The sequence below is a fragment of the Numenius arquata genome, chromosome 9 (genome assembly GCF_964106895.1).
Source record: "Numenius arquata chromosome 9, bNumArq3.hap1.1, whole genome shotgun sequence".
Classification (NCBI taxonomy): Eukaryota; Metazoa; Chordata; class Aves; order Charadriiformes; family Scolopacidae; genus Numenius; species Numenius arquata.
The window spans coordinates 17,109,307-17,180,723 of record NC_133584.1 but is presented as its reverse complement, the minus strand read 5'-3'; the positions used below and the strand labels follow the sequence as shown (position 1 = coordinate 17,180,723).

Here is a 71,417-nt window from a genome sequence, read left to right as displayed (position 1 = left end):
ATTGAAACTGATGCAGTTTGTAGCATGAACTCTAGAAAATAAAAACGAATGTCACAGCTAATTTAAGAATACTGTCTAGTGAAGGTTCTTCTGTGATGATAGTAAATAGATTAACATTTGCTATGTAGGAGGATGAGAAGGCTGCTGCAGAAATTTATGAAGAATTCCTTGCTGCCTTTGAAGGAAGTGATGGTAATAAAGTGAAAACATTTGTAAGAGGAGGAATCGTTAATGCATCTAAAGGTATAACTAATCTTTTTTTGGCAGGGGGGGGGTGGTGGTGGATCAGTTGGCTTTGAGTAAAGACGAAGATTGACTTTGAATTGTATTTTAAAATTGATATGTTACATTAGAAGCAGCAAAGGAAACTTGATGCTAAAATTTACTTTATGCTTGGACTTGTTAGGTAGGTAGTGGGGTGATTTGTCTTTTAAACTTCAGAGGAAAAAATGCTTTGTTTTAAAATGCCTCATCTGTGTTCTTTTTCTTAATGTTAAAACATGTTAAATTAAGGAAAGTTTGTATTATGACTTTTAAAATTAAATAATATATCGAATTGAATGAACAAGACTAAAGAACAACAGCAGTCTTTCTAATAAACAGTATTGTGCAGTATTAGTTAATACTACTTGGTTTTAATTTGCCTTTAATTTCAGAGGAGCATGAAACAGATGAAAAACGGGGTAAAATCTATAAGCCTTCATCACGATTTTCAGATCAAAAAAATCAACCAAACCAGCCATCTAATGAGAAGCCTCCATCACTTTTAATGATAGAAACCAAAAAGCCTGTAAGTATCTTATTTGAATATTTACCCCATACTTAGGAAGTAATTGGAAGTGCTTAGAAAAAGGTTGGTGTGATCTTGCAGAGTACTTTTATCTGCATTTATCACATATTAATAGAAGGTGGAAATTTTTGTTTACTTAATCCCATAACAAGATGATGAAATGCAGAGGTCCAGTAGCCCCATTTCCAGCATGATATACCTAGTACTGCACTTTGATTTGGCTGCTTTATTTTTTTACTGTGTTCCTGCTAATTGAGGCAGACTTCTTAGCAGTACAGATTTAGTGACTGTTGCAAAGTAACAGTATCTCCAGTCCCGAGAATTTGTGAAGTTTTAGAAGCAATTCTTCTTGCTGCCATCTGTTTTCAGGTTTTTATAACTTAAAAAAAAAAATATAAAATTGACCTTTGTATTGATCCAAGTTTTTCTTGGTGAGGTTTTTGAAATATTTTTTTTTGTGGTAGTGTTTGAGAATACCCTTTAGCTCTTTGAGTTGTACCAAGTAAGTTGTAGAACCTGCACACTTTTGAAGCTGAACACCTCATTTTTATTTATTTTGACTTCTGCATGGTTTGATACTTCTTTCTGTTCTTAAACTGAGATATTATCATAAAAAGTCATGGAAATACTATGAACTAACTTAGTCTTCAGGTCAAGTGATAGTTATGCATGATTACTGTTACTACTGTATATGTGTAATTAATGTCTTGGACGTCTTAAAAAAGTCTTTTAATAGAGCTTACTATAATTTTTAGGCTTAACCGAAACATTATGATACTGCCTGTTAGGGTGGGAAATTAGATGTACTGTGGTAATTGTGAGTAATCCCATCCTGGCCTCCCTCCAGCTTTAAACAAAACTCAAATTTAGACTAGTGGGGTAATACTGGATGGCAGTTTTGATTTTCTTTGTATGTAAAGCTCTACAGTTACAGATATGAATTGTAGCATTTTTTATTATACTGAGCTCTGTTCTGTCATATGCAAGTATTTGTACTGTAAGAATATTATTGCTTTTCAAATTTGTCATAAATACTTAACAAGTAATGCAATCAGTTTACTCGCTTGCCCTGTCCAATGGTGATTGAAGATAATGAGGTAAAAATGATTTTATTTATTTGGCAGACCCTCCCCAAAAACAAAAACAAACAAACAACTTTGCCTGGGGTGAGTAGGAAGTCCAGTTTTTCCAAAGCTGTAGTGTGTAACACAATAAATATTTTGTATGTCTGCCTATTGGAAACGTTTTCATATAAAACCAATGTTGTTGAAGATAAAAGTTCAAATGAGTTAGTTAAGGTTCATGTGTCACAGTAAAAAAAAAAAGAAAAAAGCATTACAATATCCATATTTGTTGTTCAAGAGTGTTTTTTTCTGAGGCTCTTGAACTATTCAGAGTAACTGTTTCTTCAGACCTGTATTTATATCTGAAAGGAAGCAAAAGAAGAAACTTCTTTTCACAGAGAATGTTTGTCTGTGGCTTAAATAGTTGCATATATATATATGTGTAAAATAATTAACATGTATGTGTATACACATATATAAATTTAACTAGAGCATGATGGTTTGGTAGGGTGTAGTCTGCTTCTAAGTTTCTAAGTGGAACAGACCAACAAAATACATTACAGATGTTTTAAATTTGTGTCTTGTAGAGACAGTGTTAGATCACATGTGCTGCATTGTAATAATAAGTAACAAAGTTTAGTTTAAGCTCTTCTTATTTATATATTTTCTAGCTTTGTCTTTGATAGCGCTCAGTCTTAATGTCTTCAAGTCTGTATGTTTTGGTTTTTTGCGTTTTTTTTTGTTTTTTTTTTCTTCTGTAGTTTACTTGGTTTGAAAGCTGTGGGTAAAACATGCATGGAAATTGTCTAAAATTGTTATATACAGATAATTTTTATTTCTGTTTTTTTTTTTCTTGTCTACTGAAATGTTGGCTGATATATCTTTAATTTTAGCCTTTGAAGAAAGGAGAGAAGGAAAAGAAAAAGAGCAATTTGGAACTTTTTAAAGAAGAATTAAAGCAGTAAGTTTGATTAGTTTTTACTGTAAATAAAGAAGACACAAGTATTGTACTTTGTTTTTACAGACAATACTTAGGATCATTCTTGCTAAGCTGTTTCCCAAAATAGGTTTTTGTTTTGCTTTTTCCCCAGTTGCTTGTGGAGTGGTATGACTTAATTAATAATGGCAATATAATTAAACAGAGTATGAACCCATGCTGGAAGATGCTTGGTATAGGTGTCTTCGGTTCGTCTGGATAATTACAGAATCACAGAGTAGTTTGGGTTGGGAGGGACCTTTGAAGGTCGTCTAGTCCAGCCCCCTGCAATAAGCAGGGCCATCTTCACCTAGACCAGGTTGCTCACCATGCTATAGTTGCCATCGAATTAGTTCTGTGGTGTTCCTTGGTACTTCTACCCTTTCTTATGCTGAATGGTGATGTGTTTACCACTCTTGCTGCAAAGGACTTCTGTTTTGCAGTCTGTCATTCACCAGAGGCTATAAAATGATCAAAAAACAAACCGAAAAAGCCCAGTATGCGACTTAAATCTTTGTCTGTTGAAATGAATGAATTTCTTTGCATGTCGGAGATGCTTGACTGTGACCTTTGAAAGAGTTTGGTACTGCATTCCTAACCAGAAGAATACCCAGAACAGTTAAACAAAAAAATTACGTATAATTGCATAAAATATTTCAGAGATCCCAGTAAATGAATGACTGGCTATGTTTCCAAAGCTACTGAAGATGATTTTTTGGGTCAGTTAGGTGTGAATAGAACCAGCCATCTACCAGGATAAAAAACGGAAATGTAGGTTTGCTTCTGTGACAGCTGCTGTCAGTATGTTACTTACAAATGGAACTTGGGATGTTATTCTGTTATAAATTAACAAGTGTGAACCTGTAAGTGAGAACACTTGTTAACGTGGTCTCATGCGTTGTTAAAGTTAGTGGAGAACAGAGCAAGACATGTAGGTAATGCAAGGGATGAGGATGGTCAGGTTTTTGGTGTTGACTTTTCTCTTGCTGGCAATGTAGCAAAGAGATTGGTAGCAAACTGAAATGTGTATCAGATTCAGGAAGAACAAGAAGTTTTGTTAGCGTCTCTAAAACTATATCCAGAGGAACTGTAGTATGAGGTTGAGCTTTTGTATTAATGCAGAAATAAGACTTGTAATAAAAGTTTAAAGATACTCTACTTCTGCTTTCATAATTTTAAAAACAAACTGAATACTGCTTCAGAAAGCAGATTCTTTCACTTTTGAATGTGTAATGCAGCAGAAAGAGCAGCATGTGTATTGAGTGTGAGTGCCCTATATTTAGCCTGATGTTAGAGATAGAAAACAAAATAGGTATGCATTAGAAAACATTAGGTACTGCATTATAAATCCATAAATGGCTCTTGTGAGTAGTGTCTGAACTTCACTGCTCTCTGTTCATTAGTTGATATAAATGAATTGAATTGACAGCCTTATATTCCTGGTACACAATATCTTCGTACAAGGATTTAAGGCCAAACTACAAAGAACCAAATAGTTACTTGCGTGAGTACTATCCTCAGAGGTATAAACTGAGACAAGGCCCTGTACGTTTGGAAACGGTCATATTGGGGTGTCTGTCACCCTACAAGGTGACAGCCTACATGAATAAGGCTTAGAAAAGGTAGGAGGAGAAATAGACACTAGGGAGTTGTGTGCGTCTTGAAAAGTCATCTGAACAGTCAATGATGTCTGGCAGTTGGATGTGGAATTCAGGTCACTTTTTCAGAGGATTCTGATTTCTGGTCTTGTAAACTGCTTCTCAAACCAAGTCAATTCTTTTTGAGATTAAAGCACAGCATGAATGAGAAAGCATGCAATTGGAATTCTGCTAGATACATTCTAGTTGATTGAACAGAATTTCAAACATACTCGAGATTTTCACAAGCCCTTTGTTTAATATTAAAAATTCTCCTATTTCTGAAGTTAATTGAAAATTTTAGAATAAGAACCTCAAAAAGCTATTGTTACTTACGTTAAACTTGTTTTGTAGAATACAAGAGGAGCGTGATGAAAGACATAAAACAAAAGGTAGATTGAGTCGTTTTGAACCACCCCAGTCAGATTCAGATGGCCAGCGTCGTTCAAGTAAGTAGATGTTATTTTTCAGGTTTGTTTGGGCTACAAAATTTGTGGACTAAAATGTGTATCTATTTCTCATTTATTCAGTGGATGCTCCTTCAAGAAGAAACAGATCATCTGGTGGTAATATAGACTCTTTTCTCATTCAATATAATGTTGTTAGTTAAATGAATAGGAAAGATTATGACTTCTTTTTTCTTCCTGTTTTTTCCTCCATTGTTTTAGTACTGGATGATTATGCACCAGGGTCACATGATGTTGGAGATCCAAGCACAACAAATTTGTATCTTGGAAACATTAATCCTCAAGTAAGTTTGGGGCCAAGGAGTAAAGTGCAGTGTTGGCATGTTTGGGTCCAGCTGAATTTTTTTTTAGTGGCAATTTCCCCCTTTTTTATTTTAAACCATATGCATATGTTTAAACATATATACTTGGTCAAATTGGTGACTGTAGCGGCAGTATTCATTTAAAGAAATGCTCTGTACATGATGCTGCAAAAGTTAAGGTTTAGACTATCAATTTGCATCATTACTAGATGCAAAAATGCTCAGTTAAAATAATTTTTCCATGGATATCTCCATGCAAGGTGGATCGTATCTCAAAAATTTGAGTGTGCTCTGTTTAAAATGCAATTTTTTTAGTTATTATTATTGCAGTAGATCGCATTGGGGAGGTATCAATGAAGTGTGGTTTGTCAGGAAACTCAGAAAATTAAAATTTTGACATTTGCACAATAACATGAATGAGTATCTTGGAAATATAGTAGCAAGATACTAATTTTTACCTTTTTTCACGTAGATGAATGAAGAGATGTTATGTCAAGAATTTGGACGCTTTGGACCACTAGCAAGTGTTAAAATTATGTGGCCAAGAACTGATGAAGAAAGAGCAAGAGAAAGAAATTGTGGCTTTGTTGCCTTTATGAACAGGAGAGATGCTGAAAGAGCATTAAAGAATTTAAATGGTAAACAGATTTCTCAGTTTGGAATTGTAATTATCTTTGTAGGAATATTGAGGAGTAACTGTAAAAGGATCTTCAAGTTGTTTTATCAGACTAGTGATAAATGTGCTGTAACTCCAGTAGATGCCACACTGGAAGTGATTTTAGTTTACACTGACTGTTTAGGGCACCTGAATGTCATCAAACCATAGTGTACACAGGAGCTGGGAATACTGCTGGCTTCTGCTGTGATAAAGATGTAAAATAGACGGTTTCAGAGGATGTGAGTGGGAGGTAATGTTTGATAATCTCTCCTCTGTAAACAGACTATTTTAAGAAGTAATCTATTACTTACAGATGTTTACCAACGATACTTTTTGTGAATAAATTTAACTACTGCACAGGATATAATTATTAATGTTATATTCTTCTGAATAATGGCTAAATTCTTCATATTGAAGAGGTAATGGTACTACACCAGACATGTAATTTTGCATATGGACTATCTTGTCTATCTTTTATTTGAAAAAAATAAAAAATAAAAAATCTTACTTAATGAAGAAGGCTATGTCCTTACAGTTCAGGAAGAGCCTGAAAATCAGAAATCAGCATTCTTGACAAAAAGAGTAGAAAATGAAAGGTTGCCCTTGCATAGCTTACTCAAAATGGTCGTTTACTAGGACCATTAGTAAGTAAGCTTACAGTGTGTAGGAGCTCTAATTGTTTATTACATTTGGTTTTGAGTAACATAATTTGAAATTTTTTATTATGGATTAAACAGTTTGAATAACTAAAGTGCAGAAACAATACCATTTAAAAATTATTCTGTTCATTTTGAAGTGCTGAATATCAAAAGTTTTTATTTTTATTTTTTTCCCCAACAATTCAAGTAATTGTGTACTGTAGTCTCCTGAAAATGTACATTAGGGGAAGATTAATAAAAAATTTAATGTAGTAGGCTTTTATTTGCACATGGTGTAGTCTGATAGATGTGTAGTCTGATAGATTTCCTTATAATCAACAATGTAAGCAAAAAGTAAACCAGGGTGGGCAAACCTAAATGCAGCACTTGAGTGGAGAAATCTCAAGCAGTGCAGAAGCAATTTGTAACGGGATGATGGTTTTGGTTTTTTGTTTGGTTTTTGTTTGCTTTTACTTTTTCAGGCAAGATGATTATGTCGTTTGAAATGAAGCTAGGTTGGGGCAAAGCTGTACCTATACCACCACACCCAATATACATTCCGCCTTCTATGATGGAGCATACCCTCCCGCCTCCTCCGTCAGGACTGCCTTTTAACGCCCAGCCTAGGGAGAGATTGAAGAATCCTAATGCTCCAATGTTACCACCACCAAAAAACAAGGAAGATTTTGAGAAGGTAACTTACAGTACCCTGGGCCATATCTCATTGTTAAATACTACATCTGTGACAGTATTTCAATGGCTTCATAGATTTGCATTGTTCAGGCTGACTTTGGCGGCCCTTAGTGTACAAACTCACTGGCTCCCTGCTGTAGCCCAAGGGAACCTGCTTAATTGCTGAAGCTCCGTTTCATGTCTATGTTAGGGTACAGTATATTGGGTCTTGATTTGTTGTAGTGCTGCTTTAAATCTGGCTATCATTTTCCCCCTCCAGGCTCCCTGGATTTTTTTCTCCTACGTCCCCCCCCTTTTGTTGGCTGCCAAATTGCAGTAACTAAATTGTTTTCCTTAGAGAAAATACTACATTTTAATTTGGGTAGCATTATTTTTACACTAGAGGAGTTGATATATTTTGTATAGAAGGTAATTAATCTGGACATTGAGTAAGTATTTTATGCTACTTTTGGAGTCAGTTTTCAAACTTTTTATTCCTGGAATATTAGCTGATTAAAAGGGTAAGTATCTTGTAATCACAAACCAACTTAAATTACATTTGTAAGAATTTGTTGATTTTTTTTGAGTGACACTTAAATGTTAGGGCTGTTGTTTTGTAAGACTTGGGTATAAAGTAATGCCAACGTGATCCAAGTCAAATAGTTTAGAATCTTTTCATACATTTAAGAACTCCTTTCTTAATTATATTCATCGTAGTACCTATTCAATGCATCAATGTACATTCTATCAGGAATGTTCTGATACTTTGCAATTAGTGAACCTTTATGGTTCACTGACACAACCATTTGCATTTTGTGTAATTGCTTAGTTATAACTTCACAGCAGTGATTGCCTGCAAAACTTGTGATAGATGTGTAGTATTTTCATTGCATATGTATATTTTTGCTTGTTACTTGTTAACAATACTCACATATTCTATGTTTATTATCTGATGTGACTTCATATACAGACTCTGTCGCAAGCCATAGTCAAAGTGGTTATCCCAACAGAAAGGTACATGTTTTTCTTTATTATTACTGATCTAAATATAGAAAATTTCCCCTTCGGAATTTTAAAGAAAAATGGTGATGTTGAGGAAAAGGTAATGGCTTGACTGAGCAATGGTTCTTTTGTGACACTTGAGAGAAATGTGTGTGTTTTACAGTCTTATTATCCTTACTTTAATAACTTTTTTTTTTTTAGTAAGGATAGGTTTAAATAATTATCTTTTGCATTGAATTCAAGCACTACATGTAGTTGGAGGCTAATTTTGTGAGTGAACACCAGGGTGAAATAGCTTATCTTAGAGGCACTGTGCAAGTCCTGATGTAAACCTTGGAGTATTTCATAGCTAGGATGCAGCTGTCTCCAGTGTGGTGCTGTGGGGCTTTTTTTAATTCCTGGTTTTGTTTTACTTGTACATTGTGAACAGTTCACTTAAAAATCAGATTTTATTTCCCTTTTTTTTTTTTTTTAATGTTCAACAGTTAATAATTTTGGTCACTGAAAAATGTAGTTCTGTATTGCAAGGGTATTTTTACATTTTGGTCCCAATCAGTACTCCTGCATTCACACTAGTCTAGGTGTGCTCTTGCTCAGTTAAGCTAAAACCTTTTCCCAAACACAGGAACACAACACTGTTATAAAAGTAAATAAGCACAAAAGATTACCAAATTCTCTTTGACATTGGCCTTGGTGAGCAACACCAGCTGAACTGTCTGCGGCAGCGGGGGACCAGGAAAACATCATGGGATGGATTGGGAAAGTATACAGTTTTTGACCAGACATTGGTACGATCGGCTCCAATAAATGTGGTTTTATTATAACTGAAAAACTTTTTTTTTGTTGGCCAACTTAAGCTAAATGACATTTTAAAATAATGCACTTAAAATTATCATCTTTTTTACTACACTGTTTTAATTGTCACAAAGTCCCTTTTTTCTTTTTTTTTTTACGTGTGTGTGTGGGGAAGAGATTTCTAAAGTTAGTTATAGTAGTATATTGACGTATTTGCCATTAGATGCTCAAATGCACTAGTATTTCTGATGAAATTTTAGGAAAGTACAATTTTGTTGGGTAGAGACGTGAATAATTCGGGCGAGTGGGGCAGGTCTTGATTTGGGAAACGTACTGAGTAGTAGAACAAGTACTTGTAAAACTGTAGAGTTCTTACAGAGTAATTAGCTTTCAGAGAAAAATATGTTTCCATTTTATTTACTGTAGCGTTTTGAGATCTTGTATGATAAGAAAAGATCATGTTAGTTGAATTGTATTTGAAAATACTTCTAATTTTTTTCCATGGTAACTTTCAGCTGAGACTATCACACAGTGCATTGCATCATGCAGAAGTTTCAACTGACTTTGGTGGGATAATACATTTAATTATTCTCTTTTGCTTGAAAATTTTCAATACCGGTTTGTAACATCTCTTACTTCTTAGCGTTTACTAAACAGAAAACCTTGAGCATACACAATCAGGTTTTTTTCTGAGAAATTAACTTTCAAGTAGTCATGTCTTATATACCAAAATGCGTATAACACCCTCTTTCAGATACGGGATGTACTGAATTTATTTTCGTACATCTGAGGTCTTTCCAAAGCAGATGTTCTTGTTCAAGCATAAGATGCTCTTATGCATCTTTACTGGACTCAATGAAAAAAAAATTAGTTGAAAACCAATGGCATGGTTTTGCGGGAAGCCAGAAATGATCTCGCTGAACTTGCCTTAGAATAAATGAATGGTGTAATAGCTCAGAGACTTGAAAGCTAATTTTAATTTTTTTCTTACTGATGTTTTCAAATACAGTTCATATAACAAGGACAGTCTTGCTATTTAGACTTTGAGAACGCTACTTTCAATAAAATGGCTACAGAATTATTGAGACTGTATTCTCTTTACAATGTTTCTGGGATTATAAAAAGCAGACAGGAAAATTGAGCTGTAGGTAGCTGTTTGGAGTTTTTTGTGTAGTATTTGAGGCAAATGGCTGGTATAAGATAGAACATTTGCAGATGGCAGGAGCAGGTTTTTATCACTGTTTTTAAGTTGAAATTTTTTTTGATCTAGTGCATTATATCTGTGGCAGAACTTTGAATACTCACGGTAGAAAATAATCACTTTAAAAACTGCTAAAAGGAAATCTAATGAAATACATGTTAAGAACCAATATCCATTTGTTACATCTAAGAAAATAAATTTAAAAATGTAAAAATCTGTATTTTTTTTGTTTGCATCACATTCAAAGGACGTGTGCTGTGAAGCTTTTGATATACGTAGGTAATCAAGATTTGAAAATTCAGGATCCTGTTTCAAAAAAAACCCAAAAGGTTGGAAACTGATCACTGTTCTTTATGAAGCTTATATGACTTTTCCGGTTGGCATGTTTATAAGTGGCTTTGCATTTTCAGATGTGACTTGAAAAGTGTGCACTTCACATCTGCTTCTTGCCTGTCTCAGGATGTAGTGCTGAATGAAACAAATACAGATTTTTATTTTTTAATTGTTATTTGGTTCACTTGAGTGTATGAGGGAGGAAACATTGGATGGTATGACATGAAATAACGGACAGTTTTGTTCTATGTCAACAGTTGAGACTTGACCAAAAAGGCATTATCTAAATTTAATAAAGCCATTACCCTGTTTGGCATCAAGAAGGCTATTTGGTTTTCCTTTCATACTTGAATAGTTTGAAAGCTGAATGCAGTTTCTATTGAATATTTAAAAGTATGTGTGTTTACTTTTGAGCATAATATTGAGCCGCTTGTTCCTCTGTAGAACTTTAGCTAACACTTTGGTCTTAGTTCTAGACAATTTAGATGAGGGCTTAGGTTTTTGATAGTTAATTGTACTTTGGTGTTCAGTTGCCCATTTTTATGCATAAGGACTATTAAGCTTCTGCTATGCAAGAGATGGTCGTAGGCTAAGCCATGGAAATTCAGGCAAGAGGTCTCTTAAATTCTTATTCCACCACTCCTAGGCATGTTTTCATTTTAGAATGCCCATGTCTATGATGCAAGGCTATAATATGTTCCATGTTACCTGATCTTCTATACAGTTTTCTTAACAATACAGCAAAATAATCTCCTGCACAGTTGTAGTATCTTAGGTGGAGTGTAGTTTTATATAGTGTTAGGTCTGAATCAATTTTTCTTTAACTGTGTTGTTGTTGTAGGAATTTGCTCGCTTTGATACATCGAATGATAGAGTTTGTGGTTCGGGAAGGGCCTATGTTTGAAGCCATGATCATGAACAGAGAAATCAACAATCCAATGTTCAGGTGCTTATTACTTTGCTTCAGTTTGAAATAGCACTAACTGTTTTCACTGTTGCTAATATTTTGCATTTCTGAAATACTAATAAGAGTTGGTTTTACTATGTCTATCTCTATGTGCAGATTTAAATCTTAGAAATTGTACAAATGCTTATGCTATCTTTTTGTGAAGAAGAATGCACTTTTATTCCAGTTGTTACTGTGTGCGTATAAATAAATAAAATAGTATATACATAGTATAAAAAAATTGCATGCATATAAAATATATCTAATAAATAAAATTGCATTTAACACCTTTTTTTCTGAGGGATTCAAAAAAAAAAAAATCCCCCCCCAAACTAGACAGACTAACTCAATGTAAAATCCAGTCTTTCTGGAGCCTAATTTCTAACCTTTAGCAGGAGCTGTCAGTCTTTTTTCTTTGATGTCAATGCAGAAAGGTTAAACCTTAGCTGACATAGTGAAGTTGTCAGAATATCCAGCTCAGGTGGTTAATGGAATAAAGAAGCATCCATTTCCGCATTACTTGTGAAATGTAGTCTTTGATAAACTTTTTCAGGGAAATACTCAATGACCTTTTAAACACGTTTTATTTGCAGTAAGGTTGAAGTGCTTCACTTTGTTTTTTATATATAAATTGAGAAAATATGCAGGTCAAAATATCTTGGCCATTAAAAATGGGGCTTTTTGTGTTTTTCCTCACTGTCAGAGTATTCTGACAGTTTACTGAGGGAAAACTTCCAAGTTACTTAATATTCAATCTGAGCAACTGAACTGTTTAACTGTGGGCTCCTGCACTGCTTGTGCTGAGGTTGCAGTTGCTCCCTTAGTGATTCTTTGCACTGGTGATTCTTCTGCTTTACCGTGGGGCTGCACGGTGGCTCTTTCTGACCCTGCTGGTTTTGCTTTTGATGTCTGAGAAATGCTGGGCCTCTGTGGAATCCTGCACTCTGCTCTGCAGGTCGCATGTGTAGGCGTGTGGAGTGGTTGCATTCATTCTGCACAGCTGTGCTGGAGGTGTACATGATTTTAGCTGTCTTGACTTCACTCAGTAGCTGAGGTGGGATTGTAAGCAGGGTTTTGTTACTTTTTTTTTTTTAATTACTTCCTCTGAACTTGCTTCATTGAAGTAATTTGTAATATGTTTTCTGTATTTTCTTTGCTCTTTGGTTTAGGTTTTTGTTTGAAAACCAGACTCCAGCCCATGTGTATTACAGATGGAAGCTTTATTCAATTCTTCAGGCAAGTAGAATTCTAGAGACAATTCATAACTTCAAGCACAAAGAAATAAAATAACACAGAAATAAAAATATTTTTGTTTTTTGCAGGGAGATGCTCCAACCAAGTGGAGGACAGAAGATTTCCGTATGTTCAAAAATGGATCATTTTGGAGGCCACCACCATTGAATCCATACTTGCATGGGATGTCAGAAGAGCAAGAAACAGAAGCGTTTGTGGAGGAACCGAACAAGAAGGGTGCACTTAAGGAAGAGTATGAACTTCCATCAATTTATAGTGCTGTTTTAACTCCTAATCTGCTTGGTTTTTTCCTGTTGTGTTTTTGTAATTATAATACATCATCCCTAAAATGCCGTCATGCTTGTTATAACATTACTTAGAAACTCTCTCAATCTCAGTGCTTTTCAGTTTAGTCTTCTTTTTCATACTTGTTGCTAAACATGTTCTGTGTTTTGTCATCATTGACCAATGAGTCCTTTCAATGCAATTGTTATTAACCCTTTATTTGAAGGGGATTGAGGAGACGAGAGTTTTTCCCCATTTTCTAAAAGTTCCTGTCTGTTGGTTGGGGGTATATAGCGCTTTTCTCAACATTGTTATGAGCTCATGAACTAAATAGTTATTATAATCTTAAACTTACTGATGCTGTCATCAGAAATTAAAATTAGGAGCAGTTGTTAATAAGCAGGAAGAGACAGATCATCAGAGTCCTTTGCTGTGAATTGTAAGTGTGGTGGGGATGGCTATGGTAGTGGAAATACATACCTGATTTTCTTAATTTTGCTATTATTGTTCAACTATGTCCTTAGCATGCGAAATTTTTTCTTGTTTTATTCTTTTCATCATATTTATGATACCAGTCATGGTTCTGGAGTTTTTAATACATAATTTATTTCTCATATCTTCTTTTTGAAAGGATCTTCTTTTGAGTGTTCTCTATATATGGAGGTCAGGGAAAACCTGGAATAATTGCTTCTTACTAGCTTTCTGAAGCTAATGCTTCTTATTCTGCAGCAGAAATTACTTGCATGCTTTAGATTTATCCATTTTGATTTAGGCTTAAACTAAATCCAAAAAGATAATTACTTTAGTGGAGATACTGATCTGCTGCATTAGATATTTTCAGGTTATTTTTCCTTGATTTCTGTATGTAGTGAAGACTTGAGTGGGAATTTTTTGCACTTTATTTATGAAATGTGGATACATAATGTTCGTGAATTACTGAAAAAACTCAGGCAACGGAATATAAAAGTATTTAAAATTGCTTTTGTGCTAAAGATGGAAAAATCAAAAACATCATTAAATAGAAATTCTCCGATTAAATAATTTTAAATTATTAAAATTCCTAATATTTCAGACAGAGGGACAAATTAGAGGAAATTCTACGTGGATTAACACCTCGGAAGAATGATATTGGTGATGCAATGGTTTTCTGTCTCAATAATGCGGAAGCTGCTGAAGAAATTGTAGACTGCATTACAGAGTCATTGTCCATTCTGAAGACTCCTCTTCCCAAAAAGGTGTGGACATTTTGTATAATCTTGTATTTTGGGGGAAGAGCTCACTTAACAGCACATGCGTATGGTTTACAATTTCGTAAGTTCCAGATAGCATTGAGATTTTGTGTTAAAACACGGGCTTGGATTTAAGTATGGAATTCTTTTCCTGTGGGATTTTGTTACATATTTTTAGTCTTTCTAAACCCGTGTGGTAAATAATGTGCTGCCTTACTGTGAAGTTAAAAACAGCGGAATAGTCTGTTCAAACAAGGAAATAAAAGTTGCAATGCTGTCATCTCTCCTTTGTAATACTATTTAATATCATGTTACAGTGGCTGGTACCCTGTACCATAACAGGGGGCGAATTGCCTCTTAGCATGTTTATTAGCAATATGGCTGTGTCGCGCTTAGTTCTAATTTGATACTTCTCTATAGTTTAGACTATCTTGTATTCTATCTGAAAAAATGCATGTATTTTCAGGATAATCTAAACTCTTGTGTTATCTTAATTCGAAATTTTTTATTGTAGATTGCAAGATTATATCTGGTGTCGGATGTGTTATACAACTCTTCTGCTAAAGTTGCCAATGCTTCCTACTATAGAAAATTGTAAGTATAATACATTAGGTGATTGATTAAAATGAAGAATATCCTTGTATTCAATTTTATGCATCTCTGGATACATGTGGTTGTAGAGAAATTCGAACTTTTCTATGAGGATACTATTACAGCACTGATGATATTTGTATCTCTTTGGATGAAAATCTGTAAGATGTAGCATGTTAGTGCATAGGATTGCTTTGTAATGCAGAAAGAAGTGTATGCGCTCTGTGCAAGGGACCACTTGCGTGTGGCTTCACAGGGGTGAAAATAACTCATGTGCCTTTTTACAGAAAGAAAGACTGTAGATAATACTTAAGATATGGTGTAGCAAAGAATCAATGCAGAGGTCAATTTTTGAAATTTTGAATATAATTTTGTTTAATTATAAACTGGTTTTTAATTCTCCATCAAGTTTGGAGAACTTATAAGGGGTTTATGTACTTCTGTTTCTAAGGTGCTGAGCAGAATTTAGGAAAAATGTGCAAGAAAGAGTACCTGTGTCCTATTTAGATATTTCTACTAGTAGATGTGTCTACTTCCTAGAATCTTTCTAATGTTATGGTAGCACGATGGGGAATATTTAGCGTGTTACAAAACTCCAGTAATTGCAAATCCTGTTCCTTGTTGCAGTGTGTATTTGCTGTACTGGCTTATTTTTTGCACATTGAGAGAAGCTCAAGGGAAGCTAGGCAACTGTTATTCTGCTTTCATCAAGCGCCTCATTGAGTAAATCAGAATAGAAACATAACTGAGAATTTTTTAAAATTACAAATTTAATTTTGAGACATTCCTTTTGTTGTATGTAAGGTTGTAAAACTCCTTTTATCCTCCTCCAGTCCTTCCAGGCTGTATAAAGAGACTGCAGCAGATGTGAAGATCTCCCTTCACAGTTCTGTTGTTGTCTAAGGTGACTTAATATATAGTAATAATATTTGCTTTATAGTTCAGTTCATGGCTACTATAGGGATCATAACCTTGTGCTTTTGAGTCCTGTGTCCCAGGTATTTTCATGAATTATGTATGTCCAGAAAACACATTACAAAGTTTAACTAAAGAAATGTATATGTTTAATTCTAGTTTTGAAACAAAATTATGTCAGATATTCTCTGATCTCAATGCTACTTACCGTACAATACAAGGCCATTTACAGTCTGAAAATTTCAAGGTATGTATTTCATTGTTATTTACGTGACATAGAAGCCAAATAAATAGATGTTCCTGCACAAGAGGTTGCGTACTATGATAGGTGGTTTAAACCTCAAGCTTCCTGATTAAGCTGCTTTTTTTTTTTTTTTTTGAAAAGTTTCCTCTCTTGCAAAGATAGCCTTGAAATTAAGGAAACAAATTAGCACCTAACAGCTGAAGAGTACTGGTAGATGTGCAGTTGAGATATCTAGCTAGTACTTGAATTGCAAACAAGGCCGCCTAGCTTTTTGATTGTTTTGGACTACCTATATTTCAGTTTCAAAAATAAATTTGAGCTGGTCAGTGTGAAAAGAAACTGCTGGACATAACAGCATAAAGTTGCTTTTTAACATTTTTGGTGATAGTTAGACTTTATTTTTTGAGGTCTGATGAGCAGTCTGACCATGGATAGTTGAGAGTGATTTTTTGAGATAAAGTGCTCTGTTTCTCACTGTTCCCATGCTCGACCTGGCTTTTCCTCCTCCTCTTTTAAAGATGTCTTTACAGTTCTTTTTTTCTGTTTTTTTTTTTAATCATGCTTTTAATGTGAAGCTTACAGTGTAGTTAGCTTTTCTCTATTAAGGTCTTTATTCTCGTTCTACCTTCTCTGCTCTCTTTTGCTCTAGATTGAGAATCATTTTGGTTGTCTGCTATTTTAATAGTGTTTATTAAATTATGTGATAAAGTCAGGCAGTAGATTTTTTTTTTAATATCTACATCTCCAGGTATATGTAATGTGTCAAGCTTGAGCTGAAGCGCATAATTTCAAATATACTTCTCTTCTATAAAACGATGAAAGTAGGAATATAATTTCAGTTCAATAATAGGAGTAGGCTAGTGTTATTTTTTTTATTTTATTTTACAAGGGGAAAAATATTTTCTATTTAGTAGAGACACCTGCTGTGAACATCTGAGCAGAATGAAATTCACTATTGGGATAGGAACTGGGAACAACTGAAATTTAAAGGAAGTTAAACAGGAATGTAAAGGAAAAATGAAACCCAAGTGAAATTTTTAAAAAAGTAGTTCCAATATACGTATTTTTGTAAAATTACTAGTCGTGCCCAACATGGTATCACTGTCATATACTCCAGTATGGAACTAGGAGTACGCTATGAGGAGTAGCTGTCTACAGTAGTAGTTCTCTGTGGTGTATTTCCAGTCACTTAAAGTTTCTTAATACAAGTTTATTAGCATTTTTTTGTTCCTATTCCTTCTAGCAACGGGTAATGACATGCTTCCGAGCATGGGAAGATTGGGCGATCTATCCAGAACCATTTCTGATCAAACTGCAGAATATTTTCTTGGGGCTTGTAAATATCATGGAAGATAAAGAAACGGAGGTAAGTGACCTTGGCAGTGGTGCTAGCAGATGGTGAGGAAAAAGGTGTAAATATAAAATAGGGCTGGCAAGGATTATGTTGATATCTCTGTTGGGGTGAATAAACATCTTTCTTTTTTTTTTTTTTTTTTTCCCTTTCCCCTCTGAATCCTTGCTCTTAAATACAGGTGTTAAAGATATTTTCAGATGCAAATACTGTTTAGTCTGTTCGTGGATTTGCTGCTTGTAGATCAGGTGCTGTGGTGGAGTTATATTGTGAAACCATTTCAGAACAAAGACTAGTGCAGAATGGCGGGTATTTCCTTTGTACTGGAAATACTCTGTAATATCTGTATATGAATTTTGAGCTAGAATTTCAGCCATTAGTTTTAAATTTTGAGTTCTAAATAGCTTGGCATCTCGCTACCTGAATCATCTGCTTTCTTTTGTGTGAGTTTCTCACTTGAATGCAGTAGAGCTCTTTGAGCTTTCTAAGTTTGAGAGGAAGGTTGTGATAGATCATTTACACTGGTGATATTCTACTTTGATATTTGCTGTGTTGTATTAGAGCAGTAAGTTTCTAAATTTCTAGTTATGCTACAACATCTTTCTTTTTGTTTTTTTTAGTAGAGGTTATTTTAAAGAGGATACGTAGTGAGTTTTAGTTATTGCATAGTGACATGTATAAATTATTATTCAATATTTTGAAGATCTATGCTTAAGATTTCTGGTATACCATTAGGACTGACTGAATGTGTACAGATCTGTTTACAGTTACATGTAAATATTATTTATGAGAATTAAGACAGTGGACACTAATAAATGGATGTATGTTTAGGATAAGTTCATTTTGTAACTCTGGAAACTTGCCTTTCAGAACAGCGGGTGGGAGACCTACAGTATGATAGGAAGGGTTAGGTTATTTCCTTTAGCAGCAGAGCAGGGTGAACGTGCACGTGTAAAAGACAGTGCCTGTATGTAACAAGTTGGAATATGTAGATGTATTTATCATTTATGTGTGTTCCTTAAATTTGTGTTCATAGAACAATAGAATGGTTTGGGTTGGAAGGGTCCTGACAGATCATTGAGTTCCAACCCCCTGCTGTGATCAGGGACACCTCCCACTAGACCAGTTTACTCAAAGCCCCATCCAGCCTGGCCTTGAGATGTGTTCTTGCTAAACAGTTGATTTCTGACAGCTGCTCAGATTACTGATTCTCAGGGAATCTTTCATATGTAGTAAATATAGTTTATCTGACTGTAATTGGCTCATTTCAAGCAAAACCTCAGCTTAGTATATCTTCTTTTGAATAAAGGTATTGCAAAGCTTCTGGTACGTTGCAGACAAATTCCAAGTTCTTGCTTATGATTTTGTATAGGAGGACATTGTTGTATTTTTCCTCTGCAATAAGCAACTGTATTGCATAGCAAAAATGGTTAAAGTTGAGTTTTTTGGGTTTTAAGTATTTTTAAAGCTACTCCTTTAAAAATGAATGTATCAATAATTGGAGAAGAAAAGCAATGTAGATTTGTTCTTGAAATATTTAATTATTATTTGCTTTAAGGAAGTACCAGATGATCTTGATGGTGCTCCCATTGAGGAAGAGCTTGATGGTGCTCCACTAGAAGATGTGGATGGAATTCCTATTGATGCTGCTCCTATTGATGATCTGGATGGAGTCCCAATTAAATCACTGGATGATGATCTTGATGGAGTTCCTTGTATGAAACATTTCAACTTTACTTTCAATTTGAATCTTCAATTTTTGATGATCTTTTCCAGAGTAGTTTCTACAAGTACAGCCAAGAATTAGTGTAGCATGTAGCTTCATAAAATGTTGAATTGATTGATTTCAGTTTGTTCTAAGAAAAATTAGTTTAAAAACTGCCTTTAGAGTGTGACTGCTGCAGAGACACAGTAGCTGTCTTCTGATGTTATGTACATGAAGTTCCAAATCCTAATTTCTTTTCATTGCAAATAATAAAACAATATAATATGCTTCAGTATTTAAATCTGATTGTTAGATTAGGATTTTTCCATTTGAACTTTTGAAGAGCTTTGGAAATGATTTTCCTATGTCTTTCTCCAACAGTGGATACAGCTGAAGACCCAAAAAAGAATGAGCCCATATTTAAAGTTGCCCCTTCGAAGTGGGAAGCAGTGGATGAATCGGAACTGGAAGCTCAAGGTTAGTTTTCAAAGTATATATTGAACTAAAACATTTTTTTAAGTAAATTGAAAGCTTAATGTCACTTACCTGTTTAATCATTATTTTCAATTGATCTGTTTAAAAGTGTTAATATGATTTCTGTAGTTTTACTGTAGGATTTTCAGTTGTAACTTTTTTTTGGTTATAACTTCAGTGAACAGAATAGCGTATTCTGTTTTTGTTATTCTACTTCAATAGCCTGCCAACCTCTAAAAATAACTTCCAGCTTGTTAAGAACAAATATTGAAAAAAATCTGCATATGTGGTTGGCAGTCTTTCTATATATTTGTTTGGAAGATAAGATTGTACAAACTGACAAATACTTTGCTGCTTTTGAAGGATTTACTGAAACATGGTAAGCAATGTAAGTGAATAGCTCTGTAAACAGTAAATATTCTAATAACATGCAATTTTGAGTTATCTCTATGAAATAGCAAGGCTATTAAGTGCTAGATGCTTGTAACTATATCACATTCTAAATTTTATTATATCTACAAATACTAATTTTCAGATTAAGTGATAGCTTTTTCTGTTGTTAAAATTATCTTACTGTCTCTTCTAGCTGTTACTACTTCTAAGTGGGAGCTTTTTGACCAACATGAAGAATCTGAGGAGGAGGAAATTCAAAAGTAAATACTTTTTCATTCTGATGAAAACATTCATTTTCTGCCGATAAAGTCGAATGTCTTCGGAACTCCCTATGAGAGAGATATATATATATGTATTATAAGAGGAGAACAAAAATAAAATTTTGAAAGTAGGAAAATACGAAAATGGAGAAGAATCAGGATTTTTAGTGCAGCATGCTTTCAGCCCCCGTAATTTTTTCCTAACATGATAAATGACACCTTTTGGTAGAGTTGTTAACCACAATCTTTAAATTGGTGCCGATTTGAAAACTTAATGTCAAACAGTAAGAACTAAGGTAGTAGAATTTTACAGTTTAGAAATCTTGACATCAGATACGTTTGAATGTATCTAAAACTCTGCCTTTTGCTTTTGAGAGACACAGTGGGTAATGTTCTGGTGTGTGTGATTCTTTGGATGCTAATAGACTCCATGCCATCTGCTGTTTTTGAGCAGTCTTACATTGTTCTTTAGGCAATTGAGAGCATCTATTAGTAATGCTTTAAATATCTTAACTGCATTGCATGTAGTACTGCAGCACTCTAGTGGCCAGTTTGGGAGTATAACTTTGAGTATTTGCCATGTCTCAGCTTTGTTTCTGAAAAGCAAAAGTGTGGTAAATTTTGTCCTTTTATAAAACTTATATATCTGAAAAACATGATTACAGCACTTAAAGAGATTTTGTTGAGGTAGTGGACTAGTTTTGTAGCTGAGTTAGATATGGAATTGGGGACTATAAATTTCAAGAATTCTTCTGCACATATGAAAAGTGTAAATTGAGTAATAAAAACTAATGATTTAATTAAATGAAAATATTAAGATATCCGTCTCACAGATGGAGACTGTTTTGTAGCTGCAGACTTTTACATAACAATTTTAACAGATTTCAAAACTATTAACTAACCATAGAAACTAAATAGGAGAGACAGTAATTTTTGTAAGAGATAATTGTCTTGAATACATGTATAAGTTAGTTCTGTATGTTCTCTGTAAAGTCAAGAAGAAGAAAGTGAAGATGAGGAAGACACTCAGAGTTCTAAGTCAGAAGAGCAACACATGTATTCCAATCCTATTAAAGAAGAAATGCCTGAATCCAAGTCATCAGTCAAATATTCAGAAATGAGTGAAGAAAAGCGTGCCAAACTCCGAGAGATAGAGGTCAGCATGTGGTGTTCTGTGCCTTCTCTACCTTCCCAATACTCCCCCTCAAGTTCTCTACACGTAATAGGGAGTTATTTTTGCTGAAATAATTATAGACCTATTATATAGTGGTTTTTTTTAGCCCAGTGTATTTTTATAAAGGTATGTTTGTTTACAGCCTAGCCTTGCCTTGTTTTGGCTTTCAGAGGAGCAGGAGAAAATTGAGTCAGGGTTGTTGCATGTTGAGAATTGCTCTTATTTTTCAGTGTCCTTTTTCAGTGCTGGTAGCCTTAGCTTGCTTGGGTTCCTCTACATTTTGTCTTGGCAAATGAGTGACTTTTGGATGTGGCCTTAGTCCAATGCCTTTCTTGTTCTCTCTGTCTCCTGCCTTGAAGTGTCTGCATTTTATTGCTGTTGAAAGTTGCTCCTTTCACTGTGTCAGCCATCAAGCAAAGAAGTAGATGCAGCTAAGCCAGGTAGTCCTGGAAATGGGGCATTTTAATTGAAGACTTACATGCAGTTTATAGGGCTTACTTGTTCTTTTTTCCTTTCTCCAAGCATAGGTGTTAGTGTAGCTGTTAAGGTTGAGCAGTGCAGATTCTTAAGTCCTCATGCTGGCTGCTTAGTTTGTGGCTGACAGAGAAGGTAACTAGAACTTGAATTTAGCATGAGATTTGTCTGGCAGTGAAACCTTTCTGTCGTACAGTGCCATGATTGTATGCGACTTTCCAGCTTGTATTCAGTGTTAAAATCCTTGATACATTGAATAATGAAATTTTTGTATATTCTGTTCAGTGTGTTAAAATGATCTTAAGGAGCTGCTAAACTACTTGATGCAATTGTAGCATCTCTGAGTGACAGATTATAATTTGGGTAATATTTTGAAGGTGCAATTGTGGTTGCCTACCTCTTTATGCTATAATGTACCGGTTAGCTAAAGTCAGACATTAACAAAGCCCCATAATATTCTTTTAAGGTGTAGCAACAATAGTATTTTAAAAACGTCACAACTGTTGTTTCTCCCAAATATGCTTCTGTTTAATATTTCAGATTATTAAAATTACTGTACTATAACTAAGCACTTAGAGACCTCTTGCTTTGCATAGCATTTTGAAAGCTCATGATGCTGTAGCCATTTTGAAGTGAGTAAACTCTGAATGTGAGAAAAGCTAAATGGGATTTATATTTGGCTTGACTCATGGTGGCAGTAGTTCTGTAGAAAATATATGCTGTTAGACTAACGAAAGTACGGGTGAAATTAGTTTTCATTTTGCTGTAATAGTGACTGTGGTGGTTACGGAAAGAGCTCCTTTCAGATTGAGTATCTGTTTTTATAGATGTTATCCTGGCAGTTGTGGATGCAGATTTGGAAGTGATTCACTTCAATCATTGTCAGTTTTACACTGCACAAGTGTTGTAAGTTCTTTTGTCAATGTATCTGGTTTGTGACAGTTTTAGGTGGTAAATATTTGAGGTTTTCAAGTGCATCTTGCCATCTGTATTCTTCATGGTAAGTAAATTACCATCTCAGTTTCAGACTTGAAAAAATTAACAATCCTCTTTTGTCAATTCCATTTTCAGAACATTTCAGACACTATGTAGAAGTACTTAAATTTTAAAATTCCTTCTCAAGTTTGTCATTGACAGGAGAGTACTCTGTGTACTACTTTAAATCATTCACATTTAAAGTTTCTTGTTAGTATGTACCCAGTCCCTGCCAAAGAACACATCCATTGTTAAATTTGAGGGGAGGAACTGAGAAAAAAAAACCACAACAATTATCAGCTTTAACAATTATGGCATCTAATATTAAATGTCATGTAAAATCTTCGGCAAAAAAAATGGTCAAGGCTAATTCTCTGGCAGCTTACACAGTGACTACCAGGGAAGCTGAAACACATTTTTTCATGCATTTTTTTTGAAATTTATGAATACAAGAACTCCTTCTTTTGGCATAGTTTGTAAGTTTGTCAGCTGGGAGGGGAAAGCACAGTAGGAAACAAACTGGTCACAGCCATCAGACCAGTGCCATTAGAGAAGGCAAGTTATTAACCCCTTGTTTGCCTTCCCCCATACCCCTTTTAACCTTGCTGAAGCGTAAATTCTTTCCAGAACTTAGCAAGAGCAGAGGTTTTTTTTTTGTAACACTGAAGAACAGTGATTTCTTTACTGTTTTTATAAGTGTGGAAAGATTGTCGCTTTACGTTTTAACTCAAATTGCAGGATAGTCTTCATGGTGCTGTGCGTGTGTGTTACTGTCTTCCCCTGCCCCATGAACATATAAAAGAAAGGTGTAGTCCTTTTTGTAAAGAGACCTCAGAGCTGTAAAGTGTTAGAAAAATGGGAATTTTACATTTCTTAAATTGTTCATTAAGCATGTTTCCTCAGAGGGTGCAAAAACTCACAAATAAAGCATGGTCCTCCTTGGACCTTTCTCTAAGGTACTTTACTTCTGTCGCCATCTTGCTGCGCAAGATCTTATAATCCTACCCCAAAAAAGCCCAGCGCAGGCTTCATCTGCAGCAGGAGGCAGGTTCTTCATGAATCCAGATGTATCAGTGCTTCCAAAAGGGTCAAAAAGGACATATGCCCTCTTTAGTATCTGCCTTTGCTCACCTTTGTGTTAGCCATCTGAGACCTCAAAGTAGCATTTGATTGCTTAATGAGGGGTAGGAGACTTCCTGTTCAGCCTTTCTGCTATGTACCCCTGAGCTCCAGGAGATGCAGGGTTGGATTCTGTTGTACCGTCCTGTGTCTGTGCTCTGTCACTATGCCCCTGCCCAGTGCGTAAAAAGAGAACGGTTTTTGGAAATAGAATTCATTTTAAGCAAGGGAGACTGCCTGCAGCACAGCTGTCTGTCAGAATGCAAAAAGCTACAGGCAGGGCTTCAGTTTGTGTCAGTCTGTGGTTTCCCTGAACCATGGTAGCAAGTTGTTGCCCTTTTCTGTAGCTTGTTAGCTTACTAGTTAGTCTGTCATCAAGGCCTCAACTTCTAGGAAAGGCTGAATCTTTTAAACTCTCCTCAAATGAGTTTGAGGAGAAAGAGAGAAGATTTCAAGATGAGAACCAATAGACAAGAGGCTGTTTACCTTGAAGCTATGAGAGATACCTTTTCGTGGTTAGTGAGAAATACAATCCCTGCATTGGAGTGTTTAGCAGAGATTGCTCGCAGGAACTCCAGCGATATTTGACACTTCTGCATTGCAGTCTGAAATCCTCTAAACTCTGTGCTGTGGGAGACTCCTGAGTCTAAGAAATTAGTATTACAGAGTTTTGGCACAGGGTTTTGAAAGAATTTCCCCTTCCATATTATCATTTGTATTACTGATTCCAGAGATAGTCTAGATAAAGTCAATGTATCTACTCCTAAGGATGAACAGGCTTTATAGTTTTTGTCTTGGACAAAAATAATTAAAGAATAACCCATTCAATGAGAATATATTAGTTCTTTCTAAATGCAGGTTTACAAAGAGGAACGCTTACAAAATGCATCAATTAGATGCTTAAGCAGGTACAAGTGTAAATTTTAAGGATCTCTGTCTCCTGGGTGCGTATCTGGAACTGTATGATAGGAATATCATGTGGTCAATATGCTACGAATAGTGAAATAGTGAAGGGCGATAACCAAACGTATAAGTTCATATAATAATTCTGAGTGGTAGAATTCTTTTCTGGACTTTGGAACCAAAGTAATTCCTTTTGCTTTTCAAACATAGTTATGGTGCTGATGTTTTAGAGCAAACAGCAAAAGCTGCTATATAAGAAGGTGTAGGATGAGCTGATGTGATCTAACTGCTCACCTCTGCTGAAAGAAGATATCGTGATCCTACCTGTGAGCTCTGGCATTTGCTTGTTCTTCCCCTGAGCTAGTACATCTCACTAATGCAGGGAAAAAAATAACTGAAGCTGGGGGGTGGGCTTCTACTGGGTTAGTGAATTGATCTGGCCGATGGATGGCTCAGCCAAGCGCTGCAGCTGCTGTAAGGGCAGGGTGGAGGAGGAACCCTTTGCCTGAGGCGCAGGAATGGAGAATGAAAGCAGAAGAGAACGATCTTTCTGTAGTGAGCTGTTGATACCATCTCAGCATTTTGTAATGCTTAGTCACCTTTTCTGAGGGATGTGCTAGAGCTCCTTTCCTCTACTCACAGAATCTTTCTAAAAGGAGTCAGTTTAGATGGGCTCAAAGGGAGATACAGCAAGTATGTGGAAGAAAGATCCATTGATGATTGGTTTGTGAAGACCACAACTGTTTTGGGAAACCATACAATCTTAACGTAGTTGCATAGTTGGAGTTTGGGGAGGTGTTGAATCAGTGCTTATTGTATAGGCTTTTCCTGTTTTTCCTCTCTTCTTTCTCTAGGCACCTGCTAATGACCACCTTGTCTGTTCCCCCCTCCCTGGGTGATTTAGTTGGAAAAACAAAGTAGAAGTCTTATGGGTGTGTTTGTACCATGACAGCCCAAGGGGCCTTCTGGATCAGCTAAGCCTCCTCTGTGCTCCTGTTCGGTACTGAGCATGCTGAGCAACTAATGGCCTTGGAGTCTACATGATGGTAGAGAATGCAGTCTTGATGAACAGGTGGTACAGGGTGATGCTGTGGTTCCAAGAGGTATTCCTGCTTTTGAAACTTCTACATCTGAAGGGGGAGGAGAAGGAAAAATGCCCTTATGGAAGGTGGAGTGGTGTGTGACAAATGAGGATGTCAGTTTTCCAGCAGGGCTGCTGACCATTTAATTGGCTAAATTGTAGGCAAACATGAAAAAGCTTAACTGTAGGTAAAGCATACTGTGTAAATGAGGGAGGCAAGCAGAACATTGGTCAGAAATTTACCGTGGTACATGACAGCAATGCCTTACACCCACCCAACGAATTGCTCCATCATGTTTGAGACTAAAGTGAGAAGTGTGTTGTTGGCATAAGCGAAGGGGATCCTGTTCAAAGTAGTGCTATCTTTGCCTGGCTTTTATGTTTCTTAATGTATTTGTTTCTGTGATTAGTTTGTTTTTGTGATACCTTTCCTTTCTGCTCAGTCAGTAATTGGAAGGGCTGATGACAATATATGCATATCCAGTCTGGCCTTGCTGCTTTTGAAAGGGAAGAAAAAACCTTTAGGGTTTGATTTTTTTGCTTACTTCATATTAGGGAATTGAGGACCTGGAGAATAAGAATCCTTTTCAGATAATCAGAATAGACACAGTTGCAGAGTCTTTTCTTTGTGTGTTTTCAGTGTGGAAGAGTTATTATTTCTAAAGAGAAAAATACTTTGTGTGTTCACTAAAAATGAAACCTCAAGCACTGGAAAAATATACTCATATGTATGACCGTGGAGGTCGGTATTGAAACAGGAAATATAGGAGGGTCAGACCAGAAACATTTGGAAGATGGTTGACAAATACAACACGACTTATTACCAAGCTCCTTGCCCCCTTCCCCCCCCACCCCCCAAGAAAGAGACATCTCTTTGTACAAAAATATTGAAAGATTGATTGTAAAAGGCCATGTCAGTGAGAATAAAGAACTGACAAATGTTAAGAGATGTGAATGAAGTTTTATGATGTGAATCAACTTGGAGGAAGGTTTTAGTGTATATAGACCAAAAAAACCCCAAACAAACCACACATGGAAAAATTCTGACATTTGCTTAACTTTGTGACTCAGTCAGGGATATTACCGCAGTAAATTTAGTGTTACATTTAGTAGCACTAGTGAACTGAATTTTGTTGCTAAGCTTGATAGCACATGAAAGAGCATTATGTTAGTAAAATCACTTTTTGCATCCTAATCGTGGCAGTCATTTGATTTTAATATTTAGGGTTAAATGGAAAAAAAGGCAGTTTCTGAAGGAAAACTTGGAATAGAGGAGAGGAGTTGAAACAATATATTAAGACACCTGCAGTAAATGATCTTATTTTGCAAGAAAAAAAATAGATAATGATCTAAGAAGTATAAGGGTGCAGTGTTTTAATGACCGGAATAAAATTTAGTAGAATAACAGAAAAAAAATCCCTTTGTTTTTAGTTCTTAACATGTCTGTAAACAACTGCAGGTGCCTGCAGATGAATATGTGGTTTTGTTGCTTTGATCCAGTTCAAATGCAGCTAGTGTCTTTTTGTGCACAAACTTGTATAGAAAGAATTAAGAACGCAGATTGTAAATCATGGAAATTTCATTTTCAGCCACCTGCTCGACTGGATAATAATAAGTCCAATAACCTAATGGTCAGTATTATTTTCACAGCTTAAGGTGATGAAGTTTCAGGATGAGTTAGAGTCTGGGAAAAGACCCAAGAAACCAGGCCAGAGTTTTCAGGAACAGGTTGAACACTATAGAGACAAGCTGCTCCAGAGGGTAAGAAATGTTCTTTATGTTTGGCTCTGTTTCTGTGGTAAGCTTTTTATTGAGTTTATCAAATGTAAGGTGGCATTAAATATAACTACACATGGTTCTCATTAAAATTCTACTGTAATGTCGAATTGCATGTCTAAATCCAAGTGCTTTCTGTAGAGTAGATATAATATCTCTTTTTAATTAAAATAATGTAGTATTTCACACTGTACAGATGGGTGTCATTAGAATGTATTGAAACCATAAAGAGGACACTTCTGGACCTACTACATAGAGCAAACTGCTAGGTGCGGGGAAGGAAAGGGAGAGCTGGCAATTGAAGGTGTACATCAGACTTCTCATTTTGCTTTTAATAATTGAGCCGTTGTGCTAAAGGTTTCCAAAGGAAGAGAAAGAATAGTACTAAGCAGTGTATGTGCTTCTGATTCTCCAGTGTCTAAGATTTCCTGGATAATTCCAGGTCATACTGTCACCCAAAAGTGAATAATTCTGTACCACTAGCATTTTTAGTAGTCCTCTCTGGACTATGAAGTCAGAGTGGCTTTGAAAATTAGCATCATGTATGTGATGTCATGTGATCTTGAATCTTTAAAACATAACATGTAGCCTGTTTGGACAATGTGTTTAGTGAGAGAGTAAGTGGCAGTTGCTTTTCTAATCTGGTTTCACAGCCTGATAGATCAATGATGAAATTAGGTACCCATGCGGTTTCTTGGAAGTTAAATTCAAATAGGCAGTCTTCACCAGGTGTTTGTCACTTGTTCTTCTCGTTAATTGTTGCTCAATATTTGACTAATTCACTAAAGTAATTTTGCACGGTGCCTTGAAGAAAGAGAATTAAGAAAGCTGATTCCTGAAGGAGATTTACAGATTTGGAGGTTGATGTTACCAGTCGAGACTTCAGTTTTTATAAGTAACTTTCCTTTTAAATGTAGTTGTATCCTAAAACTTTCCACTTCCTCAGTGTTTTCCATAATTGGAGAAAGAAGTGATTTGTGCAGTAAATACAGAAAGTTTAGGGAGACAGTAGTTTAAAAAAACCAGATCATAATCCTGATAACTATTACATGCCTTGTGTTGAATTAATTCAACCAGATTGCAATATTTAGATTTTTAATAATTATATTGCTTTTCTGGTTTCACTTTCAATGATGAAGGTAATAGTTAAGAAATATTTTATGATAATGGGTGTTCTTTAAAACAATAACAACACCATTGTTAAGGGAATAACTTTATCTTTTTCTTTAATGCCATAATAAAGCTAGTTTGTATAATAATAGTGCAATACTGGATCTGATTGCATTTCTCACGAACTTGGTGGTGGGTCATCATTTTTTGTCTAATTTACTATAGAATAAGCTTTCCAAGAGTAAATTTCCTAGTAATATTGTATATTGTTAAAATAATAGGAACTTTCAGCTATTTAAAATACTGTTTATTCCTGTTTATCAAGATGAAATAATTAGTTATGCTATCAAATAAGCTAGGCGCATCTTAAGAGCCCATTAATTTTTAGTGTAATGTCACAATAGTTTGCAGTAGTGCATATAATGATGAGGGGTGCACTCAAATTTTACTGCTTGGTCTTCCATGCAAAGAAGACGTGAGACTAGATTAGTATAGCTGTCCTGGTATTTCCTGCAATTGAGTTATTATCCCCCTCCACCCCTTTCTTCCTTTTAGCTAAATCACCCCTTCTTTGTCTTCTGTATTGGGTGAGCAGGGAATATGTTTATTGCCATGGAAGGAGTTTATGCCAGTACTGAAAGAAGCACATCTTTTGATCTCTGTGTTCAGATTTGCGGATGGTTTAGGCTTATTTTAGTATGATTAATTTTCTAACTATTTGACAAATAAATGAGATGTACTTAGGGTATATATTTTGTTTCAGAATGGTCCTGCTGGTATATAGAAATGGACCATGTTTGTGGGTTTTTTTGACAGAGTAGACATTGTTGCAGAATCTTGTTTGTATTGTTGTTTCATCTTTAAATGTCTTGTAGTTATGAGATTATCTCAATTTTCAATCTGGATTAATGAATGTTTTAAGTAAAAAGAGGTTCCTGCTATTCTTCCATGTTTAATTTAGTTTAGAAAATCTGTTACAACTGTAATGTTTCCCTGAAATTTGTAAAATTGAAGACTGTTCACTTCCAATTGAAAACTCAGACTTTCTCACGTAGGGTGACATACTTCGTGTTTTTGTCAGTGTTTGTCTTACAATAAATCTTTCTGCTGTGTGCAGAGCAGCAGTAAAGATTTGGAGAGCAAGTATGGTGTGGCCATTAGTTCCTTCCCAGAAAATGTGCTGTGTTCCTTCAGTACTCACTGCTTTTGTGCTGTTTGTGATTAGCTTGATTGTCTTTACTTAATAATTAGTCGCACCTCATCTGAAATCATGAATGCTTCTAATAATTTAGGAAAAAGAAAAAGAGTTGGAAAGAGAACGAGACAGAGACAAAAAGGACAAGGAAAAAAATGAATCCAGGTCCAAAGATAAGAAGGAAAAGGAAGAATGTACGCCAACAAGAAAAGAGAGGTATGGCTTTCCTTGGAGTAAAGTGGGTGGGACGAAAAGCCTTATGGTATCTTTGTATACAATGGCAGCCTTGAAATTACATGGTATCATGCATCTTATTTTAAAAGAAAAGCACAAAACCACCCAAACAAAAAAAAGTCAACAACAAAAAAACCCAGTACTTTGGATATTAAAACATGTTTCAGAATTTTAAAGGAACTGTCACTTTTATTCTGCCCCAAGTAACGTACCCTTTTGAATAGAATCCACTTTCGGTTCATTTAGGCCTTGAGGAAGCATGGTAAAATAATGACCTGTTGAAAACAGGGTACATTTAGCTCTCTCTTAGCAGTAAATTGAGTGCAGTGTATTAAAAAACTGTACTGAAGTCATACCACAAATTATTTGCGGTGGTTTGAATGCTATTCATCTCATAGTGAAAATTCTTCAAAACAGCTACTTTTAGGGTAGTTGATTGTACACCCTGATCTTCTAATACTTGTATAGCTAGACTCTTCCATGGTGTTCAGTGTAGATCCAGTAAGATACCTTGCTTTTCAGGAAACTACAACAGAATGTTTTTACACTGGAATAAAGAAAGATGAGTCACAGGTCTTAATTTTTTTCAACCAGAGAAAGTCTGGTGTGCATGTTAAACTTGATTTTTTTGTTTGTTTGTTTTAAGTAATAAAAAGCATACTACTTTTTAATTACTAAAAGGATCTAATGTTACATTAGCAAAAGAAAATATCTACAGAAAGGAATCCATTTTCTTAATATACATTTTTCACTCCTCTGTATGTCTCTGCATGTGTGTGTGCTTAACTGTACTTGATTTCTTTACAAAGGAAAAGACGACACAGTGCTTCACCTAGCCCGTCTCGCAGCAGTGGTAGTAGACGAGCAAAATCTCCATCACCAAAATCAGAACGCTCAGAACGCTCAGAACGGTCCCACAAAGAAAGTTCACGTTCTCGGTCATCACATAAAGATTCTCCCAGAGACGCCAGTAAAAAAGCCAAAAGGTAAGCTGGTATCTTCTCTATTTCAGGTTGTAGGAAAGTTAAGTACATGGGTGTGTTTTCGTTGGGCTTTTTTGTTTGTGTGGTTTTTAGCAGAGCATATTTGATACACAAGTATTTTCTCTCATAATGAACTATAGTGCTTGTTCCTGGTTAGTATCTTTGAACGCTTGGTGTCCCAAATGTCTACAGCCTCCTGCCGTGTTAGCCCAAGGCTGTTCACTTCTCTGTTCTTGTTTACCTGCTTACTGATAATTTTGAGAAATACTGTTTTAAAACAAAGCAACTTGCTGCTTATTAGCTTTTTATTTTCAAAGGACAAATCTTCTGTAGCCCGTAGAACTTCTAGAATTATAGTGAATGTGCAGATTTTAACTGATGATTTGCTTACATGAAGCTCCTCTCCTATGGTTTGGGTTTTTTTAATGAAAAAAATCTAGATTAGATACTGCTTACAGGTTTTTGTTTCTAAAGTAGGTATTGCCTAACTTCCAGACTGGCACAAATATTTGTCTCTAGTTAATGTTAAACTTGTGGTGAGATTTTATTATTGTATTGATGCTTTTGTAGCTCAAAACTCAAAAGATCAGCTTCAACTTCTTTTAGAGGTGTAGAATATCTTATTGATAGAAGATTTCTCAGACATGCTGAGGAAAATTCCTTTGATGCTGTTGAGAAAATCATAGTACGTATTTGCAGTAATCAGATTCTTGTCCTATAAGTTAGAAATTCAAATAAAAACAGAAAAGTATTTGAGATTTTTTTTTTTAAAGTTAGTGTGACGGTCATTCAGTTGAGATTCTATCAGATTACTAGGTGTGGGTTAGACGACAGTAAGTTTGTTTGGTGTAGTGTGTGTGGGGGGGTTACATCACAAGCTGAACAGGTTTGATGAGAATCAAAAGTATTTCAGCATAACACAATTCAACAAAATTTTTAATCTCTGTTCTCTTCTCTATGGATATAGGCTGCTATTAATACAAGAGCCAAGCTGGTTGAGGCATGTGTGGAAGGTTGTGAATTCCTTATGTTGGTTTAAGAAGGACATGAGTTGGTGCTATTTTTCTTGCAGACTCTAAGCACTGAAGTTAAGGCCAAAATACATTAAAAAGCTTATAATGCAAAAATTGCCTTTTTATCAAAAGCAAGATACTGTTCTTTTACTTCCCCTTACTAGAGAAGAATATTTTCTATCTTGTTTAGCTCAGTAAATGAATGCTAAATAACTGTAGAAAAAGTTGATATTATCAATTAGTATTTGACCTAAAACTCTTTTTTTGCAGGTCGCCATCTGGCTCCAGGACACCCAAAAGATCAAGAAGATCACGATCCAGATCCCCTAAAAAGTCAGGGAAAAAATCCAGGTCTCAATCCCGTTCTCCTCACAGATCTCACAAGAAGTCAAAGAAAAGCAAACACTGACAATGTTAATATTTTTTTATGATGCTGTCACTTACTGGAAATGCAGTTTTGTTTTTGTGCCTGAACAGTCTGTTAAAAAACAAAAAAGCATTCCTGATTTTTTTTTTTTTTTGGTGAATGCACGTGTATACTCATGAGTATCGGCATCTGTAGACCTGTCATTGTTTTATATTGTACAAAATATCTTCATTGTGACTATTTCCCAAATGAAACATTTTTGTGTTTAGAAGTTTCATCAGTGTGTAACTGATCTGCTGGCAGTAGTGATATTTTGTTTTAGAATGTTGTGACCTAGCAGAAATAACTCAACTGTTCCCCCTTTTTGTAGCTTTGACAATTTGAATTAGATTTCAAATAAAATCTGAACAGAAAATGAAGATGTTGTTTTCTTGCCCCACTGGTGATACAGATCTCTAAAGGAATTCATAGTTTGTTTGGAAGTACTGTGTATTTCGGACATACTATGGTGCTTAGATCTTTCAGCGTAGTGGTAGCTCAGTTCCTCTTGTCACTAGTTTGACTCTCCAGCTAAAAGCACCTTTAGAATCCAGTGGATGGGTTTTCTTTCCTACCGTGATATTTTACTGTAAGAACAGTTGAACAGTCTGGTACCTACCATGAGAAGCTTTACAAGTAAATCTTTGCTTCTTATTTCTCCATTTTAATTGCAGGGAGTATTTGTGACAGCAGAGTAGTGGGTTGGTTTGTTTTTTAAAAAGAGCCTCTGCAGAGATGCATCATATGTATGTGTATGTATATCGTATATGTATGATGTATCAATGAAAAGCCATTTTTATGGCATGCCTGGGGAACAATAAAAGGACAGCAAGCCTGAGGCTCTATGACTTCTTCCTTAAGTATAGGTACAGTAATTGCAACCTACAGTACACTATTGTTTTCTAAAACTGGTTTTTATTCCAAAGGACAGCTTTTACATTATTTTATTGAATTTATCCCTCTGTTGTGGAAATCCGTCAAAATGGGGAAAAATTTAAAATTTTTTTATTACATATTTTATTTATTAATGTTTTTGAAGCAAGAGGCTGTTTAACTTTTTTTAATGTTAGGCTTTTCCCTTCTCCAAACCTGTTCTGTGTGTTAGGCATTGATGTGGCTTTAAATCGCTTCACCTTGGTCTCTTATCATGCAACCTTTCTGTGGGTGGGAGGGATGAGAAATGGGGGGGGTTCAATGTTTATACTTGGAGGTGTGGGGAGATTGTAATAAAAACGTAACATTAAAAGGGATCTGGCCTCCTGTGAACTGTTTCTAAGAGCAAAAGCTGTACTTGACTACAGGCACAGAGTGCTGGATGATGGCCCGCTATTATACTTGTGGATCTACTTGTTAGAATTTTGTAAATGTGCCGGGGAAGATCTTATGTTGTACGTGTATAGAGCCTAAAAGGCAACGCTTTCAGAAGCAAGATCTAAAATGTCTTTTGAAAAACATGCATATTTAATTTAAAATAATATATTTTCTCCATTTTTTTTCCTGATCGGATGCTTTGTTACAAGATTATAGAAATTGTTGCAAATGTAAGAATTAAGTGGAGAATTCTCTTTGCTAATGAGAACTGAGAGATAGTCTGGAATACTGAAAATATGGAGAATGCATGTGTACTGTAGAGACTTTCTTAGAATGAGTATTGAATAGATGCGTTAATAATGGGAAAAGAGTACACTTATCTTTATATTACACTATAAAGAATCTGTTTTAGAAATATGCAGAGTTTATTTTTTATATTTTTCTTTCTCCCTGTAACATAAGGTGTTTCAGATGTACAGATTTTGGTAGCTATGCTATTAGAAACTAAGTTATTTTTTTTCTTAAATGCTGTATATTCACACCTGGTGCAGACTAGATAAGGTTTTCTAGAGCAAAAAGTAGGTACTAAAATCAGTTGGTGGCAGGCAGAACCCGAACTTTACAATACGAAGAAGATCACTCCAGATCCAATTTACTTTTTTAAAACTATTGCTTTTGTCTTGTAACTGTTTATAAATGGAGGAGTGATAAATGGCGATGTTCTAGGTGAAGTGACAGTAAAGGTAGCTTGCCACAGGAACATTTTATCTGCGGAATCAATTGTGTATTTCATTTACGAGCTAAAAATCCTCAGGGTAGAAAATCGCTTAGTGTCATAGGTTAGCCATACTTTTCAATAATTAATTTTGACTTCAGCTTTTGGAAAATTCTCATCAGTGATTAAAAAAGGCTCAAGCCAAGTAGCTAGAGAGCAAAGGAGCTCATCCATTAGACTTTATTTTGTAACAGCTTTATTATGCAATACCTCTTTTCAGTATCTTATTCTCTAAATACCATTCTCATACTTCTTGTCTTTTGCTTCATATCCTGGGCTTTGGAAAAGCTGTTTTTTACCTAATAGTCTTTTAAGAGCAATTAAGAATCTCTATACTTAACTGGATGCCTGCTTTTTCTCCTGTTGAAAATAACATCTTTTGATACTACTTACTCTTTTCATTTTCTTCCCCTCTTTTAGAAGTAGTTTCGTTTAGAGCTTGGCTTTTCTGCAAAGAAAAGGATGGGGGAGACAGCATCTGGTAACAAATCTTTTGTAAATGATGCAAAGTAATAATGAAGACTGAAAATTAGGCTGCCTGTGAAATTTATTTTCTGTTAGGTCATGTTGCAGGGACAAGGTACAGTGGGAGTGTGCCATTACTGTCTGACTTGTGTTTCTGCAGCATTTTTGGGTGAAATGGTGAAAAATCACCTACTTGATGTAGGATCAGGGTAATTTAAATACTGATTCTGGGATTCAGAAAGTAGCATCGAGATGAATCCTTGTGTAAGAAAGAGCTCTGGCCTGAGGAGGTGCGCTCCAGGGCTTCCAAATGGGTTTTGTGATTGTGCAGGAAGAGAGAGCCCATCTTACCCCCAAACACCTCCTGTCAGTGAGTGTCTGACCCTTCACTTCGGGTGCGAGAGGAGGCACAAGTGGATAAGGGGCTTCTCAGTCCTCTCCTGCTCTGCCTTACAGATGAGATCTGAGGTAAATATTCATGCTTTAGTGTTTAGGTTTCTCCAAAGCAGAGAAACTTGCTGTAGCCGAGTTCTAGTGCTGCCAGTCGCGCCCCTGCAGCTGGTGAGGCCCATCGCCGTGGGATCGCATCAGAGATGGGAAGTGTGTGGTCTGTTTCCAGGTAGGTACTAGAGACTGTTGTGTGGGTACATTTTGGCGAAGCCCACCCAGCGCTCTGGATGACATTCAGATATTTACACAAAGGCTTTCTAGGTTGCAAGTTCATCTCTGATTTTTCTGAACCAGTCTTGACCTCTGTGAGTGTTTCTGTAAGAACTGGACTCTCCTGCCCTGAGCATCTGTGCCCAGTCTTGGTGGAGACAAACTCCACCGCGTGGAGTTCGCGTAGTCTCCTTCTGACAAGTAAAGTCTTTCCTTACCAGTTTTGCAGAAGTGTTTATATTTGAACTGCCTTTTTAAACTCTGTGACTTCCTTTGACTTCTGAGCACACCAGCTGCATATACCTTCTGTAATACTCTTTGAAGAAGGGTTGGTTTCTGAAAGTCGATGTCAGGTTATTACTGTATACTCGAGCACTAGGCACTGTTGTGTGTTCTCCCCCTCACCCCCCGCCTCCTCCTTGGAGGTTTTAAAGTGTAAGAATAAACCACTGATGAACATGGGTAACAAATGATGTTTTCCAGAGCATGTATTTAGAATCAGAGCTATCGCTAAGGTGAATTGATGTGTCCCAGTGACACCGAATGTACCACTGCTCTCTGCCTTTACAAATCACCTTCTGTACTAATACAGCAGCTCTGCCTAAGCACACACGAACCCTTTCAAGTTGCTGGATTATTGTATTCATTGTGTTTTTCTGCATGTAAAACTGCTCCCGTGCTCTTTCAGTTATGAACTTATGGTTGTCCCCACCAATGGGATAGCTTTCGAAGTTGTACTGGTTTTACTTAATAAATTTCTGAGGTGGATTTTAGAGCTGAAATTGTGTAAACGTTGTATCAGACTTCAGTCTGGTGTGAGTGCTGCCTCACGTACCCGAGTTACCGGGCACCGAAATGGGAAATCCAGTTTTACCTTTAGGGGTTTCTTTGGGATCAGCCAGTGTTTGAGGCCTCTTCTTGGCATGTTGAAAAGAAAATAGTGCTCTGAACTGTGCCTGTAAGAGGAAGGTATCTTGAAGGAATTCATGTAACATGATTTAAAAACTAGGATCTTGCAATGAGAAAAGCAAGATCGACCAAAAACGGCAAATCTGTTCTTAGCGTCTTTGATCACTTCAGGCAGTTTGCTTGTGGGGTTTTTCCTCCACACACACTTACAGTCCTTTGGTGGAATTAACGCTCATAACAAAAATTAGAAGCGTTGTTTTATTTCTGCAGATGGATTAAGGTCTGAACTTTGTATCTAGTTTTTGGTTGCTGGTGCTTGCTGTATTTTCATATAGCTACCTGAGGGATTGGGGGTGAGATGTTTCTCAACTATTGTGGGTCTACACTGAATACTTACATGAGGACACGTATATTTGGTTGCATTAAGGTAAATGTAGTTTTGAAGAATATTGGAATTACTGTCTTTTTAGTAAAGATTGGTCTACTTTCTATGCATTTTCATTGCTGAAAAATATAGATTTTTGGGGCAGTTATGAGGGTCCAACGAGAAGTGAATTCTCTATAGCTGAAGACAGCAGTAAGTGGAATCATATAGGTGAGAATATTACAGTTCTTTTGAAATCAACAGTTCAGTGTCATGAGGTTTATCAAATTACAAACCTGATATTAGCAGTCAAACCCTGAAAACTGCGTCCGAGCTTACTTTTCTGAATAAGGCTGTTGAGTTCATAAACTTATATTTTATTGAAACAGCTCATAGTAGTATTTGGAGATTTCTTTTCTCATTGCTGCATGAGCTATTGCAAGACTTTCAGTATACGGCTGGTTCGTGCCACTGCTGCTCCTCCATATGTAAGCTACTCTTACGAGAGTCATAACTAAAACGCTAATTTCATTTTGTCCACGTGTGTTTTCCCCACGTAGGATACAGAAGTCTTAAACAATTGCATACTATTTTTTCCTCCACCTGCTTCTGTCAGCACAGTCAGTTTTCGTGGGTAAGGTTGTTCCATTTGTCACTTCTGAGGTCTAATCTTGTGCAGGGATGTTTTACTGTGTAACTCCGTCCTAAGCTGGGAAGTTTTCTGTTTGCGGTTATTTAAAGGAAATGGTAGTTTCACATGAACTTTTTTTGTCTCACTTGCTTTTGGTTTTGTATTTTACGCAGAAAATTTTCCAAATGACGTGGCGACAATAAAATTGTCAGTTTGCCAATATCCAGAAATAGTTTTATTTTTAACCTGGAAAAGAGCCATGTTCATGCATGTTATGCTCAGGGCAGTTTCTTGGCCTTGCCAGCTCTTCTGCTGGTAGACACCGATTCTGCCTGTGCTGTCGAACCAATTTTAATTGCTGCTGCTGTTCTGCTGTCAACAGTGACCTCTCCGCTTCTCAGAAACTCGTTAACGAGGCATGGGCTGCTGACTGTGTAGTTGCTTGTATAACCCTCTCTTGAACAAAGAAAACCTCCCACTTGGAACTGCTGCTCAGATATTGAGATGATGAGCCACTTTTCAGTAGCTAAAACCATTTGCAGGAGCATCAGGCGAAGGAAACGGAGCCTGTGTCGTGCCGTAGCATGAGGTGGTGTGTTATGGCTGGGCCAGTGTCCCAGTGGGGTGCAGGTCCTGTTCCTGCCTTCCCTGTGCCTCCCGTTCTCTTACTTTTCTGTCCTCTCTGCTGCCTTTTGTGCCCTGTGAGTAGCCAGTTCAGTTCATGAAGGGAAAACGCTTTCTTTTTGTGTGCTTGTTTTCACTTGATTGACTTTCTGCTGGCTTAGGTAGTTGAACTGGCTCAGTGCAGGGAACAGGGGCCGACAGTGAGCAGGATGGTCCTCACTTTTGGTAACTGTTCACTTGCAACATGCATCTTCATCCACAGTATTTTCATTTTGAGCGTGTGTTTTGATTAGATGGGCTGAATTGATGCTGCATCCCGCTCGCTTCCACCCAGATCGTGTACTCCTGTGGCTTTCCCACCACCAGCTCTAGCACTCGTTTAACCACTTTCCTTGTGGAAGGGTAGGATGAGCACAGGGTAGAAGGTTTATGTGTTGAGGTGCATGGGAGGAAGGAAATGCAGGACTAAGTCCATCTCTCACAGCAGCAGCGAGCTGTTACACTGCCTGTGCCTCTCTCCATCTCCTCGTTTCTCCAATGACGCTTGAACCCATCTGAGAGGAGCAAATACCTCCAAGATAATTTAGTTTCTACAAGTTCTGCAAAAGATCAAAAAGACGAAAGAGACCTCAGATGCCCCCACAAGATGGGAAAGGCTGGAATAAGAACTCTTGATGTTGTTAGACCCCAGAGCATTCATCTGGGAGAGGTTAAAAGTCCCAATTACTAACAGTCTTCACTTAGAGCTCACAGTCAAGAAACACAGTATGTTGTGATATCCCTGGACCTACTTGCTTTATTTTTTTTTCACTCCTGTGTGGACTGGAGAGCTACTTCCCATAGCTGCTGGCCTGAAATACAGACCATCCGTTTTACTCTTGTTAAGAGGGTGCCTGCAGACAAGTGTGGAATCTGTTTCCTGATTCTGGTTCTTGGGCTTCTGAGGCTGGGTCCGAGACATCGGTCGTTAGAACTTGTGTATGGTAAGTATGTCTGCAGAAAGGTGAGCATGGAGAAAGGGTAAGCATAAGGTCTGTGCAAGGTCTCAGAAATCTTTCAAGAAAAGATTTAACCTAGCAGAATAGGTTAATTCAGTGTGAAAGACTGTTCTGGATATAAAATTTAGCTGGCGTGGGAAGAGGAGGGTGGAATTCATGAATGCAATTTGGATTTGTGGAAGATGGATCAGGAAATTAGCCTGTGCTCAGGATTCAACTTCCAAGATCACTACCAGCAATCAAGATCATCACCAAAGTCATCATTGGAGGTGGAAACTACTTTTCATCTTTTTAACCATACTGAAAAGGTACACTTTTGATGTTTCAGGAGTCATTTAGGCAGATGTTTTCACTTCCTAGATGCTGCAAGAGTGAACACCACACTGTTGCAAACAGAGAAGCTCAGAGGCTGGAGACGAACCTTCTGAACTTACTATGGTATAGAGATTTTTATTACAGCTGATACTGGTCATTTTCATCATAAAATCTGCATCTCTTGAGTTGCTGGTGACATATTTTTTCCTGGCATTTTAGTTTATCTTCCCTGCACTGTGGGAAAAGAACTGTCTGCTGATTAGTTAATGAATGGAGAGTATTGCCTTGGGCAAACTCTGGAAAAGAATTAGCTATAAAACTTAAGACATGAGACTGGGATTGAATTCTGGCCATTGAGTGAATTGAGAAGCTGTGGATTCTCGTCCTCTGCTTTTACAGAGGGTAACTATACTAGATAATTAAAAAAAAAGTTTACAATAAAGCCTGATTTCTAGGCAATTAGGTTTCACTGGGGGTGCTCATCTTTCACGCCAGCCTGTGGGAAGTCCTCACTGTGATACTGAGTAGAAATTTGATAGTTACAAATAAAGAGTATATTTTTCTTAAATCCTGAAGGTTTTCAAGAGTTAATAGTGAATGATTTATACTACTTGCTGAGTTTTGAAGTAATGCAATGGATTAATTTCAGTACCTTTCCTAGACAGTCATTTATAGCATGTTGCATGTTAGTTGCATGAGAAACTCTGAATTCTCACTCTCTTTTGTCCTGAGCTCTGTATTTGAATTTTAAGACAAAGATTGGGGACTCTCTTCCCTGGGATTTAAATTTGTTGAATCTGTAGTCAAATGAGGACCAGCTATTTTGCTCCGTCATCTGGTGGTGTTCAGGGCCAGGTGGGACGATGCTTTGAGTAACCTGGTCTAGTTGGGAGGTGTCTCTGCCCATGGCAGGGGGGTTGGAACTAGATGATCTTTAAAGTCCCTTCCAACCCAAACCATTCTGTGATTCTGTGATCCAGTGGAACGTTGTTGCTTGGCTTCTGCTGCTTGCTGTTCTCGGGGAGGCAAGCGAGGCCCCCAGCACCCTGCAGAACAGCAGGAGGTGTGGGGTGATGCCCTGCATGGCACCAGTGCCTGGGCAGAGCCCCTCAGTATGGGGATGCTAACGAGGGGGAGAGGGGCACTGACCATCTGAAGAGATTTAGGGGATCCTGGGCACTGCAAACCATGGGGGTGGAGGATTTAAGACATTAATTAACCCAGGTTCATGGTTTTGGTTGTAGGGAGTTTAGAGATGCCTTAATGTGTTGTGTGTGACCTGCCAAAGGCTTTGGAAGTTCTTGATGTGAAACAGTACGTTGCCGGTTGTTTTAAGGTACGTTATAAAAGCAGAATCTCTTAATTTCCTTTAGAACATAAAACAGTTATGCAACAGCTGAGAAAAGATTTCTAATTTTAATAAAAGTCAAACAGAGACTTAACTACACTGCAGTGTCCTCAGGACATTCATAAAGTTCTGGAATTCCTTCAGCTGCACAAACAGGAATTTATAAATATTTATTGAAATTAACTTTATTGAAAATGTCACCTGTGCAACTGGAGGTGAATATAAAGGAGAAACAGGGAAGTAGAGGAACAGCTTGCTACTGATGGGTTGGCCACGTCCCTGTATATTTCTGGTTTATGACTAGCTGGTTTAATGTCGGTCCATGGCAGCTGCTTCTGCAGCACAGCTCCTGCACGCACAGTTCAGAAGGAATAGCCAAGAGTAAATGAGTACTTTAGAAGGCAGATTGCTGCAACCATCACTTAATCGAATGTCTGCTGAGGATTTCAGCATTACTGGAAATAAGTGTGTTTTGAGGGAAATCAGCTGCTGCTACTGCATGAGAGTTTGAATAAGCTGCTAGAAGTTATGGAGGACTAAAAGGAAGGGTGCAGAATATAAACATCTCTAATTTTAAAGGCTGTTGTGCATTTTTTTTTCTCACTCATTTCTAGTGGTGATGCCAAAATATAGTCTTAAACAAATTCATAGGTCTCCAAGTTTGGGCAGCTACTCAATTTTGTTCACATTTTGCAATCTGTAACTTGTGCTTTTAAGAATCTCACTGTTGAGCAGTGTTTGAGGAACTTGTCATCTATATTTGTCCTAATCAACAGCCAGAACTTATCACGTGCTAGGTGTATAACAGCGTAGATCTCCATTTTTCATTAAAAAAAAAAAAAAAATTGTTTTAAAAGATAAAGTCTTGCTGAAGCTTGACTTCAGGAAAAACTTTTTCACCTTGTGCTCACTCCATCCTTGTGAACATGAGAAAGGCAAGTCTTCAAGCATAAAAATTCAAGTCAGGAAGCGTCCCAGTAAGGATCAAACCTTCCACAGCCTCATCACTTAAAGGGATGTTAGTGGAGAAATCTCTGGAGAGCTGAGAATCTCTGGATAGCAGAGGAGAAATCATTCAGCTAGTCAGGATTTGGGTTGTCTAAATATTACATGTAAAAATACTAAATTTAATTACTGAATATAAAATATTAAACAGTAACATAAAATATTTAAGCATTAAATGCAATAAAATGAGTTTGGTTTTTTGCCTTTTAGCTTAAATTGGGGAGTTTTGATCACACCCCTCACTTTATACATTGCTCACTGCAGAGTCTGAGATAAATACAGCCACCTTATTTATATCTGAGGGATGACTCGGTTGTGGTGTGTAACTACCTGCACAGGAAAAGATGCATTTTTTTTCGGCTCCATCAAAGCAAACAAGATGTAATACTTAAGAAGTGATGCTGCCCTAGAAATAAATGTTGGGGTTTTTAGATTTTATTTTTTGGGCTGCTTAAATTTTTTTTGGAGGGGAGGTTAAATTTTATTTTTTGAATGGTGAATTTTCCTCACTGAGTAAAGGAAAGTCTTATTATTTGACATGAGTGATCTAGTATACTAAAAGTAATGAGCTCAAATTAGACTGGCGTGACGTAACATAGAAGGTGGAAAACGTACACTGAAGTATCTGAACAGATTTGTGAAGGGCTGTATCTGTTCAGCTGCAGAATGTTCCTCCTTTGCTCGCTTACTGTGGCTCTTATCACTTAAGTTTTTATTCCATTGGTTTTGCACACAGGTGAGGCAATAAGACTGTGCCCAGCCTGAACTACCTGCTGAGATACCCTCTACCCACTCTTTGAACTAGGTTTGAGAGACCAAGCAAATCGCTTTACCCTAGAAATTATTTGAAAAGACATAAAAAGACTCTTTCACTATGGTGCTGATTTTAATTCCATTTTTCAATTGGCTACACTAGTATTTAAGCCCATGATTAAAATCAAGCAAATACTTAAGTATTTCACTGACTTGAGCCTCTATTTGGTGGTAGTTTTTCTAAGTCTTGGGGCAGCTGTAAAAATCAAGGAGATGGCTCTGCAAGTTATCAGGGTCCTCTTTGGTGAGGATCTTGTCCCTGAGCTCGTTGTAACAAAACCCTGCCCCATCACTTTCTCTTCTATTTTTTAGCTATGATAGTCTACGTATCTTTTCTTTACTTCAGTGCAAAAACCAAGAGAAGTTCTTAACTGCCAGCTACCTGGTGAAGATTTTTGTTAGCACTTGGAATTAGACGATTGATTGATTTGTTCAGTCTCTGTACGCTTTTACAAATCTGTCTTTTAAACTTGGGTGTGTGTGAACTTTTCAGCTACTTGTGAGAATTACAATTACAGTTAGAGTCCATCGTTCTGGTTGCTGCTGTGCCTTACCCAATAGCTGATACCTGGCAGCCTGCGGCACGGCCAAGAACCCGCCGTTACAGCTCTTGACGGCTACCGCCTGCTCGCTGCCTGCACTCTTGCTCTTGAAGACCAACAAGTATTTTAAATCCTAGACTGCAGAAGAATAATTCAGAATCCCTTTAAGGGGATTTTTGTATACAATGACTGTGGTCTGAAACAGTGTGCGTCAGCTTCAGCAACGGATATGCAGAGTGAGCGGTCTGATGGTGTTTTTCTGTGTTTGTAATACCTTGCATCAGATGTGTAGATGATTTAAAAAAAAACAACAAAAAAACACAAACCAAACTTGGTGTGAATTGAGAGTTGGCTGCATAAATCTTTTCCGTATAAACTTATTAAATATTCATTGATCTTGAGTTGCTCAAAGTGATAACTTGACTACCAGGTCTGAAACTTGTACCGGGAAGATCGAATATTGCAGCTGCACTGAACTTGATTGATTTCAGTCAGGTTCCGCATGGGTGCTTGAGTCCACCTGCACAGAATAAATACATATATAACTCCAGTTTTGAAAAATAAGATTCCGTTTTGCAGTGTGTAGGTCAAATTAAAGAGCTGCTCAGCCCCATGTTTTGCGAGGTGGAGCAGTGTAAGGAAAGGGGGTGTTACTGTCGGTGCTCGCACACTCACTGATTGAGAGACGTGGCTGCTGTGTAACAGCAGGGAAGGTGCAGAATCCAATTACAGCTTCTAATGTTTGGGTTTACTGATTAGTTTTGCCATTTCAAATGTTATACGTGCAGTTCACGTTTGCTTATCTTTAGTTGTTACTGCTAAATTTTGAATTGTGTAAGAACTGGAAATGGCTTAGTAGATGGGTTTGGTTGTGGTTTGTTTTTTTTTTTTTTTTTTTTAACTGAAATTTCATACCTGTTTCCAACCAAGTGAAATGGAAAGAAGGGATTAATTTGAACTTCATGGTATTTTAATGATTTTTCACTGCTAGGAATTGTTTTTTCTGCCTGTAGTGTCTGTCCTTTATTGCGTTAGTGCTGCAGTACAATACTGACAGGGGATACTGTTTTATGAACTACAGTGTCTCAGTACTGCTGTTATTCATCATTTAATACAGCTTAATTGATGCCACTACAGATCATTCCAAAATTAAAAATAAACATTTCTGCTTTAGCTGGGTGAAGGTCACTTCATCTTTAGTCAGCATGGAAAGCCAAATAAATATTTGATCCGTACCTTTATAAAGGGGATATAAACAGAAGTCCTTTTGTATGTGAAGAACCTCAAGCATTAGGACTGAAGACTAAAATAACTGCACGTGTTTCATGCTGCAAGGTTCTTCAGAGGTATATCCCTTTCCATTATATACTATGTTTCAAAAATTACAAGTCAGTTGTTTTAAGCTCATCAGGTTTAAAACTTGCATTTATTTGGGCAACGAGATGCAGAATGTGGCTTTAAATGCTTCCTTTTGAGCACTGTAGGTAAAAAATGGCTTCCTCTTTCCCCTCAGTGTTTACTGAAATACAGCCTTTTCTCAAATACGTAGGGGTTGTTTTGATTCTGCTGCTAACAAGCTGCTTCCATATGAAAAGTCACAGAAACATTTTAATGCTGCTACCAGAGTCACTGGCAACTTGAGAGACGATTCCCTGGCCTGACGGGGACAGCGGGGTGTGGATGGCAGTGGTGCCTCGGACCAGCCCTGTGAAACCCTGTGGCCCGGAGGAGCGAGTGGGGAAGAGCGGAGCCCTCCCCCTGCGGTTGTTACCCTTGGCCTTGGGGCTGGAAGGGTCTTACAAGCTTTTCTGTAGAGGCAGCTTGGCTGTTAACATCTCTATGGAAAATCTGGGAGGGGTATAGAAATCCTTTGGATAAGGGATATAAAGATTGCTAACACATTTAGCTCCTTCACCCTATTGTACTGTTTGTTTTTTTTAAATAAAGTGCTGCCAGACAAGGCACACACCAGATAAATCTGTGTTTTATCCACGCTCCGAGCGTAAAAGCTTGTGCCGTAGTGTTGGATCCCTGCCACTGAGAACACAAATGTTCCAGCAGAAACCTGTGTCGGTGTGATCCATGGCGGAGGGATGGGTCTGTCTGAGCCGGGTGCAGCCCTCCAGCGGATCAAACCTTCCCCCCGCCCCAGAGAGGTGGGCCCTATATATCCTACGGATGAAGGGCAAGGCTGAGGACATGAGAACCGCTGGGTAAAGAAAGCAATTGATGCTCCCAATGTTTCCGTAACTCTTACTTGCCTCTCTGCCTGCTCTGATCTCCCTCGGGGGAACCTCAGAGAAAATGCCTTGATGTGCCGGAGTCACTGGGCATTGCCCAGAGCCCAGCGGCATTGGGAGGTCTCTGGTCCCAACAAGTGTCCCCTCCAGCGGGGTTCTCAGGTGGGGTCTGGGCACATGTGTCTTCCCTTTAAAGCATCCTGGAGCTGCGCCACTGGTTACGCTCCACTCCATGCAGTGCTGTGGCTATAAGGCATAGAAGTTATGAAAAGCTCCTCACCGTACATAACAACCTTGGTGTGGTGAGTCTCTGGGTACATCACCGGCCGCATGCTGTGTCGGGGGTCTGGTGTGGGGCTGCGGCTGCAGTTGGGGCTGTGCAAAGGCAGGGCTGGGATGGTGAGCCGTGGCCACGAGCCCAGGATCTGTCCTCTCCCGGCTTGTCCCTGGGGCTGGCTGCCAGCCAGTGGTGGCACTGGACTGCAGCTCTGCCCGAGGAGCACCCGTGCTTCCCAAACCCCTTCAACTCCATGGCCTCAGCCCAAGGGACCAAAGGGCAACTAAAAGTGACAGGCCATTTGTAGTGGTTATAAAAGTATTTTTACGAACTGAAGGATGATACATTTCTGTCTGAGCTATATCAGGAAGATCCAGTTTGGGGGTTTTTGATGTTTTTGGAGAAGTTATTAGAGGACCTTTGAAAAAGCTGAGTTTCTGCAAATACTAAGTTAAGGCCATGTCCCTTTCAGGCCTTTTATGGGTTCCCCTCGCCTTGTTTTCCCGTTCCCTGTTACCGGCGGGGCAGTCCCACTGCCCGGGGCGTAGCTGGTCACGGAGCCCGCTGCCCCCGGGGCCGGGCTGGCGGAACCCCCACAACAAAGGGGAGACAGCTTTGCTCAGCGCCCATCGCACAGCGGCGCTCCGGTCGCGGGCCGGGAGTCGGGGAGGGGGACGAGGCGGGGGGCGCTGGGTCCCTCAGCCGCCACGGGGCGCAGCGGGACACTGCGGCGGGGGCGGGACGGCGGAGGGAGTGACAGCGGCGGCCGCCAATGGGGAGCGCGGGGCGGAGCGTCGCCATTCCGGGCCGCGCCTCCGCGGCCGTTCCGTTATCCGGCGGCGGCGGCGGCGGCGGCCGGGGCTGTCCCCGCTACGGCGCGGGGCGGGGGCGCCATGCGCGCTGGCAGCGCAGGGGCCTGCCCGCCCTTCCCGCCCTCCCCCCCCTTACTCCCGCCCCCGCGGCCGCGCTGCGGGGCGGAGCGGAGCGCGACGCCGCCTCGCTCCGGCGGCCGCCGTGAGCTGGGCTGCGGCGGTGCCCGCGGCCGCTCGGCGATGGCGGCGCGGAAGAAGCGCGGGTGGCCGCGCAGCTGCTAAGTAGGGCAGCGGCGGGGCGGGGGCGGCGGCGGGGCCGTTGCGGCGGCTGCGCCATGCGGGCCGGGCGCGGGGGGCCGGCCGGGAGACGGCGCCGGGGGCGGCGCGCCCTGCTGCCCGCCGCGGGCCCCGGGGCGCCGGGGCGCTGAGCAACAGTTGGCCCCGCCGCCGCCCAGCATGAAAGTGTGCCGGCGGAAGGCGCTGGCGCTGTGCCTGGGCTACGCGCTCCTGCTGCTCCTCGCCGCCCTCAACCTGCTGGAGTACAAGTGGCGGCGGGAGCCGCGGCGCTGCGGGGAGACCCCGGCCGCCCCCCGCCACCAACACCACCTCCCGCCGCCGCCCCCGCCGCCGCCGGCCGGGAGCCGCGGTCCGGCGGGGGCCCGGCGGCAGCTGGTCTATGTCTTCACCACTTGGCGCTCGGGGTCGTCCTTCTTCGGGGAGCTCTTCAACCAGAACCCCGAGGTCTTCTTCCTCTACGAGCCGGTGTGGCACGTCTGGCAGAAGCTGTACCCCGGGGATGCCGTCTCGCTGCAAGGGGCAGCCCGCGACATGCTGAGCTCCCTGTACCGCTGCGACCTCTCCGTCTTCCAGCTCTACAGCACGGCGGGAGCCGGCAAGAACCTGACCACGCTGGGCATCTTTGGGGCGGCCACCAACAAGGTCATCTGCTCCTCGCCCCTCTGCCCGGCCTACCGCAAGGAGGTGGTGGGCATGGTGGACGACCGGGTGTGCAAGAAGTGTCCCCCGCAGCGCCTCAGCCGATTCCAGGAGGAATGCCTCAAGTATCGCACGCTGGTCATCAAGGGCGTCCGCGTCTTCGATCTGGCCGTCCTCGCCCCGCTCATGCGGGACCCGACCCTGGACCTCAAAGTCATCCACCTGGTGCGGGACCCCCGGGCTGTCGCCAGCTCCCGAATCAAGTCCCGGCATGGCCTCATCCGGGAGAGCCTGCAGGTGGTGAGGAGCAGAGACCCCCGCATCCACCGCATGCCCTTTCTTGATGCCGGCCACAAGCTGGGTGGAAAGAAGGAAGGGGGGGGTGGCTCGGACTACCATGCCCTGGGTGCCATGGAGGTCATCTGCAGCAGCATGGCCAAGACCCTGCAGACTGCTCTGCACCCACCTGACTGGCTCCAGGGTAACTACATGGCTGTGCGCTATGAGGACCTGGTGGTCGAGCCCATCAAGACCCTGAGGCAGGTGTACGGCTTTGTCAACCTGGCAGTCAGCCCAGAGATGGAGAAGTTCGCCCTCAACATGACCAGCGGCCCCGGCTACTCCTCCAAGCCCTTCGTGGTGTCGGCCAGGAATGCCACCCAGGCGCTGAGCGCCTGGAGGACTGCGCTCAGCTACCAGCAGATCAAGCAGGTCGAGGAGTACTGCCACCAGCCCATGGCCCTGCTGGGCTACGAGAGGGTTGGCAGCCCTGAAGAGGTGAAGGACCTCAGCAGAACGTTGCTCAGGAAGCCGCGGCTGTGACGGGGCAGTGGGTGCCCCCTGACTGCCCCCGGGGGCGGCTGAGCCCTGCCGGGGAGAGGAGCTGCTCGGCTGGCTTGAGTGAGGGAGGGAGCCGGGAAAAGCAATCTGGGCTCCAATTTCCTCCAAAGACTGCTGAAGGGTAACATACAGTAATGTGATGATTTCTTTCTTTTTTTTTTTTTTTTTTTTTTTTTTACCCCCCTCGCTCCCCCGCATTGGGCTAGGTGTGAGTATAAAAAATTAATAAAGTGGAACTGAAAATACGTGTAGACCCCCTTTCCCCTTCTCTAAAATGCCAGGCAGTGATTCTGTACCAAATCTTCTTTATGGAGTTCTGGTGGGTTTGAAGCTGGTAAGAAAAACTCTTGCACAATTCGTACCACATCTATATCTCCCCTGGTGTGGGGGGGATGCCCTTGGAAAGCATAATGCTGAAAATCAGACTTTTGTATGAAAGCAAATGTTCAGACATGATAGTAATTAAAAAAACAATAAATGATATTCATTTTTATAATTACCTCAATTGTTTGGGAATTACAGTGTTGCTTATGTACAGCTGGAGGGGATGCTTGCTTAAAATAGCAACATGGACTTTTTTAAGGGTATGGGTGGAGGGCTGGAGTGCAACATTTGACGTGTTCAAAGATTAGGAGCCGCTCTTGCAGAAACAAGTACAGATCTCACAACTGTAGTGCAGGTTTTATGGCTATGTCAAAGCAGGTTTCTATTTAACTATTGTCTTTTTTGTTGTATTTGAAAGATCTTTCAAGTGCCGCTGTATTAGTGTCCTAAGAGTTTTAAAACGTTTGCCATCACAGCAGTATTTATTTTTGTCTTGACATGTATGTCCAGGAGTCACTGTCAAATAGAAGTGGATCTACAGTGTGACAAGAAGTGCAGGATTTAAAAAGACATTTATCATACTGGAAACATTAGCATGTGTAAAAACAAAAATAAAATTATATATAATATTTCTCTATATTCTGTAGTGCTAATAATACAGTAAGCTATTTAAGATGTTTCTTGACGATTGGTAACAGGCATAACAGGGAAGCAGAGAAAAATGCATAAAATGATTTATTTTTCCCCTTTGTCTAAGTGTCCGAGGGTATATTTATGTACAAGGAGGGATGAAACATACAGCTGTGTGTTCATAGCTACAATGGAGCTTTTGCGGAGTCAACCTAGCGTTTGATTTCAGAGCGCTGGTTAGATATGCGTTTGTTGTGAATTGTCATTGCTCTACGATGGAGCCAGATGGTGGTCTGGTTCTTCCTGTGATCCTTGCCTAGAGGCTCTGTCCCATCATTAAAACTTGATTAAAAAAATACGAGATTTTACTACTTCTGCTTTTATAATTTCCTGAGAAAGTCTTGGTTTATTAAAGGTTAAGTGGTGTGTTGCATATGAGAAGTGCAGACACCTCAAGTAGTTTTTAATCTTGGCAGTGTTCTCTGATGCTCTTTGAAGGCTTATTTTGGAACTTCAGTTTTTAAATGAAAGTGGTTTTGCCAAACTGTTCTCTTAGGAGACTGTGGACTTTTCTACAGGAAGTACATTTTACATTGCCTATCTGGGTGTTGTGCCTTCAGCAAATGTGAAGAGTATGAGTAGGAAAAAGGAAATTGATTTGTGAAAATAAATTGGTATAAACAGGATGCTGATATGTGTATGTGTGTGTGTACGTGTGAAAATTTTAGTGGTGTAGTATGTCTATTGTATTAGTACTTTAAACAGGTGATAACTGGCTACTAAGCTAATGAGTTCTTGATGAAATTTTGCCATTAGATGTTGAACTTACTCTGAAAAGGAAACAACGTTTAATAAACTAGTTAAAAGATCATTGCATAAGGTTGCCTATACACTTGCTGAATGACTACATTACATATGTCCATTCCCTCAGTTCATCACTCAGCACAAACAACGTTAATAATACCTATCACCGGGAGATCTTATAATTGGCCTGTTAGGATATATTCCTAAATTCCAGATAGCAGTGCTAAAAATGGAGGGATAGCTAATTTGGTATTTAAAATACATATTAAGGTACTTGTATTTTTGTGGAATTAGTTATCACTGTATGTATTCTGAGTGGATTTTGGACGTCTGGGTTTGGGCTGTACCCCATGTTTTGTTTTTCTTTTCTTTTCTTTTTTTTTTTTTTTTTTCAGTTGGTGTGTCCTGGGGCAGTGCTTGAAAATCTGATCTGCTTATAGAGTGTGTCGCTTGCTTTTGATCCATCCACTGCTTTATGAAGCATCCCTGCTGCCCACCGCGCAGTCCTGTCTGTCCGTCTGCCTTGGAACAGCTGGGCTTTTGTTTGCCAGCGCTGCCATCGGCCGGGCCAGCGGGGCCGGGAGCTGCAGAGCAGGGGGGTGCACTGCCAGCCCAGCTTCCCCCCCGTGCCGGGGCACCACGCCGCGATGTCCCGTCCTGCTGCCTTACCTGTGAAACTTTGCTGTGGTTTCTAAATGGAGCTTTCTCATGACAGTGTGTTACAGCATAAGCTCTTTTGGTTTGGGGGATGAAGCATGGTCATTTATGTGTGCAGAATTCCTCAGTCTCTTCTGGGAAAGTTTTCCGGGTGAGTAAAGTGAACATGAATTAATTGTTTTGGGGCGTGTGAAAGATGAGCCCGATTGACTTAGCTTCCAAAGATCTCCTTTGGATTCTAATTACATTAAAAAGCTCATCCTGTCGTTCTGAGAGAGCACTCGCTGCTCTGCTAATAATGGTGCATTGCAAGCATCTGCTTCACTTTACTGATACGAACGGTGTGCCAGTAGAGTTACAACATCCGAGTCTGGTCCATAGTTTGAGCTCCACCTACTACATTGCAGCAAGGAATTACCCAACGCACTGTACAATTGGACCTGGGCATGTTTTGGTGAGCAGAAGAAGTAATGCAAAGCTCATTTTGTGGAAAAAAAAAAAAAAAAGACTGCAATTTTGTTCAGGTAAAGCTTCAGGAGAAGTGGATGGGACTCTACTTGTGTAAAAGGCTGGTGGGCTAAGCCCTATGTTTAATGCTGCTCCATTAAAAAAATAAGTATGTGAACAACTGGCAGTTAAAAGAGGGCCTTTTTAGTCTTTTTTTTATATATATTCAGAAAAGAGGATTAGAGGAATTAAAAAAAGCCAAACAGTTGAAAAAATGAAAAAGTTTTTAATGTGGAAAATTATAGAGAAAAATGGGGTATCAGATTATGAACATGTTTACAAAAGAGCTCTGCCTGTTGTGAGGAGGGACATCTAGCAGAAGTCGGAATACTTTAATACTTTGCTGTTATGCTTAAAAATAGTGCCCAGGTTTGCTTTCTGTCTGATTTAATAATTAGTGTGCTGCTTCAACTGACACTAATGCTTGTATTAGTGAGGAATCAATAGCGTGTACAAGATACAGAGTTTGCGAAGTTGCACGGAACTGAAGGGAGACTGTTTTGAAGACTTGGCACGTCGTTTTGATGGAACAAAAAGGCCAGTGCACAACTACGTGTTGTTTTCTGCTGTGAACAAAACCAGAAAATAGTACAAGTATTCTAAACAGTAATGATCACTCAGTGTATGAAAACAGAGGAAAACCCTCTGTCCTGCACTGAATCGACTTAAAACGCAAGACTTGTAAAAGTGTGCAAGTTGCTGCAGCTGACCTAAATGCTGATAATGAAAAAAGGGTTAGATAAAGTATGTTTCAGTCTTTCTAAGAAAAGGAGGAAGTTCTTAATTTTTCCGATCACTTCATAATTAGTAAGGTGTTAAACTTCATGCCCTGACTGGGAAGATGAACATAACTGACTTAATTTAAAACCGCAAACCTTTTTTTTCAGTTACGATTTGAACTCAGGTCTCTAGAGATGAAATACTGGGGGTTACAATCAATTCTGAAACCAGTGTTTTTCATCCTGTAGGCCATGAGAAGAAGAGTGGGATTATTCTTTATTTCCCCCTTCATTTCTAATTCTTGTGGTGTGTTTTAAGTGTCCTTGAAAGTGAAGGGTGTTTAACATGAGCTTTTGCACGCTGCAAGGGGTGGTCTTAAGAGCCTGTGTTTCACTTTTGCTCCTGTGCACCCCTTTAAGTGCAGGTGTGGGTCTCTTTGGAGCGGTGAGTGCCATTTGTGTCAGGTTGTGTGGGGCTGCTTTACGTGAACAGACTGAATGTCAGGCAAATGCTGCCCGTGTTACTTAATCAAATGGATCAAAAATGTTCTAATTCTAGTGCCATTTCAATTAAGGATATTGTACCAGGATAAATATTACTCTGCTGGAATTATGCATATCAATAAGGCAATCAGATTTAATTTGGAGGCTCTAAGTGAGTGTGAGACTGCTTGCCGTTGATGTATCCAACTTCGATGGTCAGCTAATTCCTGGCAGTCGCTGGATGCAGTTTACATTTTGTATTGGAGCTTGTGTGCGCATGTTCTAAAATAAAAAAATACATGGAATAACATTTCAGCAATATTCATTATATTGCACACATTCAAAGTCAAAAATAACGTTTATCTGGTTTATTTGGATTCACTGGTATCAAGTGAGTTCTGTTAATGTGTTTAAATAAGAGCTCTTGGCTGTCACAACATCCATGATTCTTCACATAAGTTATCAATTCTGCAAAGAAAATGCATAGATTCTGTACAACACAGACTGTTTTAACTTTGAAAGTTGGAAGATTTCCTTGTATTTATTTTTCTTTGAGGCTTGGGGTTCCCTGCATCATGAGATCAGGAAAAGATTGCAAGAATGGGCCTGCATTATTGAGTGTTTAGTGTTTGGGTCAATGCAAATTCAATGAGAATCAGTGCAAAACATAAGGTTTCCTGTCTTCCCTTGATGCTTGAAGAGCTTGTGTTCCTCAGGCACATCAGTACCATGAAAACTATGAAAAGAAATCTTTCATAATATAAATGGTATTGCAAATGGGAGAACTAGGTTTAAAGAATCACCTGCTTCTGCAGTGAAACACAAAGCTGTAAAATGTGTGTTAAAAATATATGGCATATTCGTTCACAGAAGATAATTCTATATAGAAGGGAACCTTTTACATGTACTGATGTGGGTGAGATCCCTGGCGTCCACATCAATGTCGGATACAGGAACATGCTTGTTATAAACAGGGTGGTGAGAAGGGAATCGGGGTCGAGCAGTAGGTTACCATCTCTTCATTCCTATGAGAGAACTTCGTGAGTAGCCAGGACAGCCTGCGGGCTTTTTAGTATGAGGTACCACAAACTTGTGTCTGGATACAATGGCATTATTCTGATGAGGTTTGATTGAAAATAGGACTTTCCTGCTGAAAAACAGATGATGAAAATCAGATTGGAGGAACTCCCCAAATGAAAAATGATTCACAAGGCAATCTGAGTAAGGAAGGCTGATAGGAGCTGCTGAGCTACCTCTTTCTAACACCACTAGTGGAAGCTGAAGTTGCTAACAGGAAGGGGCCCTGCAGCTTCAATTTTAAGGACTCGGAAGATGCTAGTAGGCTTTAAGGATTTTCAAGAATGCCATCACATGTCATTTTCATTGGAATGGGAATATTATGCAGGAGTCAGTGGGAGTTATATTTCAGGGTGCCTCCAAAAATCTTATCCTTATAAATTCATGTTGGAAGGGGCCTCAGGAAGTTTCTAGTCCAACCTCCTGCTCAGGGTCAGGGTCAGGGTCAGGTTATGAGATCAAACTGGGTTTCTCCAGGCTTTATCCTGGTGGGTCTTGAGAACCTCCAAGGAGAGAGACTGCACAATCTTCCTGAGCAACCTGTTGCAGTGCTTGACTGTCCTCAGGGTGAACCATGATGCTTCAGCAAAACTGCTGCCAAATCACTAATTACGTTACATAAATTTCTTGTCCCTTAATTTTGTGTTTTGCCTATGACTACTGATGTGGGTCATGTCCTCATTTTCCTTTAACTGCAATAGATGTCGGCTGCAGCTCAGCTGTTGTGAAGGGTCAGCAGCAAAATGGTTAATAAGTAGTGATCTCAGTGGAAAAATGTGGATCCACAATTAGAATGCTGCATCCGGCAATGTCCCTTGTTTTACCCAGGGGTGATAAAGAGGAGAGCAGAGGCAAAAGAAATTAACTTAGAAGAAAGGTAAGGAATACAAAGTGGCATCTATCAGAAGTGGCTCTTTCTCTGCTATAAGAAAGAAATAGTTAAGGAAAATGGAAAGAAACAAATGACACCATGCAGCAAGGTCAGGAGAGGATGAATAAGGGTATTTGCATGTTAAAAACAGAGAGGATAGAAACCTGAAGGATATAAGATAAAATGTGCTGATGCTGTGTGCTGTAACCATTTGTGATTAATCATTATGTAGAAAGAATTCCTCACTTCTAACACTTACAGTTTTAGACTCACTGGTTTTGCTCATAATTTCAAGATGAATTTCAAACAGGAATAATTTTCATAATTATTTGGATACTTTTGGTGTTCCAATTTGTTTTGGGTATAGATAGAAACAGAATAGCTGACCTTTTGTTTAAATATTCCTTTCTTCAGACCTCTATGCATAAATTCTCAAGAAGCCCCCCAGTCTGCTAAATTCTTGGCACCTTCTTTTTTCCATCTGCCAGATGGTTCCTTCTCCCACCAGTCAGGATTATCAGTAATTATACGTTTCAAGCCATGTGAATGTCTCATAACAGTTTATCATGGGAGACGTAAAATGGAAAAGGGCATATTTAGTGTTTATATAACTTCCAGAATCACTTCTGGCAGCTTTTAGTATTTGCTTATTTGCCACCGGTGGTTCCTATGGATGCTTGCTCTATCAGTCTGCTATCAGCTCTTCAGATCTCACATTATTTGGTCCATTTGCTAAAACCAGATCCCTTACATGCTCGGCAAGCAGGTGTTTTTAGGTGTACTAATGTAGTCGGTTGAGTGGTGATCTGTTTTGCTCTTCAGGACACTCTTATATCTGCTTGCCTGCTCCTTCATGTACAATGTGATGGCTACATCAGACCCCGCCAATGCCAGACTGGAGTGGTTGAAGACATCTGGGGTCTTTCCACCCATAAAGCAGTGACAAAGGTCTGACTGCCAGAGCAGAACTCTGGGGTGAAGCATGCTGACCTCCATGGTGTTATGTTCTTTCCACCTGCTTTGCTGGCTGTAGCTCTACCTCAAAGCATCAGAGCTGGCAGTGGTAAAAGATATCTATTTCAAAGAGGTTTTGGTACAAGGGTAAAAAGTGATGGGAAGCAGTTACTTCTGCTTCTCTGCCCTGCTATGGGAATGAGCATGAAGCAGCCAGTGCTGACCGTAATGTTTTGATTTTGTAAGAGTTTAACATCTAATCACACATTCTTTTGTACTGAGCAGAGGTAAAAATATACAGTATAAAAGTGTAATGTGGCTACTGCCCAGAGGATACCTGCGGTGATGTTTTAACCCAGGAGACCTCACCACAGGGTACAGCTCATGCATCCATGAGCCCCCTCAATTTTATTTCGTTTTAAATAGAAAATGTTATATCTGATAGCACAACAGAGACGAAACCACCAACTTCTGGGAGGCAATGCCCCGCAGGTGCTAATTAGGAATGCTGACACCTGACATGGAAAAAGGACACCTGAAAGTGGTTGGGGGGGATGTGCTGTTAAACCCTTTTGCCTCCCAGATGGGTAATGGTTTCTTGGGAAAACGGGATAAAAGCAGAAGTCTTCCCTGCCATTACAGGGGGCTAAGACGCTTCCCTACCCTTTATTTCTATCTGTAGTTGTACCTGCCTCCTGCCTGGTCCAGCTGGCTCTCAGGTGCCCCTTGTTTCAGGGCCGGCCATGGGCAATCAGCCTCATGGGCAGCAGCTGGCTGAGGTGGGGATGGCTGCGGGACACTGGGGGGAAAGAGCATTCCTGAGGGAGGGCTTCAGGAAGGATATGAGCAGGGTGGGCCCTCCTTCCTCTTGGCAGGAGGGGAGTTGTGGTGTGGTCTTGCCTAGAGGCCTCTCTGAGGAGGAGGGCTGCTGCAGATCCTAGGTGCCTGTGGCAACTTTGCTGTAGCGCTGGGACTGCTGAGAGTCCACGGGAAGGAGACTGAGCAAAAGTGCTTTTCAGTCCTGAGGCCTTGCTGTGCCCTGACCAACAGTGAGAGGCAATGAGGCTGCTGTGCTCAGGCACCATGGAGAAGGTGTGCTTCAGGGTAAAGAGTCAGCAAAATGTGTTGAAGAGTGTTGGCTGGGACCAGGAGGCTCCTGAATGAAGCAAGAAATGAGACTTGGGAGCGATGCGAGTGGCTGTGTGCCGTGTAGGAGGGGTGGCCGTGTGAGGAGCAGCTCGTGAGGCCTCCCGAGGCTGTCTGAGGTGAGGCACCACAGAGTGGTTGTGGTGGGGAAGGTGAGCGGAGGGAGGCGGCAACTGCAGTGTTGGGACACTGCTTCAGGGAGATTTGTGGGCAAAGGTGGCGTGTCTTCTGGAGTGCTATCTGCTAAACGAAGCTGAGGAGATGGGTACTAGTGGTCTACTTGTCCTGCTGGCAACAGGGCTCTGGGCATGTTGTTTGGGCTAATAACTAGAGGGTGTGAAGCTTGAAGGAGAGGAGGTGTTAAAATGTGTTAATATGGCACAATGCCCATACTGTAGTCAAGTGGGCTCTGAAGGGGGAATGAGATATGTAGGGAAGGTCTCTGCCTGCTGGGTGGTTGGGCAGTGCTGGGTCAGGCTGTTGGGGATGCTATGGGAGGTGAGCTGTCTGTCTGCCTGGCAGTGGGAGGCTGTCAGCAGATGGCTGAGTGGTTGCTGCTGCTGGGGAGCCCCAGGTGTGTTTCAGAGCTGGTGAGGGACCCCTGTGGAGGGCGATGCCCATGGGTTGTTGGCTGCAGCCAGATGGTGGGAGAGTGCTGTTTGTTTTGGGTGTTATAGTGCGGGGTTGGGCCTTGCAGGTGCTCTGCTGCTGTGAAGGTATCTGGCTCCCATCAGTGCCATGGCACACTGCTGTAGGCTGCATCGTACCACCATGTCTTGCCTGGTACCACAGGCATGCTCTCCTGCTGGGCTCTGGCTGCCTGCAACGGCTCAAGTAAATCTACAGGTAAGGAGAGGCTTCAGAGTTGGTTATTCCTCACACGCATATGTACTGACTGACAGAAAAAAATATCTGTATGCATTTCCTTGACATTTTTGAGTTTTGTTGAGGCTTAATGGGGCATGCTTTAGGGTATCTAGTGGCAGTCCCATCCCATACATGGAGTCACAGGTGAATTACAGAAAGTAGCTGTGTGTCTCTTCTTTCCTCATCTCCCTGAAATGCCCATGTCTGCCCTGACCTCTCATCCCTCTTGCACAGGTGAGCTCTCATCTCACTTCTGTCTCATTCAGAACCTGTAGGTGATTAGGCTGCCTGTTGCTTAATTAGTCTTTTCATAATGAATAATTTGGGTAAGTGCTTTGCTCTGAGTGGTAACCAGCCATTTATCTTTGTTACTTCTATCTGAATAAAGAATTATTTTGAAGTTTAACACTTCAGAATTGCTGGCTTTCACTGTGGCAGAGCCTGTAAACTGTACTTAGATTCCTTAAATCATATCAAGAAATCAATGGACTTTATCCTCACTGCAGGCTTCAGACCTTGGTACAGTGTCTGGTAATGGCTCCTCATTTTCTCTTATGAGTCTTGATGTAGGCGATGCTGAGAAAATGCGTATGTGTGGGCTCACAGCTGAAGTCCTATTGACTGTTCTGACCACTATAAATATGTGTCCCTGTTATCTGTAACTCCTGGCTGAAACAATAAATTAGGCATAAATTATTCTCACATGTAAACCTTGAATTTTCTTGGCTTAAGTGTAAAGGCAACATGTAACAGCCTTCTGAGTAGCTACTGAATTTATCCCTGTGGGAAGGTGAAATGAAAAAAATGAAAAATCTAAACATAACTTTAGAGAAAAAGGAGCTAACTGCGCAGGCAGATGATGCATTTAAAATACTTTGTGTTTAAAAAAAAAAAAATCCCTCATAACTATTTAGTTAGTACTTCTGTTCTATAATTAAAATAATTATCTCAAGTGTTCCCAGCAGTTCTTCTGCATTAGGTTACTGAAGCTAAATCAAGATGCCCACTCTTACTTCTTCTCTGACTCATCTATAAAGGGCTCAGAGGAGAGTGAAGGGCTCCCTGCTGCTCTCTCTGGAGGCTGTTAGTGCCTGGGCATTCTGCTTTACATGTCATGCAGGTGGGTTTGGAGGGAGAAGGGGGGTATCCCATGATACCCAGATGGTGAATAAGCTCCCTGTACTCGCGCTGGCTGTGAGATAGTGCACCAACATCCTGCGGCACAAGGCTGTACTGGGTACTCTGGGAACTGTTGAACAAGTGGGGCTGTGAGGAGATGATAACATGTCTGACAGAATAGACCATGTTATTGTCTGAAAAGTTAGTTTGACATACGGTTATTTTAACATGAATAGTAAATTTCTCATTATACAAAGCTATTACTGTTTCTAACTCAGCTCTCTGGTACTTCGGTTAAAGCAATGTATCTTTTTCCATTTATTGGACTGTAATAGTGACAAAAATGCAGCACACTAGCATCCTTATGGATGTGCAGAACACTTTATTTTTCCAGGCTGATGGATACATCACTGATGCAGATCTACTTCCCTCCATTGTCCATGTACTTAGCCGTAAAATCTTGTTAACTTTTCTAGTAGTGGTACCTCAGGGCTTCTGTGTGACATCTCTTCCTAACTTGAGTGAAGTTTCTCTGCAGAGAGAGGTTGTGGTGAGGGTAGAAGAGGTCATCATGTTGCTCCTAGACAACCCTGGGATAGGGCCTAGAGTAGCCGTGAGTAGCCTGCAGGGCATTGTGTGTGGCAGAGAGCGTGTGTCCAAGCACTTCTGATTTCTGTCCCACTGCCCGGAGAGTAATCAAGGGTTTTCATCCAGCAGCTGTGAGACAGAAGCCATAAAAATGCAGTGAGTCACTTAAGAACCTGTTTTCACAAGGTCTTTAAAATGGTCCAGCAATGTTGCTAAGTGCATATACATTTGTATTCCAAATATCCAGGCCTGGCCTATATGATAAACATATATGGAGCAGGTGCTGTGGTTCAAGAGATTGTTCAGTGGCTGGAGGAGCAGGAGATAGTTGGGCACAGGGAACAATTTAGCTCATTGATTTAACATAGTCTTAGTTTAAAATCTATGCTTAGTAAAAAATATTATTGCATTAAGATTAGAATATGGTCTTAACTTATAGACATTTAATTCTCACATAACCCCCTCTTAAGTAAAAAGTAACTGCAGTTAAGGTAACTTAAAAAGGGAGGAAGCCTCTTCTATGCTGATGTAAGGCACTAGGGAACAAGTGGTATACATGAGCAGGCTACACAAAAGGTGTGGTGTCTGAGGAATGGAAACAAACATCACTTTCACTTATCCATGTGATGGCAAGACCTTATCAGGCAGCAGAATCAAAATAAACTTCTGAAGGCTAGGATGGTGTTGAGGTATGGGCTGGACAAAGTCTGGATTTAGAATGGAGGCTAGGTAAAGCGGTGGCGAATATGCTTTTTTTGTGTAGATGTTCCGTCTTGTTTTAATGAAGCATATCTCATAGTAACAGTACTTCCTCCCTTCTGTGAAACTGAAGTCTTGGGAGTGTATACTTCCCCTCCTGAAAGTGGAATTGAAATCCCTAATAATTGCCTTCAGATGTATTTGAATTCTAATTTAGCCTTGCCTTCCTCCTTGGGTTTGGCTTTCTTCAGAGTCATTGGCACTTCATCTTGCCCTAGATGCTCCTGGAAGTTGCATGCTTGGCTCTCCAGCCTCGTATAGGGCAGTATGTGCCCCAGCACTTGCACCAGCCTGGAACTATGCCACATCCTAGCAACATCTTTGGCAGGCAATTGTTTCATAGTGTCTCATGTAGAGTTTCACAGCAATCTGTGCCCATGCAGCAAGAATGGTGTTTACAAATTACCCCATAATGGAGCCTTTGGGGCCAGAGGAATACTTCTGGTCCTAGCGGAATTTAATATGATCTCATACACTGAAACTAGGCTGCTTTACATGAAAGTAAGGAGAGATTTTTTTTGCCTCATATTTACAGCAATATTTTTATTATTTTTCTCTTTAAAAAAGCAGTTAGCTTGCTGAACACTCCTATTATTTCTAAGGCATTGTAGGAATTGGTGTTGCTGATCTGGCACTCTTGCTTTCTTATCTGCTGCTTCATCATGATTTCACTGTAGTAACATCTGTTGTCAGAAAGTCAATACTGTGAGTTTGGGAAGAGCTACAGCTGCTTGGGGAAGTGGATGCATCAAGCTAAACAGTTGATCTATCAAGTTCACTTGCAGTATTTGTTTCATTAACGGATTGCAGTCTGTGATCCAGTTAAGTGATGGTCTTGGCAGTCTCCTCGATACTAGCTCAGGCTGGCTCTGATACTCGGTACTAGAAAAAAAAATCTCTTCAGACAACAGAGAAAATACTTGTGCTGGAGTCCCTGAAGGTAAATCGGAAAGCTAAGCTTCAGACAGGAGATGCAGCCCAGTCTTTATTTCCTCCATACTCCTTTGTTTGTATGCCTGATATGTGTGTGGGGTTGGTTTTTGGTATCAGAATATGCTTACTGAAGTGCTACCTTAAGCAGCCATGTCTCTTCACTGTGTTTTTTCACTCTTAAAAACTTGAGAAGAGCCTCTAATATGCAGATTGATTGCGTGAAATGACTAAAAGGATACTTCCATCATCACCATGAATCAGGATTCAGATTTGATTGTCTATTATATTTTTAAATATATTCAGCACAAAATGCCTTGTGTTTCAGTAAGTGAAATGATAGGCAGGGCACTGGCTGTAATGGGCTATGAACTGACTTATTAGACAATGCATCTGATTTTTACTGAGTGCATCTCTTTCAATGGCAAGTTTAGTTCTTCTGATGGGAAGCAGAAATGTTCAGTAGGTCATGTAACAAAATCAGCTGGTTATTTGATGGGGCTGAGAAATGCATGGCCTTCTTATTTCAGTGAAGAAAGAACATTTCTGAATGAAGCTCATCAGACTCATAACCATGTCAAATCTAAGACTACCTGGGAATTTTTCTCTGAAAAGCATTACTGAATTTTCTAGGAAACTCCCAATGTGCTGGCTCTGAACCTCAGCTATGGTACCTTGTTCTGGTAGAATGGTGATGATAAATTGTGTTAGTGGAGTGCATTTAAAAAATCATAGAATCATAGAATCATAGAATGGCTAGAGTTGGAAAGGACCTTAAAGATCATCTAGTTCCAACCCCCCTGCCATGGGCAGGGACACCTCTCACTAGAGCAGGTTGCTTAAAGCCCCATCCAGCCTGGCCTTGAACACTTCCAGGGATGGGGCATCCACAACTTCCCTGGGCAACCTGTTCCAGTGCCTCACCACCCTCACTGTAAAGAATTTCTTCCTTATATCTAATCTAAATCTCTTCTCTTCCAATTTAAAACCATTGCCCCTTGTCCTGTCACCACTCTTCCTGACAAAGAGTCCCTCTTCAGCTCTTCTGTAGGCTCCCTTCAGGTATTGATAGGCTGTTATAAGGTCTCCCCGGAGCCTTCTCTTCTCCAGGCTGAACAACCCCAGCTCTCTCAGTCTGTCTTCATAGGAGAGGTGCTCCATCCCTCTGATCATCCTCGTGGCCCTCCGCTGGACCTGCTCCAACAGGTCCATGTCCTTTCTGTGTTGAGGACTCCAAAGCTGGACACAGTACTCCAGGAGGGGTCTCACGAGCGCAGAGTAGAGGGGCAGAATCACCTCGCGAGACCTGCTGGCCACACTTCTCCTGATGCAGCCCAGGACACGGGGCTGTGTGTAATATTATTACATATATACATTATATATGTATTATTATTATATATACATTATATATGTATTATTATTGTGTAATAAATTACACAAATTAAAAAAGCTCTTAGGGTTAGCAAATTCCCACAGGAAAAGCTCTGCTCTCTGGGATCACAGTTTTTCCCAGATACTGTCCCAAAGGTAAAGTTCTTCAGCAGAAGGTTGAAGTTATAACTGTAGAATAGTGAATGTTTAAGAGGATAGATACCCAATAATAGGTTATATTAGTAACTTAATTAGTTGCCGCCTCTTTTAAAATCATGTAACTTTAATCTGGCTACGTGCAAATCTTTAAGTTAGGAATTTTTTTATAGATAATGAAGTTCAAATATTGCCTGATCTTTTCCCTTCTTACAGAAGCACTGGCTTATAGATTCTGAGGCTTAGAGATTTCTAGCATGAACCCTTTTCAAAAAGAGTAGTACTTGTTCCAAATTGATTTGAATTGGCAGGGTTAAGGTGGCCGTGTGACACTCTACACTCCCTAGGTCCAGAGTTATAGATAGCTAAGTTTATTTGGATTGCTTTGGAAGGGAATGAGGGAAAGGAAAAGTGAGATTATGGAACACAACTGTAGGATAAAGCTGTTTCTGTCTGACTGTGAGGTACTAAACATCTATGACAGCCTAATGAACAATGGGAGACCGAATTTCTGTGAAATCAGATGATCTTTAATGCATCTTGAGTGCCAGCTACAGGAACACATGTTGTCTTCTAAGAACTGGCAACCATCTGCTGAGTTCATACTCTTTGTTTGTGTGACACTCCGCCCCCACTGAAAGCATTTGGTGATGGAGAGCAAATGAGTTACATAGTCAAATATGCAGATCAGATTCAAGAGAGGGAAGCCCAGTATAGCGTTATGCCAATGCCTTGCAGACAACCGTGTCTGCGCATAATGTACCCTCATCAGTATGTGGGACATATGTTGTGTTTCTGGATGCTGAACCAGCAACACAGTTGTCTGTCCATCTCTTTAAATCTTCCATGATTATAACTTTCATTACAATCACTCATTGGTGTAAGTGAGAAGGAGGGTGTAATAAACTTGTATAATTTGTTTTCTGCTTATTGTCAAGTTCTCCCAATTGTGAATAACATGAATTAAACCACTTCGGTAATCTAGTCAATGTGCACTAAATCAAATCTAACATATGTTTCAGAATTAGGCTACAGATCAAATCAGAATGCATTATTTAGATAGTTACAACACACAGACTGAACATCACAATTCTTTTGCATACTGAAAAACATGAAAAGCAATGTTAACTTTAAGTTCATATATGACTTTAAATTTTGTATGTTTTTATTTTCTAAATAGAGTAGTAAGGATAACAGTATTTCAGGTGATCCAATTTTTATTTTTGTTCCCAGACTTAATCTTTGTCCTACTAATCTGCTTTGAGACTTGATTCTGCTGCTTTTTGTACTACAAGATTTTGAGGCAAAGTTACCTGAACTTCAATAACTTTGGGTTTTATAAATGAAGAAAATAATGACATAAGACTTTTTTATCCACTCTTGGGATTATTGAACAAAAGAGTCTATTTATTTTGCAAATATAGTTGCTCTTACTCATGCTGTAGGTATTTGTGGATGAAAAGCAATTTGAATAAATATAATTTAAGTAATACCTTGTTAGCTTCAGATACTCTTGGAATGACAGTTACCTCAGCGGGGCAGCGCCAACCTTTTTGCAAACTTAAGAAACTGTCAATAATTTCTTTGACTGGAAACACTGTGAACAACAGCTGGGTAAACACCTGTGGATGTACCAAGTATGAAAATCAATCTTCAAGAGAAGACTTCATTGATATTTAGCTTGAAATGGACGAAGTGCTCTGTCAACTACTATTACAAACTGATTTCTTTGTAATAGGCCCATGAGATGCTTAATATATGTTCAGAGCAGATGTATGATTAAGCTTTTTTTTTTTTTTTGAGATACTCTGTTAAATATCAAGGAGGAAAAGAATTTCTGGTTTAAACTCATGTCTCCAGAAGGCCCGAGTATTTTTAGTTATTGAAATCATTTAGTCATCTCTATATTTACTGGAAAAGAACAATATATACCTAGGTGTTTGAGTAGGACTTGTACTACTAATTCTGCTCTTAAAGCTATTGAGTAATAACTACATAGCTGGCTTGACTTTTGGAATTGCCCTTTAGAACAATTCATCCTGCAGAAGCAGTGTGCATTATATCAACTTCTGCGTTAATCTACACGTACCTTTCCAAATTTAAGTCTTTTGGCTGTAATTCCAAATAGATGTCTGAAGTTGGAAAATACGGGCTTTCTAATTTTAAATGTTTGAAAGTCTAAAAGTTAGAATTAAGTGTTTAGGAGTGAAAGGTAAATGTACTAGCATGCAGCTAGAGCAGAAAGCTTTCATATTGCCTGACATGAGTGCTCTGGAGGGGTAAGTGCTCACTGGCTTTCCAACAGCAAATACTTCATCTGCAATATCCCCCAAAATAATCCTTCAGCCCTTTTGTGATGGACCTTATAGAGTTCAGCTGCTAATTGCACAGAACTACCTGGAAAGGCAGGAGGAGGGAGGAAGGGCTTGAGTTTTGGGTTCCATCACTGCAATTGGATGCAAGGAGCATTTGTGTTGGGCTTTATGGCTTGTTGCTGTCAGATAATGCTGTGTCTAATGCCTTTTCCCAATTTATTACTGAAATTGATGGCAAAACTCTGTTTAGGTTTAAGAGCACATGACAAGATCCAGAGTTAGTGATAGAAACAGGTGACTAACAGTAATGAAAGCAATCGGGGAAGAAAAGACCTATCAAAGAGTATATTCAGAGTTAATTCAGTATATTCAGAGTTAATTTGGAGCATTTGGATCATTCAGTATCTGACTCAAAAAAAAATTAATAAAAAAATAAAGGCAACAGCCACTGAAGGCATATCCAGTGTGTGCAGAGAGAAAGCGTCTCTGGATACATTTTAGTTGAGGGGAAAAATGTACTTTAATTCCAGATGGTGGTTACGCTAATGATATTGTAATTGATAAGCAGAAATTTTTCCCGTATTTATTTTTTGAGATTAAACTCTTGCTTGTGCAAACAGTGTCCACAGGCTGGTACGCAGCAATGGACATCTGTGCTTTTTCATATAATTAGGACTAGATTAGTAATTTTGGCTGAAGTCTCGAGTACTGAGCACTAGCTTCCAGTAACTGATTTCAGTTGATCCATATTAGGGTTGGGTACTATCCCTTCTGTGGCCAATTTTCCCCTACCAATTTTGAGTCTGGCTCTCCCTGCAGTAGCCTTTCTTTTCACAGAGAAGCTCTGCCAGATGTGCTGCCTTCTGTGGTCTCTTGTCCCTGGCAAGGCACTGCCTGAGAGCCAGAGAGCAGCAAAACAACCTGCAGTCTTGGCTCATGTATTGTGTGGAGGGATTGTCTCATAGGTTAGAGATAAGCTATTTAAGGAGTTGCTCTGAACTTGGCTTTGCCTTAATGTAATGCCAAACACTGCTCTGACTATATGCAGTGGCTGTAGTCTTTTTCCTTCTGAAAATGTGTGCATGCAGAGAAGTGATTGGTGTAGTCGTGACACTGGGCTGCAAATGTAGAGGAGAATAAAGCTGGCATGTGAGCAAGTTAATTATTTACCATCAGCCTTTGATTGTGACTCACTTAGGATCTGAGGCAAGTAGGAAGTTCAAGCCACTGCCTTACTTAGTGTGATGCTACTGTGCTCAAGGAGTACAGGAAGATGCTCTAAGTGTGGGACTGTTGGGCAACCTGATTAGCATTCTCTAGCATGGAGATTCATGTCTTCTGATGGATTCTGGCTATTCAACCCTATAAATCAAAACTGCTCTTCTATAATGTTGTTCAGGGGGTGTTCAAATTCTCTGAATTGCTACTTTAAACTTGGTTGGCCAAATGTATCAAATGGCGAAATTAGAAGTGATGCCAGAATCCCTGATGTGATCTCCAGTATTTATATCCATCCAGTTCACGAGCTGCCTGGGCACTGCTCTCTGCAGCACTGAATCAGCAAGAAAATTAGGTTAAGTGTGAAGAAAATGAAGTGTAGAGTGGACAGTTAAAGAGCAACTTTGGTTTAAACATCTAAACAGTAAAGAGACTGGCATTAGAAAGCTAGAGATGTCAGTAGATGTTGAGGTAAATCTGCAACCCAGTTTACCACTAGCACAGATCTTGGATTTGTTTACTTGAAACTAGTGGTTTTAAACCCTGCCTGTGGTCCCATCATGTTTTACAGTTGAGATGTGGGCCTCTGACCAGTCCATATTCCTACTGACTATGTCTAAAATGCAAGACCTTAGTGTTTGTGTGGTGTTTTTTTTTTTTTTCTGTTGGAGTCCTTAGAAGCAGTCTGTGGACTTTGAGATGGATTACTCTAAATCAGGAGAATTGCTGACTTGCAAGAGAACTTAGTAGAAATAGGCAGAGAGATGTAAATTTAATTTCTGGCTGCTGGTTCATTAGGAGAAACTATCCTGTATCTTGGGAATAAAAAGGGTGAAGTGGGTAAATTACACTGAGATGCAAAGACCAGCACTGATGTTCCTAAGGTGCTCAGAGCTGTTGTGGGTTAAGTGTATTGCAGCAGAGTTTCTTGCACACATTTCCTGAAATCCAATTGTTGTCGTCTTCCAGCACTTCTCTCTGTAGCAGAAAAATAGTGTGTGAAATCCTGCCTCAGCAGGAGGCAGGAACCCAAATCCTGCAGCGAAGACTGCAGTGGTGTCAGGATCTTGCTCTGTGAAACTCTCATTTGTCACCTGAAAAACACTGATGTTATTAAGCTGAAGGGGTTGGGGTAACTCCATGTCAGGCTGGTGTCACTCCAATGAGCTCAGCAATTCTGCATTTGGAAAGAGATGGACTATATGGGCATTTTGCAGGGACATAAGGATTTTGGCAGCCTGATTGACATATAGTCTCATCACAACCTTTCTGAAATCCTGCGGTATTTTACACCCATGTCTTAGTGGCTTCCTATGTAACGCAGAAACATACTGGGGATGGAGGGGGCAGAACCACATGACATGGCACTTGGTCACCTCCGATGTCACAGTTCATGGCCTCTGCAGTAACCCAAAGGTTCCCACAGCTCCAGCTGTTTTCCCTACCTGCTTTTGCCTGGCTGTGGCTCTCTGCCCCATTCGCTGTGTTGATATGACTATTGTGATGCTGTGCTATGAACTAGATCAGTCAGTGGGGGGCTGGGTTAAAAATAATCCGCTTTTAACCTAGGTTATGTCACAAATCTCATGAGCATGGATCACATGGCCAGAAGACAGGGATGTGCACCTCTGCTGTGGGAGTAGGGAGAAAGGCACTGAGTGCCCAGGAGGCAGAGGTAGAGTAGCAACCTGTCAAGCAGGCTTGATGCTGAAATCCTGTACTGTAAAATGAGACGTTAAGATGCTGCATGTATTCAGATGTGGGCTGTTACAGTACTATGTTCAGGTCTCCTGCATCAGGCATGCAGTGTAGGTGGTGTAGCACTTAAGATGAGGATGGTTGGCCCTGAAATAGGGCTGTGCAGTACCCAGGTTACATGTGAAGTTATGTAATTATGATGCAGCAGGCATGAAGGGCTGTGCAAGACAGATGATATTCCAGGAGGCTGGGTAGTTAGATGTCACCACTAACCTCTGGAAATGCTTGGGCTTGAACTGTGCCTCACCTCCCTGCCTCTCCTAGGAACCACATCAGGTGTGTACGTTGGGCAGATGCAATTTTTATTTCCAGGGACATCGAGTGGTGTTTACAGTCTGTATTTGGTGAGATAGCCAAGTTGTTGGAGCACCCATAGAGGTAGTAAGGAGATGCAGGTTGATTCCTTTCTTGGTTGTAGATTTTCCTAGCCATCAGTCTAAAGTAGACTTTGGAGAGGTACTGTCCTGGCCTTCCGTATCTCAAATCTAGTTTTTAGAGCTGTGACAGGGCTCAGAAAAGAATGCACTAATTGTGACAACAGGGGAAGTGTGGGCAAGAAAGACTTTGGCTTTGCAGCCTACTCATTTGAGCATTCAGATTGAAGTGGTCATTGGTTCCTGCTTCAAGGACTCCGTTAGGCACCCAGTAAAATGTGGCTGCTTCACTCCTGGGAGAATGATTACATCTTCCAGATTGCTTTTCCTGAAGGTGTTCTTGTCCCAGCATCTGTAACATTGCTCTGAGTTTGCCAGTGCTCTGCAGCCTGTAAGTTGCTAGTGGATCATGGGGAGGATTGCAAGGCAGGCTGATAAAAGGCTTTTCTGTGTTAATGGTTGAAACTTAGAAGTCATCTGCAACAGGGCTTCAGATTGAGCTAAAGGTGGGAACAATTAATTCAGATACCAATCTTTCATTTGGAGTGTTTAGTCCTGGGATTTGTGGGCACAGTCACATAGCTGGACATAGATGCAGCTGAAACTAATGACATGTACAGCTCTGCAGAAAGTCATAGGATGAAGCAGTTGTAAAATATTTCTAAGAACATTTAAAAGAAGAAATATTTAATATTTGGAGTTAATTTGCCTTTATACAGTGAATAGTACATACATTTTCAAAAACTGATGAGAGAAAACAATCTACAGAGGCTGTGCTTGGAAACATCTTAAATTGTGCTTTAATACTGCAGAAATTAGTGGCCTTTCCATTTTCCTGGCTTTTGACCTTTTGTGAGTTATATTTGCCTGCTTTTATTTTTTCAGATTTTAAAAATGCAAGTTAAAATCAAATGCGAAAGTTCAGCTCTGAACAGAGATGCATGTAAGAGGAATAATGGCTTTTATCCAGAACAATTTAGCACGTCTCTACACAGTGCAGTGCTTAACGAGGTAGGTCCCAGAAACAGCATAACTGTATTAACACTGTGCTCTGCCTCTGCAAACATACGCTCCTTCTTGGCAGAGCTAATTAGCCAAAATAGAAGGCTGCAGTGATGTGTTTATACTGTTTTTAGTACTGGGGAGGTCTGACTACATTTCTCAGTATAAACCTAGCCATCTTTTCCTTGAGTGTCTCTTTAAAACTAATCTTCCCATCTGCAATGCATCATACTTTCTATTACTGGTATCTTCCTCACTTTCTCCAGTTGACAAGTTTTAATACAAGCTGGAGAGGATGTTTGTGGGTGATGTCAGTAGGAGCAATGCTGGTCTTGGAAGTATCTCTAGACTGTTCAAGCTATTGGAATAAACTAATACATTATGTATCAATGCTGATTTTTATTTTTTTAAAGGGTACTTCGTAATTGTGAATACTCAGCCTTGTTTTTATAGTTCAAGAGTTTCTGTACTATTGAAATAGCCATACTTAATCTTAGTTTTGCATAGCTGTTCAGTTCTGGTAAGACTGTAAGATGCTGCAGTTCATATTTTGGTTTTTCTATGCTTCTGAAGACACTGACATGACATGTGAAGTCCTACCATAGCTGATCTGAGCCTTACCTGAAAAAAATGTTCCTCTGAAAACTTTTGGGTATTCCTCTTGTAGAGAAGAAAATAATGCAAAAGTGTTATGAACAAGATGAGGTATTTCCTTATTGTAAAATAGTTTGATAGAATCTGTAGGCTAATTTATGTACAATGTTTATCAATACTATTTGTGACTCTACTTGTTCTTCTCATGCTGTCTGTAACTAGGAATACTCAACTGTAAAATCTGTTATCTTTCCCATACAAAGTATTGCAGCTTACCCAGGATTTGTATTTTAAGTAAGCGATTAATGCTCCTTGTCAAAATAGATCTGTTGCTGTTGGCTGTTTATGGAAGCTTGTTTCATTCATGAGTCCATTTCTGTATATTCAGTTTGTCTTCCATGGCTTACTTCTCTTCAGATGCAGCCCCCATAACAGAGCTAAGCTGCAGCTGTCACACCTGTGCTTGGAATAAGACAGTGTTGAAGGGAGAGTTTTGCTTTGGGGTGTGTTGTGAACAGTGCCACTCCTTCCTTGTCAAAGCTACCAAAAGGCACAGAACTGAGGGGCTGTCGTGGGATTCTGCTGACACAGTCTATCCCAGAGCAGTTAGTGGAGTAGCTTCTTGACTCTGCTGCCAAGTGTGAAGTGTGATATTGTGGTGATTTCTGTTCATCTGAGGCTTGTGTTTATTGAAAGTAACTATAGGCTGAGGCTATTCACTGGCCTCTTTCAAGTAAGGTGCTGATGACTGCAGATACTGACTCTGGCAAGAATCTATCCTTGCAGCTCATGTCCTTGTTCTCAGTGTCAAAGACTAATCATGCAGCAGTGTCTGCAAAGAATTGTCCCACTTTAATATTCTCTGTTTCATATTGCTGAGATACTTGTGTATTCAGGGCTGTGAACCTGTCACTTCTAGAGTTTCTAAATTAGCTATAAAAGGGTTTGAATACCTCAGTTGTTGAAATCTAGCAGAGACTATTGTTAATGGAGACTCCTTAACTGTCCATGTTTCATTGGCTTGCTTTCCCACTTCATGCATTGTTATTGAAGACATAGTAGTGATCTTTAGTTGCTTACTCTCGTTTCATGGATGTTGACTAGTTTTTCTTTTTCTTTCCCATGTCTACCTCAGGCACATTTAGTAACTTGCATTACTATTTCTGTTGTCACTGGATTTAAGATAACACCTGACTGAATTGGTCTACCCTTACAGTATATCTACCTGGTTTATGGCTGTCCCTCTAATTTACAGACTTGGTTGACAAGTTGATTCCTGATAAGACAAAGTTGTTACTGATGGTCATCTGCCAGCAGAGGTCTGTTATCTATGCAGGCTGTTTTTCACTGACAACAATTTCCTTCCTTGCTTTAAAAACTCATTACTACTTTTTACTTCAAATGTTTGTGGGAGGCTGATATTTATTTATTTGATTTATTCTTTCAATTTACATGAAACTGTGGTAGCTTCAATTAACAGACATCCATCTGTGATCTTGGCACCCTGATGGTAATTAAAATTAAGCATCTCTGCATTGTCCAAAGCAATATATAGAACGCAATTTTACAAAACACTTGTGGAAATGTCTAGGTGTAGGGGTTCCCTCTCCCTGCTGTCTTCCCTTAGTTTGGTAGCATTGGAGTGTAATCATTGCTGTGAATTAAGCATGTATTTTAATGGCTTTGTCTGCTGCTTTTCTTCAAAGCTTAGCAGTTTTTCTTACA

At 39.5% G+C, this 71,417-nt stretch overlaps 2 protein-coding genes across 5 annotated transcripts in view; both read left to right on the top strand.

Annotated features, from left to right (window-relative positions):
- Nucleotides 1-33,853, top strand: part of U2SURP (U2 snRNP associated SURP domain containing) — a 45,110-nt gene extending 11,257 nt beyond the window's left edge. The window contains exons 4-28 of one of the 4 annotated variants that reach the window (XM_074153197.1): nt 129-243; nt 657-790; nt 1,915-1,956; nt 2,748-2,815; nt 4,822-4,916; nt 4,998-5,030; nt 5,136-5,218; nt 5,709-5,874; nt 7,015-7,226; nt 8,175-8,218; nt 11,377-11,481; nt 12,651-12,717; nt 12,804-12,967; nt 14,072-14,234; nt 14,743-14,822; nt 15,894-15,981; nt 17,222-17,344; nt 18,888-19,044; nt 19,416-19,511; nt 20,095-20,161; nt 21,155-21,317; nt 27,538-27,648; nt 30,066-30,184; nt 31,012-31,188; nt 32,469-33,853. In XM_074153197.1, the coding sequence (XP_074009298.1) occupies nt 129-243; nt 657-790; nt 1,915-1,956; nt 2,748-2,815; nt 4,822-4,916; nt 4,998-5,030; nt 5,136-5,218; nt 5,709-5,874; nt 7,015-7,226; nt 8,175-8,218; nt 11,377-11,481; nt 12,651-12,717; nt 12,804-12,967; nt 14,072-14,234; nt 14,743-14,822; nt 15,894-15,981; nt 17,222-17,344; nt 18,888-19,044; nt 19,416-19,511; nt 20,095-20,161; nt 21,155-21,317; nt 27,538-27,648; nt 30,066-30,184; nt 31,012-31,188; nt 32,469-32,607 (2,811 nt within the window). In that variant the 3' untranslated portion in view covers nt 32,608-33,853. Of the gene's footprint in view, nt 1-128; nt 244-656; nt 791-1,914; nt 1,957-2,747; nt 2,816-4,821; nt 4,917-4,997; nt 5,034-5,135; nt 5,219-5,708; nt 5,875-7,014; nt 7,227-8,174; nt 8,219-11,376; nt 11,482-12,650; nt 12,718-12,803; nt 12,968-14,071; nt 14,235-14,742; nt 14,823-15,893; nt 15,982-17,221; nt 17,345-18,887; nt 19,045-19,415; nt 19,512-20,094; nt 20,162-21,154; nt 21,318-27,537; nt 27,649-30,065; nt 30,185-31,011; nt 31,189-32,468 lie in introns of all 4 variants that reach the window. The other 3 variants (XM_074153196.1, XM_074153198.1, XM_074153199.1) reach the window with 3 other exon arrangements.
- A 13,296-nt stretch (nt 33,854-47,149) lies between these two features.
- On the top strand, nt 47,150-48,451 carry CHST2 (carbohydrate sulfotransferase 2). The gene has a single exon (XM_074153610.1). The coding sequence runs from the start codon at nt 47,150-47,152 to the stop codon at nt 48,449-48,451; it is 1,302 nt and encodes a 433-aa protein (XP_074009711.1).
- The last annotated feature ends 22,966 nt before the right edge of the window (nt 48,452-71,417 follow it).

Bases quoted from the DNA above. Each gene is read 5' to 3' on its own strand.
- CHST2 (XM_074153610.1), top strand. From the start codon at position 47,150: ATGAAAGTGTGCCGGCGGAAGGCGCTGGCGCTGTGCCTGGGCTACGCG.